The sequence below is a fragment of the Microcaecilia unicolor genome, chromosome 1, assembly GCF_901765095.1.
Source record: "Microcaecilia unicolor chromosome 1, aMicUni1.1, whole genome shotgun sequence".
NCBI lineage: Eukaryota > Metazoa > Chordata > Amphibia > Gymnophiona > Siphonopidae > Microcaecilia > Microcaecilia unicolor.
The window spans coordinates 704,208,424-704,269,371 of record NC_044031.1 but is presented as its reverse complement, the minus strand read 5'-3'; the positions used below and the strand labels follow the sequence as shown (position 1 = coordinate 704,269,371).

The 60,948-nt window shown below is 44.2% G+C and overlaps 1 protein-coding gene across 1 annotated transcript; it reads left to right on the top strand.

Annotated features, from left to right (window-relative positions):
• The first annotated feature begins 1,839 nt into the window (after positions 1–1,839).
• Positions 1,840–31,007, top strand: POLR2M (RNA polymerase II subunit M). Its single transcript, XM_030191653.1, has 5 exons — positions 1,840–2,121; positions 14,625–14,705; positions 14,824–15,314; positions 15,874–16,096; positions 29,946–31,007. The coding sequence occupies exons 1-5, from the start codon at positions 1,840–1,842 to the stop codon at positions 30,075–30,077; spliced, it is 1,209 nt and encodes a 402-aa protein (XP_030047513.1). The 3' UTR covers positions 30,078–31,007.
• Positions 31,008–60,948: the final 29,941 nt, after the last annotated feature.

The following is a 60,948-nucleotide window of genomic DNA, read 5'->3' as shown; positions in this document are numbered from 1 at the left end:
AATAAATGTGAGATCTTTTGATCTGTGGTGGTCTCTCAGCTAGTAAGAGCACATATAAACATTTAAATAAATCCATTAAGGGGCTCATTTTCAAAAGAAAAAAAATGTGCAAAAAAATGGCACAAGGGGCAGATGGCCATGTTTCTCACAGGAAAAAGTTTAAACCATATAATTAAAAAAAAAAAAAAAAAAAAAAAGTTTGTCCAGTATTTGCTGAAAGAAAAATGTTTTGAGAGTGGGCTTGAGATGGGCGGTGTTATGTGATGTATTGGGGGGGGGGGGGGGGGGGGTTGTTTGTTTGCTTTTTTTGTGTGATAGCAGCAACACAATTTCCTTGTACCAGAAAGTAAAACGTCATGAATCAGACCTGCTTTAAAAGTGACTAGCTCAAGACCAAACTTGTCTTTGGGCTTATTTGTGATTTTGTGAGTTAGAGAGTGGAGAGGTAGAATTGTGGTTTGTGAAAACAAGTGGAGACTTTCTGAGTGGTTTGTAACCTTTATTTCTTTGCCCCTGTCCGAACCTTTTGACCCTCACACTTCCTGTCTTGCCTGCTGTGTCTCACCTCCTCGTCCTTGCCCACACCTGCCAACCCCCCAGCCACATCCATCCCTTGCTCTGTATCTTGCCCCTTTCCCCTACCAAACCCTCACTATCCCCAAACCCCCACACCTCTCATTCAAGCTCCTTGCTTGTATTCTGTCATTTTTCCTCTGTTTGTCCACTCCCAGTTTGTCACTGTGCTTTGTGTTGTTGCTATTTGTGTAAAGACTGTGTGCTGGGAGAGACTGTGCTGTGTATTACTGCCATTTGTGTGATGACTGTTTGCTGGTGCTGGGAGAGAAAGTGCTTGGGCACTGGTGCCGGATATCTCTGGGTGCAGTAGGTGGAGAAGTACACACTGGTGGTATTAGGCTTAGTGGGTTGCAGCTGTGGTTGTGGGATACCTGCATGTCAATCATAGATGTGCTCAATGCTATTGTGGATGGCACGTTGCTAGATGTGGATGAGAAGTTAGAAGGGAGGCCCAGGACCCACTTCATGGACCTCACTGACCAGCAATGCCTTAATAGATACCACTTTCATAGGGCTGCCATACTGCACCTCTTGTGACCAGCTACAACCTCTCTTTGAGGCCAGGACTTGCAGGAATAATCCAGTGCCATTCCACATTAAGGTCACTGCCTCGCCTTTCTTGCCACCAGCACTTTTCAGTCAGTGCTACCAATTAATGCAGGCCTCACCTAGCCCGCTATCTCCATCTGCCTTGCCCTGTTCCTTGATGCCTTCCTCACCCACACCTCATACTATATTATCTTCCCCACTACCGCCCAGGCCCTCCAGAACAACATGGTTCAGTTCTACACCATAGACTGCTTCTCAGTCAGTGTCATTGACTGCACACGTCACACTCGGACCTCTCCTCTCCAAGGTCACACAAGGAGACCTATAGGAACAAAATCATATCACTCCATGAGCATACAGGTCGTGTGTGATGTCCAGGGGGAGATTGTAGATGTGTGTGCTTACTACCTGGGGTCCACCCACGATGCATATATCCTAAAGCATTCTAAAATCTACCGCAAGTTTGACAGGGGAGATCACTGGCAACTAGCTCCTACTTAAGCAGTATTGGGATTCCTCCCCCTTATGTCACTACCCTACCTCCCTCTACATGCCCCCAGAACCTACATCCATGATCTGCACTCAACAAGGTCCACGTACAAATTCGCATCCATTTCTGTGAATCCTGCATTTTCTCCCCCCCCCCACCCCCCACAGGTGACAGAGGTTACACCCAGTGAATCTGGCTAATGACTCCCATTGTCCACCCTGAAAATGAGGCAGAGGAGTTATAGCAAGAGCCACAAGAACACCCACACCATCACTGAGTGCACCTATGGTCACCTGAAAAACAGATTCAGAAATCTTGATCATTCTGGAGGGAAGCTCCTCTACAGCCCAGAAAAGGTCACCAAGATATTCATGGCCTGCTGCACAACTTTGCACTGCAACAAAGGCAATCCCTGCCAGAGGACATACAGCAGCAGGCAGACCAAGAGGATGATGACTCCCCTCCACCCACCCACAGAGCTGAACAAAGGAGACACACATCAGCAGGTAGACCAAGAGAATGATGACCCCCCCTCCCCCACAGAGCTGACCAAGGTCCGCACCAGTTGGAGGTCTGAGCCAGACAGACTCATACAAACCAATTTCCAGTAAAGGTCAGTGCAGTACTTATTTGTGTTCACCATATCTTCTATCCCCCCTCCCCCAGCACACCACCACAGTAAGTATTTGCCTCACGGAGTGGAATCCAAGATGGCAACATCACACCAACCTTTTCCTTATAGGGAAGCACAAGGGTGGTTGCTGGACTTTCCCTTCCCAGCCAGCAGTCTCCATTACAGCTGGCCCACTGGATGTTTTTCTTGTGTCCCCTGGAACAGAAGAACAGCCATAACCCTGGCTCAGATGCAGTCAGAAGAAGGGCACAACTCATCTTTTGGTGATATTGCCTTAAGCCCAGACTGTAGAGCAGCTCACCTGCAACAGTAGGCACAGAGTTCTCCAATGCTGACAGCCACTACACTTCAAATGGAAAGTGAAGCAATGTTGGGTGGGGGAAGAACTTCCAACGTCAGACTGGAGAGGAGTGTAGGGACTGAGGAAACAGTCCTGACAGCATTGCCCGTTAGTGCAGTGAGCGAACAAGAAGGTTTTTCTGCATCAACAGCTACCAGGAATAGCTGGACCCTCGATTAATGTTGGAAGTGGACCAATGACTCCAGATACTGGGACTACTGGGTGAGAATAGAAAACTTTATTACGGACTCGACACAGATCTGTGTTTCAGCCACAGGCCTGCCTCAGGAGTCTGAAAACATATAAAATACCATGTAAGATGAAACAAGTAATACAAAAAAAATCATTTGATGAAACATATATACAATATAAGATATAAAATCATATGCAAAACAATGTAAAAAATATAAAAAGCCAACACATCCATAAATAAATGTAATCCAAGATGATATTTAAAATGGTACAAACAATAAAATAACACATTCATGAGTAAATGTCATCTAAGCTGATATGTAAGATGATACAAACAATAAAATACAAAATATATGCCATATAATTTTGTCTCTTATAAAAATCAAAACATTTATATGTTGGACGGAAGAACATTAAAACATGAAATACGTTTATAAAGCATACTCATAGGTATATATAATACTAAATGTTGAACATGTCTGACAATAACAATGTAGTAAATAGAAATACATGGTGATTAAAACAAATATGATAGGTATTTTGTACAGCGCTTATAATAACATTTCAATTCTGTCTGCCACTATGTTATATTATCAGTTACCTTATATAGATTACACAGTATAGCCCTACTGCTTCATTTATATCAATAGATTAAATCTCATGATGTCTGGTTAAGTTTTTATATGTGAGATTTCAGCAATTTTTTTTATATATGGATATATGCAAAAGCAGTTTTCTCTTTATATTTTATATTTTGTGGTTTAGAACACCAATGCATTTCATGTTATTACACTGTTATATTTGTTTTAATCACCATGTATTTCTATTTACCACATTGTTATTGTAAGACACGTTCACCATTTATTATTATATGTACCTCACCATCTATATATATAAAACTCAATGTTCTATTGTCGGATGACGTCACTGAAGCCAAGGTTCGTAAGTTCGAAGCCAAGAAACTCACAGCCTCGGGGCCCAGCCCTCGCGTCAAACATTATGACGTTGAGGGCGGAGGCGGACCAATTCACTCACATCGACAATGGCTGGGGCGCCGCAATGGGCCACCCACTGACGACGAAGGTGCGTTGGGTGGGGGGGGCCACAGTCACACATCGACAGTGGCCACGGCTGCGCAATGCTGTCACTAACAACCAAATTGCGTTCGGTGGGGGGGGGGGGGGGGCACAGAAAAGCCTTGCTAGCGCCCGTTTCATTGGCTCCAGAAAAGGGCCTTTTTTTTACTAGTTTATTATATGTACCTATGAGTATGCGTTATAAACGTATTTCATGTTTGTTTTTTGTTACATTTGTACCCCGTGCTTTCCCACTCATGGCAGGCTCAATGCGGCTTACATATTGTATACAGGTACTTATTTGTACCTGGGGCAATGGAGGGTTAAGTGACTTGCCCAGAGTCACAAGGAGCTGCCTGTGCCTGAAGTGGGAATCGAACTCAGTTCCTCAGTTCCCCAGGACCAAAGTCCACCACCCTAACCACTAGGCCACTCCTCCACTCATGTTTTAATGTTCTTCCATCAACACATAAATGTTTAGATTTTTTCCCATAACAGACAAGATTGTATGGCATATATTTTGTATTTTATTGTTTGTATCATCTTACATATCAGCTTAGATGACATTTACTCATGAATGTGTTATTTTATTGTTAGTACCATTTTAGATATCATCTTGGATTATATTTATTTATGGATGTGTTGGTTTTTCATATTTTTTACATTGTTTTGCATATGATTTTATATCTTATATGTTTCATCAAATGATTTTTTGTATTGTTTTATCTTACATGGTATTTTATATGTTTTTAGACTCCTGAGGCAGGCCTGTGGCCGAAACACAGATCTGTGTCAAGTACGTAATAAAGTTTTCCATTCTCACCCAGTAGTCCCAGTCTCTGGAGTCAATGGTCCACTTCCCACTTTTCTTCTTGGTTTGTTAGTTACATGGAGTTTTGTTGTTCATCCACCCTGGTGGATTCCTATCCCTCGATAATGTTGCCATCTGAGAATGTGCTATGTTTGATCAGCTTTGCTGTTAATTTGCCTACAAATTATTAATTTAGAAACAATTTGGGAAGTATTTCTGAACTTACAAAGTTGCTTTTTTCTTGTGTTAATGACATCTCAAAAAATGAAGCTTCTAGAAAACACTGAATACTTTGCAAGAACTGACTCATCTCATTTTTGTTTAGATCATGTAGAACAATCTTTCTGCTAGTGAGGCTGTTCAAAGTTCTATAATTAAAGATGCTTTTTTGAGATTGAAGATAGAGAACTTTGAAAATTATATTAGGAGATGTAATTTATGTCTCATTAATTTTCATCATCTTCCCATGGTATCAACTAAGGAATTGTTTATAAGATATTTAACAGAAGTTCTGAATGTTCTACAGTCTAATCTTCCACTATTTGTGAAGGTTTATTATCTTTTTGAGAAGAAACCTGGCAACAGGCACAGAATCAAGAGAGTTTAAATGTTGAAAGAGATGGCTTGGAGCCTTGTTGGAGACTTCGGACTCAGAACAAATTACTTCAGGACATGAATAGTTGTTAGCCCTATTTTATGAGACGGAATGGCTATTGAAGTTCTTCTTTAAGAATCAGCAGAAATTATTTCTTAATTTAAAAAAGTTGATTTTTCCAGCTGTGGCTCAAGAAACTCAGAGAAGGAGGTAGTTCCTGTTGATGTATCCAGGTGTTTTGCAGCTTGGGGCAGTGTTTTTTTCTAAAGTTTCCATGTAAATGTATTGTGAGGTTCCAAACAGTAAAATATGCCCTTTTTTTATCCAGCTTGCTTATTTATTTATTAGGATTTATTTACCACCTTTTTGAAGGAATTCACTCAAGGCGATGTACAGTAAGAATAGGTCAAACATGAGCAATAGACAATTACAGCAGTAAAAATATTCAAATAATACAAAGTATGGTATACTACATACAATGTTAACACAATACGCAATTAATAGAGCATTATAATTGATAGTGAAGCAAAGATGACACATATATACAGGTAAGACAGTAGGAAGAGTTAGAAAGTAAGGTGACTGATTTAAAGAAAGTTGCACGTGAGTACAGAAAGATGGTTAAATATTATCTCAGCTAGGGTAGGAATAGATAAACATATCCTGCTGCCGTATATAAGTACAGAAGTATTGCCATACTGGGAAAGACCAAAGGTCCATCAAGCCCAGCATTCTGTTTCCAACAGTGGCCAATGCAGGTCACAAATACCTGGCAAGATCCCCAAAAAGTACAAAACATTTTATACTGCTTATCCCAGAAATAGTGGATTTTCCCCAAGACCTTTTAAAAATAGTCTATGGACTTTTCCTTTAGGAAGCCGTCCAAACCTTTTTTAAACTCTGCTAAGCTAACTGCCTTTACCACGTTCTCTGGCAATGAATTCCAGAGTTTAATTACACGTTGAGTGAAGAAAACGTTTCCCCGATTTGATTTAAATTTACTACATTGTAGCTTCATCGCATGCCCTCCAGTCCTACTATTTTTGGAAAGCGTAAACAGATGCTTCACATCTACCCGTTCAACTCCACTCATTATTTTATAGACCTCTATCATACCTCCCCCTCAGCCGCCTTTTCTCCAAGCTGAAGAGCCCTAGCCACTTTATCCTTTCCTCATAGGGAAGTTGCCCCATCCCCTTTATCATTTTTGTTGCCCTTTTCTGCACCTTTTCTAATTCCACTATATCTTTTTTGAGATGCGGCGACCACAATTAAGCACACTATTCAAGGTGTGGTCGCACCATGTTGGTAAAATATGCAGCAAAATCATTGCAGTTCAGTTTAGACTGGGCAGGCTGGTTCTGTTGTGGGGGTTGCAGGAGGTTGTTTACTATACTGAACAACTGCTTAGTTGAATTGGCAGCTTGTGCAACACATTGAGAGAAATACTGTTTTTTGGTTTGACTACCTTTTTGGCAACAGAGGGTAGGAGCCATATCATCTGCCTCAGCAGGAGGTCAGATTATATCTGAGTGACTGCTCTAAGTTAAGATTAGTTTACAGGAGTAGCATTCTTGTTAGGTTTTTAAAATATTATTTTCTTGTATTTATCCTCCTTTTTTTCCCCTTTGTTCTTGGATTCTGCGAACTTTGTTACAGAATTAAGATATTTCTTCTTATTTTCCTCTTATATTTAGATAAACATCTGGACAGCTTTCTGTACAAGTGATCTGTTTGCTTCAATGTTAAAATTTTCTAATATGCAAATAAAATGTTTTTTTTTTTTTTTTTAAGTATTTGCCTCATTGCCTCACAGCCCTATCTCATCCTCCCCCATCCCCTCTGCAGGCCGCCTCTCCCACCTCTCTCTCTAGATGTAGGGGACGGTCCAGATCTTTCAGGAGCAAACAGTGTCTGAGTCCTCCCCTGTGGAGCTGCCACTGCCCTCAGGCATCAGGAGATGCAGCTGCTTCTGCTGCCCCATGGAAATCGGGAGGGGGGGAGGCACCTGGTTGGCCTTGTGGCTGAGTTGCCCCTGGGCACAGGGCACAGCATCAAGCAAGGTAGTGTGTACTGCCCCAGAGGGACCTGGCTGCAAGACAGTTCCACTGGCCTGAGGTCCTGTGAGTCCCATCTGCACCCGATTGGATGCCGATTGCTTGGCCAGAGCTGAGGATGATGCTGTGAAGCGGGGCTGGGTGATGTGAGCACTGGTGCCACTTGTGGCTGGTGCTGAGGGTGGTGTTGCTAGAATACTGGCCTCACTGGAGCCCCTGGGAGGGTCAGGAGCCTGCTGGGTGTGCTGGACAAGGCCACTATGTATATAAGTACATAAGCAAATACCTCCAGAAGGTGATCTCTCCACAGGAGAAATGAGAGTCTTTATTCACATCAAATCAATAAAATGGGCATTTGCTGTAAACTTTACTAGCTTTAAATTAAAACATTCACCCATATGTAATATGTGGAAGCAATAATGAAAATGGACTATTCACATAGCAGGCAGCCTGAGCCAACAGATTTATTTTCCACTGAACATAATTAACTTTGTATGAACAAAGTTGGCACATTTAGACTGACTCTGGACTTCTGCATAAAGATAGCTCTGCCCTCATTATTCAATATCTGTCTTTTAAATAATAGTAATAAAAATATGAAGTGCATCTTTATAATATACCTGTGCAATCCACAAAGCCCAAGGAGCAAGTTTCCATATGCCCTTTTTTTCTTTTGATCTAGGCACAGGGGGAAAAAAAAGATTTTAAAATGCTCCCAGGTTTCAAACAAATTCATGTTTAATGTGGGGTATAAATGTTATAAATAAATAGAAACTCTGAATATTGAGCACCTAATTCTTATGACAATTCAGCTATACTCGATATCCACAGATAATTAATGTATGTATTTTTAATTTGAGGAAAAGCCTCAAAATCTAGAGGAACACTCTATCGTTGATATCAACATAAGGAGGTCCTCTAAATCATCATAGGCAAAAAACCTCTTCTAAATATGGCTAATATGCTCAAAATATCTTCTGCCTTTGGAGTGGCAAGAAAGAAGAATTGGAGGATTTTGTGGTCTTTTTGAATAGCTGCCATGCATTTTTAAAATTCACCATGCAATACAGCACACACATCATTTCTTTTCTGGATGTCTCTATTACAAAGAAGGATAGAATTTTCAATACCACAGTTCATCGAAAAGAAACAGAAACACTCTTCTGTATTATAACAGCTGTCATCCTAAGAAATTAAAGAATAGCTTACCGTTTTCTCAATTATTACGGTTTAGACGTATCTGTTCTGATTTATCTGAATACAAGAGGAAAGCTAAAGATTTAAGTTCAAGATTAAAGGACAGAGGTTATCCCAAAGAAATGATACAGCAAGCTTATAAACGTGCTAAATATAACAATAGGGATTACCTTTTTCTACCCAAACAAATCAATGTTAATGAAAATGAAGATATTCTAACCTGTATGTTACGGTACTCTAACACAGCTCAAAGGTTTGCCAACATTATTAGATCTAATTGGCATGTGATACAGACATTACCAGGTTTTGAAAACAGTAAGCTAAGACTGGCATTTAGCAGAGGACGCAATTTGAAAGAAATTATGGCGCCGTCTGCTTTACGACAATCTATATCATCACAGTGCAATGCTACGGGTCATACTAAGTGTGGACAGTGTGCAATGTGTTCCATTATGCTGGAAGCTACAGAATTTATTGACCCCCAAACCTAAAGAAAGTATATTTTATATCAAAATACTTCTTGTGTATCTGATTGGGTGGTTTATTGTATTCAATGTAGCTGCAATAAATCATATGTTGGTCAGACATCCCGTAAATTATCTACCAGATTGGGTGAACATAAAAGTAATATCATTACAAGAAAAACTACAGCTCCTCTTGCTGTGCATTGTAATAAAGAAGGACACGCTTTTGAGAGCCTGAAATGTATTGTACTCCAACAACTGAAATGGTATCCAGGGGGAGGAGATAAGAAGCTCCTCCTAGTAAGACTGGAACAACGTTGGATCTTCCGTCTACATACTTTGCACCCTTTTGGTTTAAATTCTAAAATAGAGTGGAATCAATTTTTTTGATCAATCACCCTCATTAACAAATCAGTTTATTTTCTATAAAGAAGATTTTATATCTGAATGTTTTTTAGGGGTGGAGTTTTAACGGAGGCGTCTGACGTCAGCTTATAAAAGACCGCAGCCATTTTGCGATCATTTGGCAAATAAGTCTAGATAGAGATTGTGCCTTGTAAGAGCCAAAGAAGTGCTTTTGAGCTCTATAAGTTCGGGAAATTAATTTTGCATCTGTAAAAGCAAAACTTCTTTGAGGGATGAGCAGCACCTGTGTGTTTACAGCACCAGTCTCATTCAGCCTTACATGTTTTTTTTTTTTTGAGAATTGCATTCCCTGGCAATATCAGGGTTTGCCTTTTCTAGGATTGCTGTATGGGAGCTGTTTTACAGAAGCCGCCTTGTCCAGAGTTGGGTGGAGAGTTGCATCCTAGCAAGAGACTTGCTCAGTCAAAGGTAGGGTGGGAAAGTCAGCAGGAAAGGTTTTGCTATATTCCACAAAATCATCATGAGTAAGTAAGCTGAGGTCCCTATAATGTGTTAACTGGTGAGAGGGGGGTTGGAGATAATTAAATATAAATGATCAATAGAAGGTAATGATATGATCTGACCAAGGGCCAGGAAGAGCAGACATATTACTAATGGCAGGTGAGTGAATTACTGGAAGGATGAGAGCATCAAGGATGTGACCTGTTTGGTGGGTAGGGAAGAAAACAGATTGAACAAGACCAAGATCACCAAGGACACCAAGGAATGTGATACAACCTTGCCTAACTGCATCAGTTGGATCATCAAAGTAAATATTAAGGTCACATAGAAGGAAAGGGGGGGGGGAGTGTAGTTTGATTACTGAAGACGGAGAAATGGGGGGGGGGGGGGGGTTGGGAAAGGACATATAAAAGGGGAGTCCAGGGTCCTGAAGGATGGTAGTTCAAGATTTGCATGTCGAAGGGAAAGTAGAAATATCAAGTGAAGTACAGACAGCCAATCCCCCTCCCTTTTTAATTGGCCTAATAAAGAAAAGAAAGCTCTACCCAGGACTGCAGGAGATAAGAAGATAGGCAGTATCTGAGTCACTATGCTTGGTTTCCACCAGACAAAACAGGTCTAGGTTGGTAGATCTAAAACCCATCTCATTAAGGACTTAGGTAAAGTGAAGAGTAATTAGATGGTTGTTGAGGGGTTGACTTCCTAAAGGTGGAAGTGATTGGGAGTTGGTCTTACCTGCGGGCGATAGGGTGGAGAAGGTGGAGGCCTGTGTCCCAAATGAACTGGTATCTGCATAGGTGTGAAGGTTAAGAATACAGAATGAAAAGTAGAACATCATGGTCAAGAAGAGCTGCATGAAGGAGTTCACTAATGGGGCAACACTTTATTTTTTGTCTATTAGATTGTAAGCTCTTTGAGCAGGGACTGTCTTTCTTCTATGTTTGTGCAGCGCTGCGTATGCCTTGTAGCGCTATAGAAATGCTAAATAGTAGTAGTAGAACTGCACTGATGTATGCTTTCTTTTCTTCTCTTTTTCAGATCTTTTCAGTCAAACACCACGGACCCTGAGGCAGTATTTCGAAACTTTGGCCGGAGTTGGGCCGTGGATGGTGTTTGTTGACTGTTGTATAAAAAGATAAGTAACCGATTTAGTGAATTTTCACAAGGTATTTTTTGAAAAGTATTTTGAGCATATTAGCCATATTTAGAAGAGGTTTTTGTCTATGATGATTTAGAGGACCTCCTTATGTTGATATCATCAACGATAGAGTGTTCCTTTAGATTTTGAGACTTTTCCTCTAATTAAAAATACATACATTAATTATCTGTGGATATCTGGTATAGCTGAATTTTCATTTTGATATTTGTTGTATATCCTTGTTTGCTCTTTCTGGTGCTTTAGATTTTTCACCTAATTCTTATAACATGATGTCTGCTTTAGTGGCCCTTTACCAGGAGCAAAGTGCTAGTGTGTTCCTATAATTAGTCCCTCCCAATAACTCACGGATTACGATTTATAAAGAAACTAGTAAATCAGGCCCGTTTCTGACACAAATGAAATGGGCGCTAGCAAGGTTTTTGTCGGAGTGTGTATGTTTGGGAGAGTGTGTGTGAGAGTGACTGTGTGTGTGAGAGAGTGAATGTGTGAGTGTGTGTGTGTGTGAGAGTGAATGAATGTGTGAGTGTGTGTTTGTGACAGAGTGCGACTGCTGTGTGCGAGTGTGCATCCTCTGTCCCCTGCCCCCCCTCCAGCCACCCAGCGATTCTCTCTCCCCTGCTCCCCCTGCAGCCACCCAGCGATTATCCTTTTTCCTTGGCCCCCCCCCCCCGTATCCACCAAGGCATGCTCTTCTCTTCCCTGCCCCCCTCCCGCCACCCAGAGACTCTCCTCTGTCCCTTGCTCCCCCTCCCACCACCCAGCGACTCTCCTCTGTCCCCTGCTCCCCCTCCAGCCACCCAGTGATTCCCCTCTCTCCCCGGTCCCCCCTCCAGCCACCCTGCGATTCTCCTCTCTCCCCTGCTCCCCCTGAAGCCACCCAGCGATTATTGTTTTTCCTTGGCCCCCCCCCCTGTATCCACCCAGGGATGCTCTTCTCTCCCCTGCCCGCCACCCAGTGAGTCCTCTGTCCCCTGCTCCCCCTCCAGCCACCCACTGATTCCCCTCTCTCCCCGGCCCCCACCCCCCTCCAGTCACCCAGCGATTCTCGTCTCTCCCCTGCCCCCCTGCAGCCACCCAGCGATTGTCCTCTGTCCCTTGCCCCCCTCCAGCCAGCTAGCGATTGTCCTCTCTCCCCTGCCCCCTCTCCAGCCACCCAGCGATTCTCCATTTTCCCTTGCCCACCCCCTTCCAGCCACCCACCGACCGATGCTTTTCTCTCACCTGCTCCCCCTTCCAGCCACTAAGCAAATCTCCTGTCTCCCCTGCCTCTAACGATACCGGCCAAATCTATCCGTGGCCATGCACAGCTCAGCGTGCAGGTCTAGTGAACACTAAATTGATTCACCGCTGTGCGCCCACCCTCCCACCTCTGGTTGATCAGCTTTTACGTGTGACATCCCTTCACTTTCACTGTTCCGCCCTCGATGTCATCACGTTTTTACGCGAGAGTGGGGCAGAGAGAGATGTGACACCCTTACTAGGGTTACCATTTTTTGTCCTCATAAAAAGAGGACACTTGCCCCGCCCCTTTCATGTCCCCTGTCCCGCTCCTTCCATGCCCCTGCCGCATATTCCCCTCCTCCCCCAACCTGAACTTGCACCCATAAGCAAGGGTCCAACCACAAATTATCCCTCCCTGGACACAATGAAGGAGCCTAATACGGGGGGGGGGGGTGCGCGGCAACCCAAATCTGGCTCCTATGCTTCCACCGCTCACTTGAAGCTTGCATTTCTTAACTACAAATCCATGCATGCACCGGGGCGAAAGCGGGACTTGGCCGACTTTGACAGGCGAATTTGGAGCCAAAGGGGAAGCAAGAGTTACCAGCCCAACCCCAGAGGGAGACACTCACAGCCCGAACCTGCAGACACCGGCTGTCCCCTCCATGCTCCAGCAGTACCTAGCGTGGAGCGCTGCTGCCAGCTGCCCTGCATCCTGTGGTGAGTCCAGCTCTCGGCATTTCAAAATGGCCGCCGAGAGTTGAAGTCTCGCGAGGCTGCTTCAACTCTCGGTGGCCATTTTGAAACGCCGAGAACCGGACTCTCAGTATGCAGGGCAGCTAGCAGCAGCACTCCGGGCAGGAAAGAGGGGGCTCTTTCCTGCCCTGAAGACGAAGCGGTACCTCTAGACCACCAGGGATAGTAGAGTAAGGGGAGGGGAGTCCCCCGCCTGCCCCCGCTTGCCAGAAATCCAGACAAACGGGCAGGCTGGCCAAATCCGTCTGGATGCCCGGACATGTCCTCAAAAAGAGGACATGTCCGGGTAAATCCGGACGTATGGTAACCCTAACCCTTATGAATTTACGAACCCTGAAGCCCAGGGGCGTAGCCAGACTACAGATTTTGGGTGGGCCTAGGCAAGTCGTGGGTGGGCACCAAGTGTCCCCCCCCCCCCCCCCCCAAAACAAAATCTCAGCAGGTGAGAAAACGCTTCTTTCCACCTTTTCAGTCTGCAGCAGGTATGTGCAGAAAACAGAGCATGAGCAGCTGTCGGTATCATGGAGAGTACTGTTTTCATTAGCATCAAGGGGAAGTCTTCAGCTGGCTGAGCTTAGGATCCCCACCAACTACCACCAAATGTGTGCTACTGTTGGGTGGGCCTGAGCCCCAAGTGGGTGGGCCCTGGCCCACCCAGGCTCACCTGTGGCTACGCCACTGCTGAAGCCATGGAGTCAGCTTCAGAACGTTGGAGGTGCGTTTTATTATAGTAGATTAATTATTAAAAGTTATTATACTTCCTCTGTGTACGTCCATATGCTGCACAAGCTGGCATGTTTGAAAATATAAGTGAGATTAAATACAAATGCCTATCAACAATAAAGGAGCGACAATGTGGATACAGCAGCTCACATGTTTGCTTGCTTTGTTTTGAGTTTACGGCGATGACGGCTGCGTGGGAAAGGGTAGACTGAGACCGACCAAATTGGTTTCAACGTTTTGACGTCACTTCAGTTCCTGTCTATCCAATCGCCTTGCTTATTTAGGATAGGCTGCGCTTTCCTTTGACGCAACTTCCTGCTTCCGGCAATGTATTGGGAGTCAAATTATATGTGATGATGATGTGCGTAGTTATTGTGGTATTATACGGTATGGCGGGTACAGGTGAAAGAAAGTTGTGTGATCGCTAGTGGGCGACCTCAGGTATGAGTTTGATCGGGGGCGTTTGAGGGAGAGGTATCCTATCGCGGACAAGGAGGTTGTGTGTGAAGAGACCGGTCCCCGAATGCTTGTGAGGAGGGGTACTCGGCATGTGAGAGTGTGAGTACAGCCGAATGCGTGTGACTTGGTATCTTGAGCTGTTGGGAACGCTAACATAGAATGGTGAAAGTTTACTAGTGTTGAATTATAAATCCGTAGTTAATGGCATAATCAAGTCTAATAACTGAAACGTATTCATATTTATAATCCTAAGGGAGACTTTTTTCCATACTAGTGCCTTCAAACTTGTATTTAGATTTAACTCGGTATAATGCATAGAATAAATTATGCAGTTTGCGAATTAGATTATCATCTATGAAGCTGCATAATGCTCAAGGAATATATATTTATGAATTTGAAGTATGTCAAGATTTCTCCTTTCCTTTTATATTTTAGGAAATTTATGAATAATCTCCCAGGTAAGGGGGAAAAAGATACTGGAATCTGTTGAAAAAGTGAAGCTTCTCTTAGCCCAACAAGAGGAATTGAAACGAACAACTGTCTGCTGACTTGAGATTCAGAAAAAGGACAAAAATTTTAATAAAGGTAAAGGGAACACAATTGACAAAGTGGATGAGCAGCACTGTAATCCGAATAGTGAGAAAACAGAAATGTTAGAGTTCTAGCCTTTCTGATTACAGTGAGAAGAAGCAGCTAAATCAGAACTTTGAAAACTGTTTAAAGTCTGATATGAAAAGCCTTTTGAAAAGAAGTGATGAAGAATATGAGAAAGCGATGGAAGTAAAATCAATAGCAGACCATGAAAACACTAGTGGCATGAGTGAAATCGGGCAAGACGCTGTCACAAACAGTTACCTAGGAATTAACATGCAAACTTCCAGGAATAACTCACAAAACTTGAGAGAGAGATCCAGAGACACTTCAGGGAAAGATGCTGAAATGTTAGCTAACAGTTTTCATGGAGTTACAATTAAAGATGAAGACAATAACAATGAAAGAAGCAGAAGAAAACCCGATGTGGCTTCCAGAGTAGACAATGTATACTTTACTTTGAATAATGGTATAGCGAGGCAGCCACATTACATTGAAGTTTTAGAAAGAAGAGCTAAGAACCCAGTAATGAAAACGCATAAATTCAGAACTAACCGGTATGTATTATATATTTGATATGTGCTGTGATGAGACTTGTATTGAAAGAAATTTATGCAAAAAATACACAGTCATGCATTTGTTGTCCAAAAGTATGTTAGGTAGAATTGACAGAATGAGTTACGTAACATGCTGTTTTGTAATTGCTGGTTTTGGGGGGAGGGTTTAGTTCAACCTGTAGATATTTTAATGTTCATTAAATGCCTGTAAAATGTAACTGTGCCATTTTATACTCCAGTAGGGATGCAGTGGACTGTTGTGTAGTAGGAACTGCAGTGTAAAATTAGATTTCTACAATTTAACACTGAGCTTACAAATAGGCTTTAGTATCTTATTACAGCATATATATATTTTTTGAGATAACTGGCTTGATGTCACTTTGAAGTACTGCATGATAAATTTGGTCTCAAGGTATGTTCCTCCCACCCCCCTACTTCTTTGAATAAGAAGAAAGCTTTGATAAAATAAGTCCATCAAAATAATCTTTTGTTTATTATTCCAACATCACTTTGACACCTTCAATACAGCTTTCTTTTTATCTTAAAATTGATCTTCCAGATTGCCAGCTGGGTCTAATGATTCATCTTGTAGCTCATCACCTAGCCATTCTTCTAGTAGAGTAGAATCTCCAGTTTCTGCTGAAGAAAGACGAGATAGAGAGAAAAAACATCTTGATGACATCTCGGCTGCCAGGCTACCTCCACTCCGTCACATGCCCACACAGTTACTGCCCTTAGAAGAATCAATGAAACTTCAGCAGTTGCAAAAACAAAGCTATGAGGTATGGAGTAAATGATTGAACATTTGGATTTTGAAGTCAGAGGTTGGGGATCTTGAGGCTCATTTGATAAATCTGCTGAGTGATGCTACTTGAGGATGGGGGTAACAACTGATTCTTTTTTATTAGCCATGAAAACATTGTTTTAAAAAGTACTTATTTAAATGCTTAACGATGTATTGGTTGACTTAACAAATTGACAGGATAGTATGGAGTAGAATTTTGGACATGAGGTTGGTACTCTTTCCCCGCTTTGAGGTGGTGTAGGGCAGATGGGGAGTTGCTGAGGGTCCATAAGTGATTGTAGCAGTATTACTGTGGCTGGCTGGCTGACTGACCTGGCAGAGTTGCATCATTGCCACCATGATGTAGCCCTTCCCTGGCCCCCATATCCTACTACTAGGTCTGCGGTCAGGAAGCATCACAGCCAGTTTAGGTCTTTCCACATTCTCATCTGTCCCTGGTGCTGGTAGCACTAACCCTAATCCCACATCAAGAATCCAAATGCTGTGGTTGAGCATGGAGTGACCTTATGATGTTCAACTGCTTGCAGTAAAATTGATGCAACTATAGGATTAGCTAAAGTTTTATACCCCTAGTTTAAGTACATTGAAACCTTGGTATAAAGCATCTTAGTTCTCATTAGGATGCTGTAGTGATTAAGCGCAGCAGGCTGAGAACCAAGGAAGCTAGCATTCAAATTCTTTTGATGACTTTTGACATAAAACAGATTATGTTGCTCTCCATTTGACCAGGTACATACTACAGTGTAAGTCCTCTCAAGGCAAGAGAAATATTTACAATTTGAATGTATCTCACCTTGAGCTACCAATAAAAAGTTATGGGAATTTTTTGTAGATTTACCTCACATCAGGAAGATTAGTATTCCTACTTATTTCATTTAAAATACTTATGTATAACTGATCTACAATTCTCAGACATTTGTACCACATTGGTGTGCCAAAAAGCATACTGTTGGGATGAAATGCATGTGCAGCAAGGTCTTTATGTAATTAACTATAATCTTTTTTTGTTGTTGTTGTTTTTATTGAATACTAGTAAAAAAAGGCCCGTTTCTGACACAAATGAAACGGGCGCTAGCAAGGTTTTCCTCGGAGTGTGTATGTTTGGGAGAGTGTATGTGAGAGTGACTGTTTGAGAGTCAGAGTGAAAGTGTGATTGTGTGAGAGAGAGCGTGAGTCTGGGTGTGAGTGTGTTTGTGAGAGAGTGTGTGTGTGAGAATGAGAGTGTGTGCAAGTGTGTATGTGAGACACAGTGTGAGTGAGAGTGTGTGTGTGTGGGCGAGAGAGAGAGTGTGTGTGAGACACAGATTCTCTGTTTGAGTGAGTGTATGAGACCAAGCGAGTGTGTGAGTGACTGTGTGGCACATAGAGAGTGAATGTGATACAGTGTGAGACAGAGTGTGTGAGAGTGAGAGTCAGAAAGACATTGTATATGAGAGAGAGTGTGAGCCGTGGCCTCCCAATCCATGGCCATCTGTCCCCTGCCCCCTCCATTCATCCTTTTCCAGCAATTCCCCTCTGTCCCTGAGCCCTGCCCTCCCAATCCATGGCCATCCATGTTTGTCTGTCACCTGCCCCCTCCATTCATCCCTATCCAGCATTTCCCCTCTCTGCCTGAGGCCTGCCCTGCAATCCATATCCATCCATGCCCATCTGTCCCCTCCATTCATCCCTATGCAGCAATTCCCCTCTCCCTGAGTCCTGCCCTTCCAATCCATGCCCATCCATGCTCCTCTGTCACCTGGCCCTCCATTTTTCCCTATCCAGCATTTCCCCTCTCTGCCTGAGGCCTGCTCTGCAATCCATATCCATCCATGCCCATCTGTCCCCTCCATTCATCCCTATCCAGCAATTCCCCTCTCCCTGAGTCCTGCCCTTCCAATCCATGCCCATCCATGCTCATCTGTCACCTGGCCCCTCCATTTTTCCCTATCCAGCAATTTCCCTCTCTCCCTGAGTCCTGCCCTCCCAATCCATGCCCATACATGCTCCTCTGTCCCCTGCCCCCTCCATTCATCCATTTCCAGTAATTCCCCTCTCTCCCTGTGCCCTGCCCTCCTAATCCATACCCATCCATGCTCCTCTGTCCCCTGCCGCCTCCATTCATCCTTTTCCAGCAAGTCCCCTCTCGCCCTTCCATGACCCCCCCCCCCCTCGCATCCATGCTACGCTCTCTCCCATGTCCCAGCCTGTCCCGCCCTCTTCTCCCCCCCCTTCGCATCCATGCCCCCCCCCTTCGCATCCATGCCTCGCATCCATGCCCCCCCCTTCGCATCCATGCCCCCCCACCCCTTCGCATCCATGCATCCCTTTTTTTTATTTTTTTTATTCTTTTTAACTTTACCTCCGTGGCGGTTCGTGCAGCGAAGCGTCAGGGAAGGAGGCGGCGCTCCCGACGTCTAGCTTTCCCTTCGCTGTGTTCCGCCTTGTTTTGAAGGCGGAACACAGCGAAGGGAAGGCTAGACGTCGGGAGCACCGCCTCCTTCCCTGACGTTTCGCTTCCGGATTTGTTTGTTTTGTCGCGAGGGCGGGGCAGAGACGGCTGGCTGGCTTGAAGGCTTCACACCACGAATCCACGAACCCTTCAGCCTCAGCCTGGGAGTGACGTCAGATGGCTTCAAGGCTTCAGGCTTCAAGGCTTCATAGAACGTTGTCCTCAGAACGTTGAGGGTGCGTTTTATTATATTAGATGGTTATAAATGTATGAAAGGTTAACAGTTTACCTAGATATTGCTGATCTGTGCTTAGCAGAGACTGCTGTGTAGTACTTCATTGTAGCAGGGTTTTGTGGGGAAAAATATGGACAGCACACATTCTTATGTTGGAAAGACAGTAGAAGAAGGGAGAGCAGGTTCAGAGCTTGGGGACTGTACTAGCAGCATTCTAGATTGTGTGTTTGTAAAGGAAGTAGGTGAGAGAATGGAGTAAGTTATATTTCAGGAATAGTTGTTGGCCAACAGTTCTAAAATAAACTGTAATTTACAGTTTTAAAGAGAGTGGGATGTTCCATTTGATGGATGGCTCTCAGTCTTAGCTGTGTCAACCTTGGTTTCCAGCATAGTAAGCCTGCTTCTTTCTCTCTTGTGCCGTCCTGCAATCATTTAGGAAATGGGAAACTGACATTTGAGCAGTTGACAACCCTGATTTCCACAGTACCAACCTCATTAAAATAGTGATTTATTTATTAGGATTTATTTGCTGCCTTTTTGAAGAAATTCACCCAAGGTGTATATAGCAGTAAAAATGTTCATATAACAGTACATAATATGACATAGCATGCTTCTTACAATACACATTAAAATATCTTAATAGCACAGAGCGTAAATAGAGGTTCAACAGAGTAACAGGAGTTAGATAAGTTAAGGTAAAGTTACGTATGAGGTCAGGGTGCAGGAAAATGATCTCAGCAGGAGTGGATAAAATCCAGTCCTGCCACAGTATGTACAACTGGTGTTAGTCACTGTATATGTAACTAGCTAGTTAGATTGGGACAAACCCTTGTTAAGTTGCTATAAGTATAATAGGAGAAAATTCTCAATGCATACCTAAAAGGCTATAAAATTTTGTACTGTTATCTGGCATACCATCAAATGCTGTATGTAGTGGTCAGTAACTTATGTAACTGATATTGTGAGGGTTACTAGCTGGCTCCATGTGCCATGTAAGGTTGGTTGTCTTGTTTGCCCCGTTGCATGCAGGGACTTGTAGTTTTGGTTTCCCAATTGCCTCTCCTAAGAAAAATGAAACTAGGGTGCCATGCTTGCAGTGGAATAAAGACAGGATTGAATCAGCCTTATTGACTGACTCTGGAGCTAGGTAGCAACCCTGGATAATACTGAATCAGAAATTTTAAGTATTTATCTGATGTAATTTTAAATTTAATGTTTTTTTCATTATGTAGCTTTACACTCTTCCAGAACCTGTAAGATGATTGTGTCCATCAACCAGCAGGTGGAAATAGAGAGCTGAGACATCTCTCTCTTGACATCCAGTCCAGCTCCTCAGTTTTTTCTATCTCCAGCAGGTGTATTGACACACTTTTCAGCCTCTGAATCCGAGTGATTTGCTCCTGGTCCAGTCGGTCAACTGGACCCCAGTTGAGCTTTATGGGTAGCTTGAGTCTGCAGAGTCATATCCCTGTCTCTGGTGCCCTGCAAATTTACTTCTTCCCTCCCTTCACCTCTTCCCTGTTTCCTGTGGAGCTCTCCTTTTCCAGCACAACAGCCTTTAAAAAAAAAAAAAGAAGGAAGGAGGTTTACTGGAGAGTGTGGGACAGAGTATCAGTCCTGATTCTTTTTCATCTGGGGTAAGATATGTGGAGACTGTGAGCTTTGGGGGGGGGGGGGAGAGAAATATACGTCAGTGGTAAGTTTGCCTGAACCGCTTGGAGGGCTGCAAGTTCTACTTGATGCAGGGGAGGGATCCTGACTCACCACTCGGGACTGTTGTGCTGAAGCTGGAAACTACAGGCCGGTAAGCCTCACTTCAGTTATTGGAAAAGTAATGGAAGCGATGCTGAAGGAAAGGATAGTGAATTTCCTGGAAGCCAATAAGTTGCAAAGTGATGCACTTAGGGAGTAGAAATCCAAGAGAGGCGTATGTGTTAGGCGGTGAGAGTCTGCTAGGTACGGTTGGGGAGAGGGATCTTGGGGTCATAGTATCTGAGGATCTGAAGGCGATGAAACAGTGTGACAAGGCGGTGGCCGTAGCTAGAAGGTTGCTAGGCTGTATAGAGAGAGGTGTGATCAGCAGAAGAAAGGAAGTGTTGATGCCCCTGTACAAGTCGTTAGTGAGGCCCCTCCTGGAGTATTGTGTTCAGTTTTTGACGCCGTAACTTGCGAAGGATGTTTAAAAAAAAAATGGAAGCTAAGCATCGGGTGCAAAACCTACAGGAGGCATGGGAGACCTTGCACGCTGCAGACCTTGTGCCTGCAAAAGCCCCTCCTGGAGCGGTGGCGCCCGCCACAAGGGCGAAGCTTCAACGCTGGCAAAGAGTTCCAGAATCACCCAAGAGAAGCAAGCAAAATCGTTGAACTGGGCTGCATAGGCTCGATGGGAAATCAGAGACTGTGTTTTTAAAGATCTGGAGAGTGGAGGGCTGCAGTGAGCGTGGATTTCGACCTGTAGACTGTGAGACCTGGGATGGACAGGCCTCTAGCCATATCCTTAAGACTTATAAGAAGAAATGAATCGGTAACGATATGAATATGATGTATACTGAAGTATAAGGGACCTGAATGTGGGTTCAAGGCGGGGGAGGAGGGGGAATCAGTGATTGTTTAGATCTGTTAAGAGTGGAGGGGGGGGGTTGGACTTGGGGCCGGGGATTGTGTGGGAGCTGGGTAACTTCCTCGAATCCCACTTGAGGGTCATAGGCCTCTCATGTGGTGAGAATGACTGGGATGGGGGGAGGGGGGATATCAGGGGAGGGCGCGGGTGGGAGATGGGGATTCTGGAAGGGGAAGGGGAGGACAGGGCTGAGAACAAGGCTGATATGGTACAGAGGGGTCATGTAAAGATGTCACAGGTTAACCCTGATTAATTAGTCAAAGATGGGCACAGACTTAAAGATAATATCATACAATGTAAAGGGGCTTAACATGCCTCAGAAACGACAGAAGTTTTATAAAGAATTGAAACAGCTTAGACCACATGTGGCTCTCCTACAGGAAACACACCTGAGGGGTAGACATGAAAGACTTCTCTCCCATTCAGAGTATCCAGTGGTGTACCACGCCTCAGCAACAGAATCTAAAAAGGGGGGAGTAGCGATATTAATCCATGGAGCAGTAGGGGCACAGGTGATTAAAGTAAAGAGGGACCCGGGGGGACGCTATATTTTTTTACATATTAGAATTGCCCAAGTGGACCTAACAATTGCATCTATATATGCACCAAATAATGGACAGGCACACTTCTTTGAGAGAGTTAAAAATTCTCTGGCCACTTTTGTACGGGGCACCCTTATCATTGGTGGGGATTTCAATGCTGTGATGGACTCGAAACTAGATCGTACAGGAGTCCCTAGAGTTGAGGGACAGAAAGACTCAGAGGCATTGAGATCTCTAGCATCCTCACTAGGTGCATTGGACTTGTGGAGGGTGAAACATCAGAGACAACGAGACTACACATTTTACTCACCAGTCCACAACTCCTATTCCCGTATCGATTATATTTTTCTAGATGTCACATTAGTGGAGTGGGGACCTGCAGCGGGGATAGGTAGCATGACCATTTCGGACCATGCCCCAGTGTGGGTAACTTTGCCAAACATTAGAGCAGAGCATAAGGATAAAAGATGGTCATTAAATGTAGGTTTACTGCAGGAAGGGGAAGCGGTGGAAGGCTATAAAAAAATGCTACAAGAATATCTTGAGTTTAACCTGGAATCAGGGCCCCCACTTAGCACGGTGTGGGATGCTATGAAGGCGGTGTCTCGGGGTTATTTCCTGCAATTGGCTAGCAAACAATCCAAGACCCGTAAGGCACAGATAGCGAGTTGTACAGAGAGCATTCGCCGGTTAGAGGCTCAACATAAGGGTAGCGGGTCGGCACGAGTTCTGCGGGAGCTTACTGCACAGCGTGAGCTACTCGACTCTATCTATTCAGAACAAATTGGCTTGTTACAAGCAAAGACAAGAGTGAGCTCGTATGAATTTGCCAATAAGGCGGGGCGCCTCCTAGCTATTAGAATGCGCCGGCAAAAAGCCGAGCGGACTATTTTAAAGATACGTGAAGTAGGTGGGAGGGACTTAGATAAATCTGAACACATACGTAAGCGGTTTAGGGAATTCTACCAAGAACTGTATGCCCAAGAACTTAACCCTCCCCCGGACTTGGTAGACCAATATTTACAAGGCAGTGAGTTGTCCTCTTTGAATCAACATCAGCAGGCTTTCTTAGATGAACCGGTAACCCCTAAGGAAATTCAGGTGGCTATTCGTAGCCTGCCATCGAGTAAATCACCTGGGTTGGACGGTTTGCCCAATGAATTTTACAAGAAATTCGCCCCAGAACTAGCGCCCCTATTGGCAGATTTGTTTAACCAGGTGGGGAAAGGGGGACCTCTGCCGATGTCTATGATGGAGGCATGGATAGCAGTAATACCTAAACCAGGAAAAGATAAATGCGAATGTGGATCCTATCGACCTATATCGGTCTTAAATGCTGACGTAAAAATCCTGGCCAAGGTGCTGGCAAACCGGCTGGCCCCTATTCTCCCAGTGCTTATCCACCCTGACCAGACAGGCTTTGTTTCATACAGGAAAGCGATGGATAATATTAGAAGAGTGGTGGACATCATGTACCTAGCTAAGCGAAATCAGAAGCCGCTCTGTATTTTAAGCCTCGACGCAGAGAAAGCCTTTGACCGGGTTCACTGGCCCTTTCTGCATAAGGTATTGGGAACTATGGGGTTTGGAATGCAGTTTAGGAGGTGGATTCAGGCTTTTTATGAATCCCCAAGGGCCTGTGTCCGGGTCAATGGTGGAAACTCCGAGATGTTTACGCTGTACAGAGGCACCAGACAGGGGTGCCCTCTATCACCCTTATTGTTTGCTATGGTGATGGAGCCTTTTGCAGCTCGAGTGCGCTCGGATCCTACTATCTCAGGAGTCAGAATAGCAGATAGAACCCATAAAATAGCATTATTCGCTGACGATGTACTGATGCTGATAACACGGCCTCTAACCACCTTCCCACATCTTGAGAGTATAATGGCGGAATACTCTGCTGTATCAGGGTTTAAAGTTAACATGGCCAAATCAGAGGCCCTGAACGTGACGCTTCCTGAGGACGTGGTGGACACCCTAAAGATCTCCTTTCCATTCCGATGGGCACATAAACAAATCAAGTACTTAGGAGTCAATTTGACTGGGGACTACTCGGAACTCTTTAATGCCAATTATAAGGGTTTGGGTAAAACTATAGCAGAGGACCTAGAGCGTTGGGGAGAATTGGGAATATCCTGGTTTGGGCGAATAGCTATTCTCAAAATGAACATACTACCCCGCCTACTATATCTTTTCCAGGTGCTGCCTGTGATGATGCCCAGGCGATTTATAGCTTCTTTACAAGATAAATTGGTGCGGTTCGTCTGGGCCGGAAAGCACCCTAGGCTGGCGAGGTCCCTCTTATACAAAGAGCGGAGAGGGGGGGGGGCTGGGAGTGCCTAATCTTGCCTGGTACTATAGAGCAGCACAAGGGAAAGCGGCACTCGAATGGCATCAGGATTATCCTGACCGTCAATGGGTGCACATAGAACAACACTCCTTGGGTGAGAAACCATTGAGTGCCATTATGTGGTTACCAAAATCTTTCAGAACTCTGGAGGAGCGAGCCTGCCCATCTATAACTACAACACTTTATTATTGGGACAGCTTATTCCCAAAGAGACAGTGCATATTGACCCGTGACACTCCCATAGCCTTTAATCCTCTATTCCTACCGGGTACCACCAAGGGGGTATTTACTAAATGGTACGAGATAGGGGTGAGAAAATGGGGTCAAATGTTTGACGGGGACTCATTGCTGTCTTTTCAGGCCTTGAAGGAGAGATACCCAGGGGTAGAGGGAGGTGAATTTGCCTATCGTCAATTGGCGCATTTTCTCCAGACTAAAGCGGTGCGAGAAGTGATGAAGTGTCAAACGCTGGAGCTGGAGGAAGTGTGCGAGAAGTTTGCAACCTCTCGAGGCCTGATCAGTCACTTATACCTCATCATAAGTCAGCAGACAATTTGTAGGGAGGAGCATAGGAATAGATGGGAAAGGGAACTGGGTAGGTGCCTGGAGGAACCTGAATGGGAGAGAATAGAAAGAAGCGTGGTGAGAGTGTCGACACATGTACCCCTGCAGGAGAACGCAGTGAAAGTATTATACAGGTGGTACCTTACCCCTGCTCGTTTACAGAGGATATTTCCGTCCTCCTCGGGTATGTGCTGGCGGAGCTGTGGACACAGGGGCACAATGGGGCACATATGGTGGGGCTGCATCAAAATCCGTGCATTTTGGAGAGCGGTTCACTTTAGGATGCAGAAATGGTTGGGAGGTACAATCCCATGGGTTCCTGAGGTGTTTCTGTTCTCTGCCCGGATTGCAGGCCTAACAGCATGTAAACAGACTCTGGCGACTCATGTAGTGGGAACGGCAAGAGTGGTTGTAGCCTCACACTGGCGAAGGGAGGGGGTTCCCCCAATAACAAAATGGCTTCGCAAACTGAGGTATGTAAGTGAAATGGAGAGATTGATGGCTGAGCGCAAAAATCAGATGGGAAAATGGAAACTGGTTTGGAACAGTGTCCCCTCTGAAGACTTATCAGCTTAGCATGTTGATTATCTGAGTGTAATATGCTTGTTAACGGTTAGCTGAGTCCTTTTGGAGGGAGGGTGGGCAGTGGGGGGGGGGGGGGGGGATTGTCAGGGGGGGGGGAAGGGAAGGGGGAAAAATGGTATAAACGAAAAAATTTGAAGTTACGTGATGTTAATATTTGAATGATGAAACTGATAATCACCACAATGGAGAAACTCTTACAAGATTTTTTGTACTTATCATAGAATAGCACTTATTTGATGTTTGTGCAATGTATGTTATGTTACGTTATGTTTCATTGAACAATAAAGACTTCTTTCAAATAAAAAAAAAAAAAAAAATGGAAGCAGTGCAAAGAAAAGCTACGAGAATGGTACGGGATTTGCGTTCCAAGACGTATGAAGAGAGACTTGCTGACCTGAACATGTATACCCTGGAGGAAAGGAGGAACAGGGGTGATATGATACAGACGTTCAACTATTTGAAAGGTATTCGCAAACAAATCTTTTCCGGAGATGGGAAGGCGGTAGAACGAGAGGACATGAAATGAGATTGAAGGGGGGCAGACTCAGGAAAGATGTCAGGAAGTATTTTTTCACGGAGAGGGTGGTGGATGCTTGGAATGCCCTCCCGCAGGAGGTGGTGGAGATGAAAACGGTAACTGAATTCAAACATGCGTGGGATATGCATAAAGGAATCCTGTGCAGAAGGAATGGATCCTCAGAAGCTTAGCCGAAATTGGGTGGCGGAGCAGGTGGGGGGAAGAGGGGTTGGTGGTTGGGAGGCGAGGATAGTGGAGGGCAGACTTATATGGTTTGTGCCAGAGCCGGTGATGGGAGGTGGGACTGGTGGTTGGGAGGCGGGAAGTACTGCTGGGCAGACTTGTACGGTCTGTGCCCTGAATAAGGCAGGTACAAATCAAGGTAAGGTATACACACATGAGTTTGTCTTGTTGGGCAGACTGGATGGACCATGGAGATCTTTTTCTGCCGTCATCTACTATGTTACTATGCTACTATGTTACTTGTGCCACTCATGGTAAATAGCAACCCCAGTGGAGGTAATTAAGTGGTGTTCCTGCTGGGACCCATCAGCTGGCTTCGGGGCATTGCAGTGTGTGCAAGCTGGGAATCCTGTGGGATGTGGGGGAAATGTTGGCAGCATGTCTTTGGATTTGGCACAACATCCATATATGCTGGGTACTTTGAGCTCTCCTGCAGGGCTGGTGCACAGGAACAGACACCATTTTGTCAGGGCTGACTGGCAGTGAGGAATGGCCTCTGTCTGATCATTCTTGGAGCACAGCCACCATTTTACGACCTCAGGGCCCAACAGAGCATTCAGCTGCTTTGAGACCTTTGTTTCTCTGTAGTTTATATTGCTGTTACACCAGGCCTATTTACTGAAGAAGCAGGGACAGCCAGAGTTGTTGCAGGGTGTTTCAGTTTCTTTTCCCGCTGCCCCTTCAGCTCCTAAGAGATCTCCTTTAGTCTCATCTGTCCATTCCTGGAGGTCCCTCTCCGCCTCTCCCTCCTTCTCTGATGTGGCCTCGGGCTATTCAGAGGAGCCATCATTGAAGGAGCTGTTAAAGGAGAGAGAGAGCTCCCTCATGAGGAGGGGGAATGATCTGAAAGTGCTGAGGTTGGTCCATAAAGAGGAGCTCAGTACTCTTATTTTTGAGGCATTTGCGGTGCTTTCCATTTCTTCTGCATTGGTGTCAGTAGTTCCATCAGACATGGGACTGAGAGCGAGAAGAGCTATGGCTCCCCTCTGTCCATTGGTCCTGGAGGAGAAAGAGAAATTGCAGCTTTTGAGGGTGGACTCCCTTGTTATGGTGGTGGCTGAGAAGACCACCTTGCTGTTGGGAGGGGGCATTGCCGTAAATGACCTACGGATAAGAAGCTAGAGGGCTCACTGAAACAAGTCTTTGAAGTGGCCTCTTTGGGCCTTCAAGGTACAGTTTGCTGCTCATTCGTGGTTGATGCATGCCTGAAGTGGCATCATCAATCTTCAACACAAGACAGGTGCCATAATGCCCAGCTGGAAGCGGGATTGGTCTACTAGGCAGATGCTATTTATGATATGTTACGGCCTGCAGTATGTTTGTCATTTGTGGCATTGGACAGCTGATGCAGTGTCAGTCACGTGTAAGAAATGGCCCTTTTGGCGCAAGTAGTTATTTTGAGAAATCTCAGCATCTTATCAAAGAACTGGGGTAAACTAAGCCACAACAGTTGCTGGAGGATAAGCCGAAAGACTCTGGTCTGTATTCAGAGGGCTCTTGATTCTTGAGACAGCAGACAGTACTGGCCTGGGTGTCGGCAGTATAGTCAGAAGTCCCACTTTTAGGCACTCCTACTTCCTTTCGTGCAGACAGGAAGTCCTCATCTGTCAGAGCACCCAATGCCTCCCGAGCTTCACAATGATGCTAGGCTGCTTCTCTTCCTGTGGAGGGAGGATGTCTTCAGGAGGTGTGGGCCAAAATCATGTCGGACCAGTGGGTTCTGGATATTCTTACAGAAAGTTATGAGTTGGAGTTCACACCTAGCCACTCCTCTCTTCTTGAAGCCTTCTTGTTGAAAGGGAGCCAAGGTGGTCAGGGTTCAGGCCACTGTAGATTCCTTGCTGGCGCTCAGGGCCATTGTTCCAGTTCCCCAGGTCGAACAGGGACAAAGGAGGTACTCCATCTATATCATTGTCCCAAAGAAGGACGAAGGCACCTTTTGTCCAGTCCTGGATCTCAAAGGTCTAAGCCACTGCCTCTGAGTGTCTTGCTTTTGCATGGAAACAGTAAGAGCAGTCATAACCTTGGTTCAAGCGGGAGAATTTCTCTCTGTCCTTGATCTCAAGGAGGCTACTTGTATTTACCCATATGGCTATTGCAGCAGAGGTTTCTACATTTTGCGGTGCTTTGCCCTTTGGTTTTGCAATGGCACCAAGAACATTAGCCAAGGTTATGGTGTTTGAGGCAGTGGCCTTCCTCTTGCACCAAGGGATCAGTTCACCCATATCTCAATTTGTGTGTTGTCCTATTCGGACAGCGTGGTGGAGATGAACAAAGTTGTCTGTGTTCCACAGTTGTTAGACTGGGTGATCTATTTCGAGAAGAACAGAGTAACTCCATTGCAGACACTGGAATATCTGGGCATTCTATTCGATACAGCAAGGGAGAGGATCTTCCTCATGGAACGCAGGAGGTCGAAGCTGGTTTAGCAGATTTGTCTTCTTACTCAAGGCAGACCCAAAGTCTGGGACTACGTCCAGGTTCAGGGGTCAATGACAGCGGTGATGGAAGTGGTTCCATGGGCAAAGGTTCATATGTAGCCTTTACAGGGGTCTGTTTTCAGTCACTGGTCTCCGGTTTCGCAGAAGTATGTCTTTCATCTTCCATAGACGCTGGTTGCCATACGGAGTATGCAGTGGTGGTTGTCACTCAGGAATTTGACCATTGGAGCTCCCTTTCCAATAACATAATGGGAGGTGATGACAACAGATGCAAGTCGAGTTGGAGAGCTCATTACAAATTCCATCTGATATAGGGCACCTGGGCAAAACGGGAGTCTCAGTGGCAATAAATCGCTTGGAGCTCAGGGCAGTGCTGAATGCCTTTTGTGACTTTTACTCCCTTTTTGGAAGGGGCCCTGACCTGTGTTTTCTCTGACAATGTGATGGTGGTCGTTTATATCAACAAGCAGTCAGGACCTGCAACCATCTGAAGGTAGTGGACAGCTGCTCATATCGCTTGTTCTCTGAATGTGGAGGTGAACTTTCTCAGCTGGCACTCCTTGGATCCAGGAGAATGGGAACTATTCAGCCAGGGTTTTCAACTGATAGTGGACTGATGGGTTCTCTGCTTCTGGCCTTGATGGCAGCAAAAAGGAATACCAAAGTACCAAGAATGGGGCTCGATGGGGATTGATATCCTACTGCAGTGGTTCCCAAACCCGATCTTGGAGGCACCCTGGCCAGTCAGGTTTTCAGGATTTCCACAATGAATATTCATGACAGACTTGTATGCCCTGCCTACAATGCATGCAAATCTCTCATGAATATTCATTGTGGATATCCTGAAAACCTGACTGGGGTGCCTCCAGGACCAGGTTTGGGACCATTGTCCTACTGTATGTCTTTCCTTCTTGGACCATGGTAGTCCATGTGTTGAGGGTTGCATTACACTGGGGTCAAATAATTCTTGTAGTCCCGAATAGGTCATGCAGGCCATATTATGCAGACCTTATTCAGCTGCTGGATGGGGGTCCTATCTGTATTCCGCAGATACACAGCCTACTGAAGTAAGGTACGGAGCTCATGGAGGTTCCATGCCCCCTTGTTCTTTATCTTACTGCTTGTCTACGTAAATACTGAGGAGCTGGACTGGATGCTAAGAGAGAGATGTCTCAGCTCAGTTTTCAGTTCTCTATCTCCACCTGCTGGTTGGACACAACTTATCCCAAAGGTTCTGGAGCAGTGAGAAGAAAATTCAGGTAAGATCTAATTTCTCCTTTTTTTTTTTTTCCTTGAAGGAAATGCAAGCAAAGATTGCAGCGCAAAGACTAGCTGAAAGGTTGAATGTTAAAATGGTGACATACAGTCCTGAAAATGAGGCCTCCATGAAGTATAGAGAAGTCCAGGATGAAGAAGAGTTCTCGGAATAGTACTTGCCATCTTGGAGATACTGAAACTGCAATTTGGGAGTCTTGTTGGGGTCCAGATGTGTTGCATCATAGACTGTAAAGGCTGCTGCTTCTGTGAGGATGGAGGAAATAACCCTGTCAGTCCTGGGGCCTGAAGCTTTATGGGACTGTGCAGCTGTGTGGCAGCCATAAGGTTTGTCCTAGATAGTAAGAGTACAAATGCATCTCCGGCACTCAGATGAAATGGCTGTGCATGTATAAGAGCTGGAGAGTGTCAGGTGGCTTGACTGGCAATATATATCTACATGCTCTTTATGACTTCATAATGCTATTACTGTGCAATAAAGAAAAATTGGGCTTGAATGATGAAAGTAAAATATATGCATTTTCAGTCTCCCCATTTAATATTTTGCTTTTGAAGAGACTATTTCTTCTTCTTGATACTGGGGTCTGCAATGTCTGCACTTCTCTTTCCAAACATGCAATTGTTTTTATAAAAAAAAACAAAAAAAAAAAAACCCAAAACTTTCTTTCCTGCAAGTACACACAGTTCTGTTGTAATAGGCTATTTGTACAAAGAAATTAAAATCAGACAAAAAAGGTTTATTAATTTTATTGTAATACCTTTATAGTACCTTTTGAAAATAAGTTTAATTTTGAAATGTACCTGCTACTACATTGCTAAAAATGTGAATGAAAAGTCCCTGTATTTTTATTTATTTATTGCAGCGGATCCGTTAACAGCAAACCTTCATCAGCATTTTTAACAGCTTTGGCCCTAATTGGTTTAATAGCATGTATTGTGCTTAAAGTAGATTGTGTGGGACTGATCATTATTAACCAGAATTTATTTAAAGGCAATTATTTTCAAAACATATAGCATTTGGTATTTTGTGCTACATTTTATAGAGGTATTAATAACTATGGGGCCCTTTTACTACAGGACAGTGGGATGTGCCAAAATAATACTACCGCTAAGGTGCCCTGCAGTATTGCTGTGATCAAAATTATTTTTTTGCGTGAGGGCGGGGAGGTGGCGTGACCTGTTGTAATCGAGCAGTTTATTTATTTGTTACATTTGTATCCCACATTTCCCCACATATTTGCAGTCTCAGAGTGGCTTACATAGTACCGTAGAGGCGATCGCCAATACCATTTATAACAAATAGAAAGTGAGGTTGTGGTAAAGTAAAGTTCATATATGACAGACACATTGGGGAATCGTAAGAAGAAGAGTTAGGTAATGTCCAGTATGAGCTTTGGTTTTGTTGTGTTGCTAGGTTAAGGCATTTAAGTTGGATCGTTAGGGTTTGCCTTTTTGATCGTTAGTTTTTAGTAATTTCCAAAATTTCAGGTGGTTATATGTTGTTTTCACGACTTTTGGTTGATCTTGATGTGTTTCTGGTTGGTAGGTCTATGAGGTCTGTCTTGTATCCTGGAGCTTCTCCGTAAATGATTTTGTGAACCAGGGTGCAGATTTTGAACGCAATGCGTTCTTTGATTGGGAGCCAGTGCAATTTTTCTCATAGGGGTTTGGCGCTTTCGAATTTCGTTTTTCCAAATATAAGTCTGGCTGCTGTGTTTTGAGCAGTTTGGAGTTTCTTTATGATTTGTTCTTTGCATCCCACATAGATACCATTACAGTAGTCTAGATGGCTTAGTACCATAGATTGTACCAGGTTGCGAAATATTTCTCTTGGGGAAAAAAAGGTTTCATTTGTTTGAGCTTCTACATTGAGTGGAACATTTTCTTCGTTGTAGTTTTCACTTGGCTCTCTAGTGTGAGGTTTCGGTCGATTATGACTCTGAGAATTTTCAGGCTGTCTGAGATGGGGAGGGTGTACTCTGAGGTGGTTATGTTGGTGGGGATGAGAGGATGAGATTGTGTGTTTTTTCTACATTAAGTTTTAGTTGAAATGCATTTGCCCATGAGTTCATGATATTTAGGCTGAGATTGATTTCTTTGGTGATTTCTGTAAGGTCATGTTTGTTTGGGATGTAAATTGTGACATCGTCTGCGTATATGAAAGGGTTGAGGCCTTGATTGGATAAGGGCTAGTGGGGTCATCATTAGGTTGAAAAGGAGTGGTGATAGTGGTGATCCTTGAAGTACTCCACAGTCTGCTTTCCATGGTGGTGATATGTTCGAATTTGATTTCACTTGATATGTTCTATTGGTTATGAAACCCTTGATCCAGCTAAGTACACTTCCATCAATCCCGAAATATTCTAGGATGCTTAGTAGTATGTTGTGATTTACCATGTCGAATTGTAGGAGAAGTACGCTTTTGTCTGTTGCAATCTCTTGTTTGAATTTGGCTAAGAGAGTAATTAAAACTTTCGGTGCTGTGGTTGGAGCGGAATCCTGATTGTGATTCGTGGAGTATTGTGAATTTGTTTATGTAGTCAGTTGTTTAGTTACCATGCTTTCCATCAGTTTGACTACTAGTGGGATTGATGCTACTGGACGGTAGTTGGTGATGTCATTTGTTTTTTTTTCTTGGTATGTTTTGGTATTGGGGCGAGTAGGATGTTGCCGTTTTCATTATGGAAGAGACCATGTTGAAGCATGTAGTTTAAGTGGGATGTGAGGTCTGTTGTGAAGTGGTGGGGAGTGGATTTTAATAGGTGACAAGGGCACATGTCCAATTTACAATGAGTCATGGAGAACTTATTAATCGCTTGGTTTATTGCTTCAGTAGTGAGTGGAAGGAAGCTTGTCCAGAATCTGTCCGCTGGATATTCGCCGTGGACTGGGTCCATACAGTCGATGAAATTTCTGATGTCTGTGTTGTTCTGAGGTGACATGTTGCGTAGGTTTACAATTTTTTCTTTGAAGTATTTGGCAAGTTTATCTGCAGGTGGGATATCTGTGTTGGTTGTGGTGACCACAGTGGTGTCTAGTAGTTTGCCCAATAGTTGGTATAAGTTTTTCGTGTCTTGGTAGTCAGGCTCTATTTTGGTTTTGTAGTATTGCCTTTTGGCTTGTCTTACTGCGTATTTGTATTTTCTTTGATTGTGTTTCCATGCAGTGAGTGTTTGTGCATGTTTCATTTTTTTCCATGCTCGTTCGAGTCTCCTGGATTGTGTTTTCAGTTTTTTTTAGTTCTTCATTGTACCATGGTATCGCATTGTGCTTGCGTGAGGTTCGTGTTTGTAAGGGTGCTATTCCGTCTAATATGTTTTTACATCTTTTATCCCAGTCCATGAGATAGTGTGTGGAGTCCGTTTGTGCAGTCCATTCATTATAGTATATTTGTTGCCAGAATGTTTCCGAGTCTATTTGGCCTCTTGTGTGTAGGTTGTGTGCTCTTGTATACAATATGAGCCATTTTTCCACCAGAGTAGGGATAGGTTTAGTTTGTAGTGATCCAACCATGGTATGTTTGTCCAATTGAAGCCTGTTAATATTAGGTTCTGGTCTGTGGCCAGTTTGTGTGACATGAGGTCCAGTGTATGTCCTTTGACATGGGTTGCTTGAGTGTATGGCCATTTAAGGTCCCATAAATGGAGGAATTCCTTGCATTCTTGTGCGTTGGTGGAGTTTGGGTCTTCTAGGTGAAGATTGATGTCTCCCAGTACTAGTATGCTGGGGCTGGTTACACAGGTGTTTGATATGAAGTCCATGAAGTGTGATTGGCAGTCGTTCCAGTTGCCTGGTGGTCTGTAAAACAGGACACAGTTTAGGTGGTCAAGGAGGGTTATGTGGTAGATTCTAATTGAGGCAATTTCAAGTTGGGGTGTTATGGACTGTGCCGTGGTTACGGTGGTGAAGTGTGATCGATGGATTAGTACTAGGCCTCCGCCTCTCTTTTCCTTTCTGGTCCAGTGAGTGATTTTGTATCCCGGGGGGCATGGGTCTAGGATTATAGGGTCCTTTTGATCATGGATCCAGGTTTCGTTAATGAAAAGCAGATTGAGGTTTTCTGATATGATCCAGTCTGTTATTAATTCTACTTTATTTACTACGGATCTGGCATTGATGTACCCCACTTTAATTTTTAGGTACGGGTTTTCTATGATCAGAGTTAAGTGGATTTTTTTCATTTGACGTTTTTGTTGGTGTGGGTTTGTTGTGACCGTTCTTTCCCTTTTGTTGAGGTTGTCTGCATGTTGATGTTCTTCCTTTGTTATGGTGGTTGTCAGTTTGGTATGGTGGTGTGTGTCTGGTTAGTCTTTGGTGGTTCTGTAGTATGGGTATGATGATGTTTTCAGCAAGTGAGGTAGTTAGTGTTAGGTGGATCAAGGATAGGGAGTAGATTGTTAGGAGCAGTTTGCCGGTATTTATTGTGTTATCAGTTTGTTTAGGGCTGTTGGTGAACCGTGGTAGATGGGGTTTGGTCTTCTGTAGTGAGCCCTGGGGCATGGATATTCGGGCTCTCTCCTCAAGTGTCTAACATGCCAGTCCAACACGATGGACGGCGTTGGGACGGTGTGAAGCTAGATATATGGGATCCCTGTGATCTTCCGGCACTGTTGAGTGCTACCTTAGTGCTGGAACGGCTCTTTGTTTTGACGGTCGCTGCTGCAGGGGTGCTTTTTGTTTTGTTTGTCAGCGTTGGTTTATGCAGTGATCCATAGTTGTAATCCTGTGTTTTGGCTCTCTAGTCCTCTATTTTCAGGTTCATTGGGCCCTGTGTTGTGCACTAACAGGAAGAATGATAGCCTGAATGGATGTGAGTCTGTCTAGTCCGCTTTAAGACTTTTGGTTAATCTGTGTTTCCAATCCACCACTCAGCCGTCATTAACATAGGTTTAATAGACTGGAGTGTAAGTGAGGCTGTCTAGTGACTTGTGGTTGAGCTCTATTTCCACTCCCCCTTGCAGCCGTCAATGCCATACACTCAAATCGGTATTGGGAAGGTTAATGGACTGGGGTGGGAGTGAGCCTGTTTAGTCCACTCTAGATTTTAGTTAGTCTCTATTTCCAGTTCATGGCCATAGGTGCATGCTACCTAATTACTGCAGTATTAGCACGTGAGCCCTCACCTCTACCTAAATAGGTGACGGTAAGGACTCAGATAGGAATGGCCGCGTGCCAGCCAGTTGTGAAATTAGTGCATGGCTATTACTGACACAGATTATAATTCCGGCGTTTTTCTGCAGCTCTAGAACATAGATGGAGCGTGCCACTAATCACAGCACTGCTTGCTAAAAGGACCCCTATGTTCATAAAAGTGCTAGTTAATACAGGAGGTCTTTATTCAAAATTAGCGCCTATTATCTGCCCCAGGACCCATTCTATTCCTGTGGTCCCAGCTACTACTGACCTGTACTAATCTTTAGTAATAGACTTCCATAGTTTGACAAAACACCTAAAAGTCTAGACAAAGCCCTTTTATGAGAGATTTCTGAGGAATAGAAAAGTAATTAGGATAGGAGGCAGTGTCCTGCAACAGATAGGGAACAGATTAAAAAGGACACACATATTAGGACTAAATAATTTTCTCAGTGGCGTATAGTGGAATGCCTCAGGGACCTGCTTTTAACATTTATGAATGATCTGGAAAAGGGAATGACAAGTGAGGTGATCAAATTTGTAGACAACAGACAATTATTCAAAGTAGTTAAACAGATCCGTGAGAAATTGCAGGAGGACCTTAGAGAGCAATCTCCTAGTCTCATAGTGGCAGATGAAGTTTAATGTTGGCATGTGCAAAGTGCTGCACATAGGGGGTAAGATATTACAATATGTAGTTACAAAATGATTGATTAGGAAAAGGATCTAGGTGTTCTTAAGGACAATGTAGTATGTGGCAACAGTCAAAAAATAAAAACTAGCTGTTACATTTCCATGGTGCAACTGCATGTTGAATGCTAGGTATAGTTCTGGTCAGCAAATAGGTACCAAGAAAGGTGACCAAAATGATAAAGGGGATGGAACAACTCCCCCCTATAAGGCAAGGCTAAAGAGGTTAGGAGAAGAGACAGTCGAGGGAAAGTGGGATCGAGGTCTAAAGACTCATGAGTGAATTAGAACAGATAAAGGCTAGGGGACATGCCATGAAGCTACCATGTAGTACGTTTAAAACAGATTGGAGAAAATATTTTTTTCACACAATGGATAGTTAAGCTTTGGAACTTGCTGCCATAGGATGTGGTAACAGCAGTTAGTGTAGCTGGGTTTAAAAAAAAATCATAAAAGGTTTGGACAGGTTCTTAAAGGAAACATCCACAAGCATATTGACCAGGTAGACATAGAGAAAACCACAGTTTCTCCAGGGTTGTAAGCAGCATTGAATCGATCTACTGATTGCGATTCTGCAATCAGTAGAGGAGTGGCCTAGTGGTTAGGGTGGTGGATTTTGGTCCTGGAGAACTGAGTTCGATTCCCACTTCAGGCACAGGCAGCTCCTTGTGACTCTGGGCAAGTCACTTAACCCTCCATTGCCCCATGTAAGCTGCATTGAGCCTGCCATGAGTGGGAAAGCGCGGGGTACAAATGTAACAAAAAAACAAACAAAAAAAAAAGATACTTGTGCCTTGAGTTGGTCACTGTTTGAAACAAGATACTGGGTTTGACGACTTGGTTTGACCTAGTAGGGTAGTTCTTATGTTCTGTTGATGGTATTATGCTTGTTTGTTTATTCCACATTTGATACACTGCCTTTCTGTAATTACAGTCAAAGCTTACATACACCATTTCCATATCATCAAGCTGATCAATCCATAGACTGGTGGGTTGTGTCCATCTACCAGCAGGTGGAGATAGAGAGCAAACTTTTGCCTCCCTATATGTGGTCATGTGCTGCCGGAAACTCCTCAGTATGTTCTCTATCTCAGCAGGTGGTGGTCACACACAGCAGCAGCTCTGGCTAGGCCTCCAAGCCTAATTTTTAGGTTTTGTTGAGTGCCTGGGGTTGAGGGCTCTTTTGAGCAAGTGCAAACCTGGTGGTGCCAGGTCCCTCCTTTTCTCCCCCCTCCCGCTGGCTCCGTTAAAAAAAAAAAAAAAAAAAAAAATTTTGAACGTCTTTAAAGGCGTTTATTTCGACGTTTATTTAAGCGTCTATTGCAGCTACTCACTGGGACACCAGGTCGTTACAACTCGGAGCGGACAGCAGGTAATTTTTACCTTTTTATAGCGGGCAGGGGGTTCCCCGATTCTTCTCCTCGTGGCATATGGCGTCGGAGGGCGAGGGCGCAAAGGGTCGCTCCCCGGGTCGCTTGAGCGCTTCTAGAGGGGATGCGGGGGTCTTCAAGCCTGATTCGCCCTTGTTGGGTGACAGTTTCGTGACCGATGAATGTCCCGGTCCTTCCTCCGGCGTGGCGGTTTTTCCCGCCATAAACGCCCATCCCCCGCTCCTCGCCTCCGCCATCTTGGCCGGCCACGCGGCTCGGCCGGCTTCTTCTTGGGCTGCCCTTGAGGTTGGAGACATTAATGCCATGAACGCCCTTAATTTGGGCGACGGCACAGAAGCGGCTAAAGTTAAGAGCCGTTCTTCCCGCGCGGCTCCTTCGCGGAGTTTCGCGCCGGACGCCATTTTGGATGCGCAGCATGTCTCTCCCCCGCTATTGCGAGCGCCGGTTGAGGGTGCGTCTAGGGCTGTTGCCCAGACTGCGGAAGTGCACAGTCTGGGGGGTTTCTCCCCCGAGTTTGTTTTGCTGCTGCATCAGGCCTTCCTCATGCACAACGCTGCCCCTGCTCCCTCGTCTGGTAAAGAGGTTGAGGTTCCCAGAGGTAAACGCCCTCGGGTTGATTCCCAGGCCTTGGAGGAATTTGTCTCCTCCGATGTAGATGAGGGCAGCGTGTCTGAGGTCTCCCAACGGTCCTTTGCGGATTCCTTGGAGGAGACGGATCCCCGCTCGGATGGAGCGGATGACCCCTCTGCAGCGCGGCTTTTTAGCCCAGAGGATTTGCCCAACCTGTTGTTACAGGCCATGGACACTTTGAAGATTTCCTCTCCGGAGGACGTCTCTCCCTCAGCCCCTGTTGGCTCTGCCATTATGCTGGGGACGAAGCGCCCGCCTAGAACCTTCCACGTGCATGATGCCATGCACACCTTAATTTCGGCTCAATGGGATGTCCCGGAAGCGAGCCTTAAAGTGGCTAGGGCTATGTCCCGCCTCTATCCTTTGGCTGTGAGTGAACGTGAGGCCTATCTGTGGCCTACCGTGGATTCTTTAATCACTGCGGTGACTAAGAAAACGGCGTTGCCGGTGGAAGGTGGCACGGCCCTAAAGGACGCCCAAGACAGAAGATTGGAGGCGGCCTTAAGGTCGTCCTTTGAGGCGGCTGCTTTAAGTTTGCAGGCCTCAGTTTGCGGCTCCTATGTGGCCAGGGCGTGCCTGACTATGGTGCAGCGGGCTTCCCCCTCGGATCATTCCTTGAGGGCTGATTGGCCGGCCCTGGAATCGGGCTTAGCCTATTTGGCAGACTTGCTGTATGATGTCTTGAGGGCCTCAGCGAAAGGCATGGCTCAGACAATCTCTGTGCGGCGGTGGCTTTGGCTGAAACATTGGTCTGCTGACCACGCCTCTAAATCCCGCCTGGCTAGGTTGCCTTTTAAAGGCAAGCTGCTCTTTGGGGTCGAGCTGGACAAAATCGTGACCGATCTCGGCACGTCTAAGGGCAAGAAATTACCAGAGGTCAGGGCTCGGGCTAGTACTCGTCCCGGTACCTCCAGAGGACGGTTGCAGGAAGCCCGTCGGTACCGCCCGGGCAAGTCGGGCTCTGCCCCCTCTTCCTTCAAGAGGAATTTCTCCCCCAAGCAGCATTCCTTTCGCAGAGACCGCCGTCCCGGAGGTGCTCCCTCCGGTCCTCCCCCAGGGTCTCGTACCCAATGACGGGGTCTTGGTCCACGCCCCAGTGCAGATTGGAGGACGGCTGTCCTCGTTTCTGGGCGAGTGGACCACAATAACTTCAGACGCGTGGGTGCTGGAAGTCATCAGAGACGGCTACAAACTAGAGTTCTGCCGACCCTTAAAAGACGGGTTTGTACTCTCTCCCTGCAAGTCTCCGGTCAAAGCTGTGGCAGTGCAGCAGACCTTGGACAATCTGATCCGCCTGGGCGCGGTCGTTCCGGTGCCAGAAAGTCAGCTTGGCAAGGGACGTTACTCCATTTACTTTGTGGTACCAAAGAAAGGAGGTTCTGTCCGGCCTATCCTCGACCTCAAAGGGGTCAATCGGGCCTTGAAAGTGCGGCACTTTCGCATGGAGACTCTCCGCTCTGTTATAGCGGCAGTGAAGGCAGGAGAGTTCCTGGCATCCTTGGACATCAAGGAAGCGTACCTGCATATTCCCATCTGGCCTCCTCATCAACGCTTTCTGCGTTTTGCAGTCCTGGGACGACACTTCCAGTTCAGAGCCCTCCCTTTCGGGTTGGCTACTGCTCCGCGGACCTTTTCCAAAGTAATGGTGGTCATCGCGGCCTTCCTACGAAAGGAAGGGGTACAAGTCCATCCTTATCTGGACGACTGGTTGATCCGAGCCCCCTCTTATGCAGAGTGCGGCAAAGCTGTGGACCGGGTAGTTGCTCTTTTGAGCTCCCTGGGATGGATCATCAACTGGGAGAAGAGCCAGCTGCGCCCGACTCAGTCCCTGGAGTACCTGGGAGTTCGATTCGACACCCAAGTGGGCAGAGTGTTCCTGCCAGACAATCGGATTGTCAAACTTCAGGCTCAGGTGGACCAGTTCCTAGTAGCCTCTCCACTTCGGGCTTGGGACTATGTGCAGCTGTTGGGCTCTATGACGGCCACGATGGAAGTTGTGCCCTGGGCCAGGGCTCATATGAGACCGCTTCAACACTCTTTGCTGCAGCGCTGGACTCCGATGTCGGAGGATTATGCTGTGCGCCTTCCCTTGGACCCAGCAGTGCGCAAGGCGCTGAGCTGGTGCATGCAGACAGACAAGTTGTCTGCGGGAATGCCTCTGGTGACCCCAGAGTGGATTGTCGTCACGACGGACGCCTCGTTGTCGGGCTGGGGAGCCCACTGCTTGGGAAGGACAGCGCAGGGGCTCTGGTCTCCTGCAGAGGCAAAGTGGTCTATCAACCTCCTGGAACTCAGAGCCATTCGGTTGGCGCTTTTGGAGTTCATCCCGGTACTGGTGTTGAAGCCTGTACGGGTCCTGTCGGACAATGCCACGGCTGTGGCCTATGTCAACCGCCAGGGAGGTACCAAGAGCGCCCCTCTAGCCAAGGAGGCTATGAATCTTTGCCAGTGGGCGGAAGTGAACCTGGAGCAGCTTTCAGCGGCCCACATTGCCGGAGTCATGAATGTCAAGGCGGACTTTCTCAGTCGCCATACCTTGGAGCCCGGAGAGTGGCAGCTATCTGCTCAGGCGTTCTTGGACATCACGAAGCGCTGGGGCCAGCCGAGCCTAGATCTGATGGCGTCATCGGCCAATTGCCAAGTGCCGCGCTTTTTCAGCAGAGGACGGGACCCTCGATCCCTGGGAGTAGATGCTCTTCTCCAACAGTGGCCGACACAAGAGCTTCTCTATGTGTTCCCGCCCTGGCCCATGTTGGGCAGGGTGCTAGACCGGGTGGCAAAGCATCCCGGCAGGGTAATCCTGGTGGGTCCGGATTGGCCCAGGCGTCCCTGGTATGCGGACTTGATCAGGCTCTCAGTCGACGATCCTCTGCGGCTGTCAGTGGAGCAGGGCCTGTTACATCAGGGTCCCGTGGTGATGGAGGATCCCTCCCCCTTTGGTCTTACGGCCTGGCTATTGAGCGGCAGCGTCTGAGGAAGAAGGGCTTCTCAGACAAGGTCATCGCCACTATGCTGAGAGCGAGGAAGCGCTCTACTTCTACTGCTTACGCCAGGGTTTGGCGTATCTTTGCAGCGTGGTGTGAAGCAGGCTCACTTTCTCCCTTCACTGCTCCAATTTCTTCAGTGTTGGCGTTCCTGCAAGAAGGTCTGGAGAAAGGCCTGTCGCTCAGTTCCCTTAAAGTCCAGGTAGCGGCTCTGGCTTGCTTCAGGGGCCGCCTGAAGGGTGCTTCCCTGGCTTCGCAGCCAGATGTGGTGCGCTTTCTCAAGGGAGTTAATCACCTGCGCCCTCCTCTGCACTCAGTGGTGCCTGCGTGGAATCTCAACCTGGTACTAAGAGCATTGCAGAAGCCGCCTTTTGAACCCTTGTCGAGGGCATCTCTGAAAGACCTGATGTTGAAAGCAGTCTTTTTGGTGGCTATCACTTCAGCCAGAAGAGTTTCCGAGCTCCAGGCGCTCTCATGTCGAGAGCCTTTTCTGCAGTTCACTGAGGCAGGAGTGACTATTCGCACAGTGCCTTCCTTCCTGCCCAAGATTGTTTCTCGCTTCCATGTGAATCAGCAGCTCTGTCTCCCTTCCTTTCGTAGGGAGGACTACCCAGAGGAGTACTCTGCTCTTAAATATCTGGATGTGAGACGAGTCATCATCAGATACTTGGAAGTGACCAATGATTTCCGGAAATCGGATCATCTGTTTGTCCTGTTTGCAGGTCCTCGTAAGGGTCTGCAGGCTGCTAAGCCTACAGTGGCAAGATGGGTCAAGGAAGCCATTGCAGCGGCTTATGTGGCCGCGGGGAAGGTGCCGCCTATCTAGCTGAAGGCTCACTCCACGAGAGCTCAGGCGGCCTCGATGGCAGAGGCCGGATCCGTCTCCTTGGAAGAGATATGCAAGGCGGCAACTTGGGCTTCGGCTCATACATTCTCCAAGCATTACCGTTTGACTGTGGCTGCACGGGCGGAGGCCCGGTTTGGAGCTTCAGTGTTGAGGTCAGGGATTTCAATGTCCCGCCCTGGGTGAGTACTGCTTCGGTACATCCCACCAGTCTATGGATTGATCAGCTTGATGATATGGAAGGTAAAATTATGTATAATCATACCTGATAATTTTCTTTCCATTAATCATAGCTGATCAATCCATAGCCCCTCCCAGATATCTGTACTGTTTTTATTCTGGTTGCATTTCAGGTTCAAGTTTAGTCTTCAGTTACTTCAGAAAGACTTCGTGTTCAAGTTTTTTCACTTGGATTCTTCAAGAGTTAAGACGAGTTTGTGTTACAGTGAGCTGCTGCATTCCTCTCCCCTCCGTTTTACGGGGCTGGATTGAGACTTAAAATTCTGCCGGCACTCCCTCCCGCTTCGTGCGGCTGTAGGGCAGCTTTGTACCCCTCCCGCTTCGGCGGTGTTAGGGTCAGTCAGCTCCTCCCGCGGTTGCGGTTGCAGGATAAGCCAGATCCCCCCGCATCGGCGGGTGTGGTGTCCCTCCCCCGCTCCGCGGGGATGAGCTGGACGGATTCCCCTCCCCCACTTGTGTGGGGATGAGCTGGGTTAATTCCCCTCCCCCGTTTCGGCGGTGGTGAGCTGGGCAGAGTGTCCCTTCGTGGGTGTAATTCTCTAAGTGCTGAGTCCTGCGGATGGAGCTTTGATATCGACATACTGAGGAGTTTCCGGCAGCACATGACCACATATAGGGAGGCAAAAGTTTGCTCTCTATCTCCACCTGCTGGTAGATGGACACAACCCACCAGTCTATGGATTGATCAGCTATGATTAATGGAAAGAAAATTATCAGGTATGATTATACATAATTTTACCTTTTGTAGGTACTTTTCTGTCCTAAATGGGCACATATTCTAAGGTAGAAACAAATGTGTCCATTCTTTACCAATCTGCAAAGATCTGGAATGTCTTGCCAACAGCAATTAGGCTGGAAACAAATAGTGAAATATTTTAAGAAACGCTTAAATGTTTCCATTTAAGTGGTATTTAAATTATTACTTTTTGAACTAAAAGTGGTTATGTATACTTCTGGCTGTGTATGTTCCTAGTATCTAACTTGATCTGGATTATCTTATTGTGAAATGCATTGAACCTTATAGGTAAATGTGGAATATAAATAGAACTAATGTAATGAAAGATTTTAGTTCTTGTTTAGGAACATACAGTTGAGGACCTCTTTGTATTCAACTGACCAGCCTACTTATTCAAGAAACCAAGCGTCACAGAGTCTGTAGCAGCATGAGGCAGGGAAGGGTATGGTGCAGAGCCTCAAGAGAGATGAAAGTAAACAAAACACTTTGGGCCCAATATTTAGCCGGTATCAATTGACGTTTTGCTGACTGCCGGTGGTGTTAAACCCAGAAATTCAATGCTGGGACGTTTCCGTGCACCAGCATTGAATTTCTGGAGTGAGCTAACATAGCTGAGTATCGCATGGGTCTAGCTAACACAAAGCAATACTCCAGTACTTAACTAGCTATAGGTTACCACATAAGTATATGACTTGACTTTTATACAGTCCTATGTATGCGGTTAACCTTGCCGGTTAAGTGCTCCTGAAACGCTCCCAAACTAGTGGTTTTCTGTTTGGCACTAACTAGTTATGTGCCGCTGAAAATTAGTGGTTACCCCACACAGGTGATTTAACCAGCCAGGAGCTGTTTCTGGCCAGTTAAATTGCTTTGAAGAGTGACCCCTTCATTTATTTTCAAAAGAATGTTAAATCTTGTTCCCTTCACAGGCTTGATATTAAGAAATAGTCTTTTGGAATTCAGCTATAATCTTCCTCTAGTCCTTCCCTGTGAGGGCCCCACTAGTCTTTGTCTTCAAGATTAACCAAAACCGCCTCCAAGATTAGTATTTCACAAGGTTCCAAGGTAAAAACTTGGTCTACCTCCAGTAAGCTTCTGCTGTTTGCACATATGTAGTAAAGTTATATGCTCTTGCCGTCCCTGGGCTTCCCTAGCCTACTTGTGCCCTCCCCCACACACATTGAGAGAGCCACGCCCTTTCTGCTGTCTACTGCAGAATTTAATGTGGCTCTGTGAGGGCTGTGAAGGGGAAGTGTTTAATTCTATACACTGCATCACACTCTCCTGTTGGCATAAGCCATCGCAGATTATGCCGGGTCTGTGAAGGGGGAGTAATTTTTAAGCAGGAGCTTTTGCTCATCTCCCCCAACCTAATTCATACCTTACTCTGTTCTCTCCCTGTTTGTCACTTACTGCTTGTGAACAAGCTCAGATCTCATGGCTGACACTTCTTATCTGGTATTCTTGTAAGTTGATCAGCAGGAAGTATTGGTTGTGAGATTGAAATTGCTTTGAGGTGGAGGCAGAAAAGATACTGAGTGATAGGGGAGCCTATCCCACCATATCCACATGTGATGTACCTCTGGCTACTGTTTCAATATTACTAATGCTGGCATCTGCCAAGTCCCCATGTTAGGTGGAGTTTCCTGTTCTTATATGAAAAATGTCCTCCTGAAGTCACAGACTGCTGCCGAATGTCAGGGATTTGACAGCCACTAAAGAAATGGAAAACAATAAGACAACAGCTGAAATGCATGTATGGTTGTGAAGAATAGGGTACAGTTTCCATACTCCAATAACTCTTTCAAAAATTAAGTGATTTCAGTTGTAGCTATGTTCTTGGAAGTAATGGGATGGGTTCAGCAGGCACAGCCTCCCTACTGCACTGTAATGAAGAGGTATTTACTGGAGAGAAGTAAGTGAGTGTATCAGTAAGTATCACAATCTATGGCTTCCATTCCCTTAGTCTAGGGTTGTTCAGGGCTTGCCCTGTAAGGAATATGCACACTAGATAAGAGATGGACTAGGAAAGTAAGACGGCCCCTTCCTCCTCTAACTGACAACCTAATCGAATAAAAGGAATAGTGAGTAGTAAGTTAGGAGACCTAAACATATTCTTTATTAGGGTTAGATGTAATGCAGAGGGAAGGGCTATAATTCTGCTTCGCCCAAATGCTGCCAGCTCCCTTTAGTCTTCCCAGATATTTGCAGCAACAGGAAATATTGCCAGGGGCACAGGAAACAAACAGGAAAAACAATTTTAAAAACATGGTGAATGACTACACAGTTATACATTATTCTTCTACTCATTATGGGGGTACTATTCAGCAGTGATAGTTTTAATTTAACTGCTGGCTGCAGCATTTAAAATATTTAAAATCAATGCTACTGACTATTCACAATGAACTAAAAACTCTGTGATGCAATGACGAAGGGGGTGTATAATTAAAACAGATAACATAAAATGATAATCATCCACAACTACCTAATTACATCAAACACCTAACCAAAATAGCAAGCATTAACAAAAACATCAAAAACAATGCACAACACTTTGTATAATACAAGATTTCTCATTCTCAGTATATGTAGGAGGTGAACATTTCCCACCACGGCTCTTCATTTGGTTTAGGCCTGCAACTATTACTATTTATCATTCCTATCGTACTACTAGATGTATATAGCACTGCACATGTAAGAGATGCTCAGTTTGCAAACATCGGAAATAAAAGATCAAGGAGTATCAACAGGAGCACAAAGGGTTAATGGGGCCCTTTTACTAAGGTGCAATAAGTGCTAATGCCATGGTTAAAAACTACTACTGCAGGGTGTGCTCAGTCCTGTGGTAGTTTTGGCATCTGTGTGTGTATGCCATGTGCTAAAACATGCTTTATTTATTTTTTTTTTTTTAGCATTGTTAGTGCAGCTACATTCCTACACACCAGCCAATTAGTGGGGATTAGCATGGAAGCACTTACTATCTAGAAAATAGGTATTGGTAAGTGCTCACACACTAATAGGAAAATTAATGCTTGGCCATTAATTGAGAAAAGGGGAAATGCAACCATTTTACAGACGTGTTGAAAGTGGCCTCAGTGTGCGGGTAAGCCCTGCACTAGTGATAGCACTAGCCACTTTTTAGTGCAGCTTAATAAAAGGTGGGCTTTTAGCCTTGATTTGAATAAGGCTAGAGAGGGTGTGTGACATCCTGATTCAGTATGTAGTTTGGTGGAGAAGGGCACAGCTTAACAATAACAACTGAGTTCCTGAGAAGGGGCTTAGGGTGAGGTAATGAGCTGGAGCATGAAAGTACTCTAGATGAAAAAGATAAGTTTGAACTGTAGGTGAAAATGGATAGGGAGTCGAGTGATTTGAGAGAGTTATGTGCAAAATTTTGGTTGAAGTGGGGAGAGATGGCTCAATGAAAGATCTGTGAGGAAGAGCTTGCAAGGTGAAGATAGTGTGAATAAGGGCTTTGGTAATCAAAAAGGAAGGGACAGATTTTGGTGGTTATAAAGAAGCATTAAGTTTTAGCAGTCTGTTGGATATGTGAAGTGGGAGAGAGGATTCAAAGTTGAGTGTACAGGGATGACGACGATGTTAACGAAATAAATAGAAAGGGGTATGTGGGCTTTAGAGAAGAAGCTCTGCCTTAGCCATGTTAAGTTTCAGATGGCAATGGGACATGTCAGACAAGCAGGCTGAGATTTAAGATTGGGTTCCAGGTGAAATTTCTGGCTTAGGGAGGTAGATTCTGGGAGATGAGAGATGATCAGAACAACATGGGAACAAATATAAGAGGGAAGAGAAGAGATCCCAAGATGTTGATGGACACCTGAGACGGGCAATGACCAACTGGTTAGAGCAATGGGCTGAGAACCAGTGTGCAGCTAGGGTTCAAATCCTACTACCACTGATGCTTCTTGTGACCTTGGGCAAGTCGCTTTATCTTCTGTTGCCTCCGGTGCACACTTAGATTGCAATCTCTTTCAGACAGGCATATATTGTTGCACCAACCGATAGTGAGATAATGATGAAAGAGAACCCATCGGCGATACACTAAAAGTGTGGTGGGAGAGAGAAGAGGAAAATCAAGACAAGAATCTGAAAATCCAAGTTAGACAGTGTTATCAAGGAACAGGTGGTTAAAACCCACTACGCTGGCCATCCAACACTATTCATTGGTACTTAACAGTAAGTACTGGGGAAGAAGCCAGAATGTAACTGGTTAGCGGCAATATTCTGTCTGCTAATTGGCGAAGTATGTGGATAAAGTTAGGAGACATCATATGAAGCTGCAGGGATTTAAATTCTGGAGCAACACCATAAAACATTTTTCCATGGAAAGGGTGGTGGATGCTTGGGCTGCCCCCCCCCCCCCCCCCGAAGAAGGTGGTCGAGACAAAAATGGTGAAGGAATTATAAAAGGAATGGGATATATACAGAGGCTCACTAAACGGAAAGATGATAAAAACTAGGCATTGAGGATTTCAGTCTCAAAATGGCACCTATTAATAAGGTGTGTGTATATATTTTGGGAGGGGGTGCTAACCTGCAAGAAGCACCAGTTACATTATTGGCACTGGTTTTTAGGTGCTACTTTGGGGCAAATTTTATATGTGTGTAGCAATAGTAGCAGCTCATTTCACTGTTTAGGTTTGTCTTTCCCTATTTAGACAACTGGTTAAGTTGAGGTCTCATGAAACATAAGGTGTTAGATCGTAAGCGACTTAATTCAAAATCTGAGATTTATCATCAATATCACAAAGTCAGCTCTATTTACCTTCAAAAACACTAGAATTTATAGAAGCACGAATTCAAAATCCATCAGCCAAGACTATTCTGCTAATACAGAGGACTCAAATGATAATCGGATTGGTCAACATTTCCGCTCATCAGCAAGCAACAGTGAAAAAGGTATTGCACTTATTATAACAACGAAACCAAAGCTCGTAATTGACATAAAATAACCCTTCCTTTCTACGAGTCCCTAATGTGTCTGTTACACAAGAACCTTATTCTATGACGACATCACTTTGTTCATACCGGAATTGGCAAACACCTTTACGGTACTATGTAAGCCACATTGAGCCTGCAACCAGGTGGGAAAATGTGGGATACAAATGTACCAAATAAATAAAGGCGGGGGGGGGGGGGGGGTGCAGCCTGCACGGAGCAACAATTACAACTCTAAACAAAGATGTGAAGGGATAACCTATACTGAGTAGCAATTACAATCTTAAGCATCTTACTGGGTAGACTGGATAGGTCATTTTTGGTCTTTATTTGCCATCATCTACTATGTTGCTTTTCTGAATTGTATTACCACAACTGTTGGTAGGATCAGAGTAATGAAAAATGAGTCCTAATGAACTTTTCTCTACAGAAGAGGCTATATAAGTTCCTGTCATGTACAGAAGACTCTGTGTTTGTACTGATTTTTACTTTATATCATGGGGTCGTGTGCCTATTTTCATATGTGTGAATTTTAGATGTTTCATATGTAGAGTCCTCTCACTACAAGAAATAAGGTCCAATTGCCAATAAATATTTTCCTTATGGAGATCATAAGTGTCCTTGTGTACATCAAGTCTGAAGCCTGAGTTGTTACTGGTGCAGCAGATTTTTGTGGAGTTGAGCCAGGAATTTTAATGAAAGAAAACATCAAAGATTCAGGAGAAATGAGAATATTAGTCAAGGAAGATACACGGTGATGATCTCTGATAACCCCTAGTAATTGACATAAGAACTATGTGGGAGCAACTTAAATAAACATTTGGACACTGAGCTGAGACGTTTCCACTGACAAAACCCAGACAGATCTTTTGGGCTTGCAATAATAAATATTTCAGTATAGTCTAAATGAATTAACCTAAAATCCTGTTTTCAATTATTCTAGTTTTAGACATTTTGTGCAGTTAATCATTCAAGAGTAGAACTTCTTTTTGTGGTTTCCAAAACTTCATTTTTTGTTCAGCTATTTGGGGAAAAGTAATTTTAACTTAATGCTACTAATCTAGATATCAAATAAACTTTATTTCCCAAGAGGCCTTTTGAAAGCCATAAATATATGTATGTGAAATGTATAATTTCACCTTATAGCATACCTATAAACGATAACACTTTCTTTTCTGTTTTTGGAAACATTGCTGAGTACCTAAAAATTAATTAATCATGCTTGATTTCATAAATCCGATGGAGAAGACTGGGAGGAAACCCTTGATAACTGAAGACATACATTTGCAAATGTTAGTGAAACTGAACTGAATGGATATAGTAGGGGAGACCAGCCTGCATTTGTATCACATTGTAATGCTAATAAAAAAATAAAAATAAAGAATGTTACCCTAGCTCTGGATTGTGTTCTGTCTCAGTATAAGCACTCTAAATTAGGACACTTTACTACAAATTACATTGAGGTACAATGAGGCTTGCCTGTAAAGAAGGAGTGAACTGACAGTGGTTGGGACCACCGGGCAGTAAAGGTCATTGGGGCCCCCTAGCCATTTCCCACCACCGCCTTCCCCCACTGCCACCCCCTCCCACACACTACAGACCCTGCAAGTGGGCCCCATCTTGAAGGGCCCTGGTGGTCTAGTGGCTTCTTTGAGGGCAGGAAAGAATCCCACTCTTTCCTGCCCACTGTCACTGTTGTGTTTGGGGTCAGGGCTGGCACCACCGCATTTTCAAAATGGCTGCCCAGATTTCCCGTGGTAGTCTTGCGGGTCTTGGCAGTCTCAGCAGCCATTTGTTAAAACACAGCAGCGCCAGGCAGAGTAGCAGTAGCGGGTAAGAAAGAGTGGGATTCTTTCCTGCCCCTGCAGAGGCCATTAGACCACCAGGGTCTTTCAAGACTGCCGGAGGGCTGTAGTGTGTGGCGGGCAACCAGACAGAGCCTCTGGGTCCTCGGGCACTGCCCAGTTGCCTGAATTGTCAGTCTGCCCCTGCTGTAAAGCACCACTTGCTATTTCCACTCGGTAAAAATAGTGAGTGATCCTCAAAAAAAAATCACATGCAAATGAGCTCACAAAAACAGTGAGCAGCTCCGTAGGTAAAAAGCCAATCGCTAAGCTACACATGCACAGAACAGTCAATTGCTAAGTGTGGCTGCTTTGTGCATGCTCAGTGTGTATGAAAGCCATGGGTTGCTTTTTGTGCAGAAGGGACAAAACCCAGGTGCCCAGGGTTCTGTCTGCATGCCGAGGGAGCTCCAGCAATCGCTGCAGTCCAGCTCATTGTTTGCATTTTTTATGTGTGTGGCCCTCTGCAGCAGGCAGAGCTGCGTTCACATGCTGCTGGGACTGCCAAGCCTCCTGCCCCAACACATAGCAGGCAAGCCTCTAATCTGATGTGGATTTCCCAGGGGACCGCAATCTGGCAGCAGATCCTACCATCCTGCTCCAGCCACTACCTCAGGTATTTCCATGGCTGTGGGGTGGGAAATGGCAGATCGGCCACCTGTTTCCCAGGACCCAGCTCTGCAAGGGTTTTCTCCCTAAAGGAAACTCTCTTGCATATTCCAATTCTCCCTGGTTGGGATTTGAAGGGCTGATCTCTGCAAGAACAGAGCACAAGACTGCTGCGAGAAGCCACTGTCATGCTAATGATAGTTCCTGACCTGTAAAAATTCTGCAGTAAAAGGTAGGGGCTGCATTTCGTGCATCATCCAAAAAAGGCTATGCATCATTTGAAATACTCATGTACATTGTAATCAGGTAATTGGTTACTAAGCCTCTTTGTGCACGACTCGCTGAAGACTTCGCTAAACCTGCTGGAGCTGGTCAAAAACACACAGTGCTGGCCTGATAAGCTTAGTGCATTGGGCCCTAAGTAAGCAGCTGAGGCAATGGGGGAGAGCCACTTGATTAAGGTCATAGCAAGTACCAGAGACAGAAGTAGGATATGAGCACAGATCTCTTGACTCCTAGCTATGAAAGGGGAAGTATTACTAATAGGTGGTTTCAATATTCCACTGTTGACTGGGACATCCTGTTTCAGGGTCCTCTTGAAGTAAGGAGATCTTGGATTCTATACGGGGAGAATTGTCCCAGCAGTTGGTAATGGAAACCACTTGGGATGGGGCCATACTAGACCTGGTGCTTATGAATGGGGAAAGTGTTTCTGATGTTATAGTGGGTGACATTTGGCAGCTATTGATGACTGGCTGGTGTGGTTCAATATTAAGACATATGGAGAGGGTTTATTCAAAATCAAATGTTCTAGATTTCAAAAGAACTAACTTTGTCAAGATGAGAGAATACCTCAAGGATGGAAACAGCTGGGGTAAGTAGAAAAACAGTGGACAAAACTGAAAGGAGCTATTTTATGCAGACCTTTTTCTTAAGAAAGAAAATGACAGTATGAGGAAAAGAAAACCACTTTTGGGCTAATTTTCGAAAGAGAAGGACGCCCATCTTTCGACACAAATCAGAAGATGGATGTCCTTCTCCCAGGGTCGTCCAAATCGGTATAATCGAAAGCTGATTTTGGACGTCTCCAACTGCTTTCCGTCACAAGGATGGCCAAAGTTCAAGGGGGCGTGTCATAGGCATAGTGAAGGCGGGACTTGGGCGTGCCTAACACTAGGACATCCTTGACCCATAATCGAAAGAAACAAGGACGTCCCTGACGAACACTTGGACGACTTTACCTGGTCGTGTTTTTCTTACGACCAAGGCACAAAAGGGTGCCCAAAATGACCAGATGACCACTGGAGAGAATTGGGGATGGCCTCCCCTTACTCCCCCAGTGGTCACTAATCCCCTCCCACTCTCAAAAAACATCTTTAAAAATATTGATTGCCAGCCTCTATGCCAGCCTAGGATGTCATACTCAGGTCCATGACAGCAGTATGCAGGTCCCTGGGGCAGTTTTAGTGGGTGCAGGGCACTTCAGGCAGGTGGACCCAGGCCCATACCCCCCTATCTGTTACATTTGTGGAGGAAACAGCAAGCCCTCCAAAACCCACCAGAAACCCACTGTACCCACCTCTAGGTGCCCCCTTCACCCGTAAGGGCTATGGTAGTGATATACAGTTGTGGGTAGTGGGTTTTGAGGGGATTGGGGGGCTCAGCACAGAAGATAAGGAAGCTATGTACCTGGGAGCAATATATGAAGTCCACTGCAGTGCCCCCTAGGGTGCCCGGTTGGTGTCCTGGCATGTCAGGGGGACCAGTGCACTACGAATGCTGGCTCCTCCCATGACCAAATGGCTTGCTTTTGGTCATTTCTGAGATGGACGTCCTTGGGTTCCATTATCGCCAAAAATCAGAAACGACCAAGTCTAGGGACGACCATCTCTAAGGACGACCAAATTTCAGGATTTGGATGTCCTTGACCGTATTATCGAAACAAAAGATGGACGTCCATCTTGTTTTGAAAATACGGGTTTCCCCAGCCCTGGATGGGGACGTTTTGCGAGGACGTCTAAATCGATTCAAGGATGTCCCTTTCGATTATGCCCCTCTTTGGTTCTCAAAAGTAGTAGCTGAAATGATAAGGTTAGCCTTCATTACCCTCCATTGCTCCAGGTACAAAAACATGGATTGTGAGCCCACTAAGGACAGAGAAACTACCTACATGTAATAACTGTATATCAAATCCATGACCTACTACTACTACTATTTAGCATTTCTATAGCGCTACAAGGCATACGCAGCGCTGCATAAATGACCCTTCATAAATTACAAGACATCACAAAAAGAGGAAGACAGGCAACAATACCTGGAAAAGATAAAAGCAGCCTGTAAATTTGTCAGGAAAGCAAAGTTGCAAATTGAAGAAAAAATAGCCAATAAGTTAACATTAGGGGAGAAGACATTATAGAAATGTAATGTTAGGTGGAAGTGCAAATGTGGCATTGTGAGGCTCAATGGTGAAGGGGATCAATAGGTAGAAGTTGATAAGGGTAAAGCAGAATTGCCTAATGACTATTTCTGTTCTGTGTTCAGAGACGAGGAGATGGGAATAGGCTCTTAGAAGACAAATACTAATAGGAATGTATGTATAGTAGACGACTAACTTTCATAAGACTATTCTCTAGAGGCGTAGCTAGGTGGGGTGCAAATGGAGCAGTTGCTCCCCAAAATGGATTTTGAATAAAATGGTGCCTATGCAGATTGGCCCTTCAGCCTTGCACCGGAGCCTATATTACAAAAGGTCTGCTGCCCCTGACATCAAAACCTGGCTATGCTTCTGCTGTTTTCATGAAGAGCTAGCTAAACAAAAGATGGACAAAGCAATGGGGCCAGATGGCATACATCCAAGGGTACTGAAGAAACTCAAAGAAGTTCAGGCAGCTCTGCTGTCCGATCTTTTAAATGCTTCTTTAGAGTCTGGAGAAGGGCGAATTTGGTTCCTCTCCACAAAAGCAGAAGTAAGGAAGAGGTTGGGAACTACAGGCTGGTTAGTCTAACCTCTGTGGTGAGTAAATTAATGGAAATGCGCCTTAAACAGAGGATAATGAGATTTTGGAATCAAATGGATTATAGGACCCAAGGCAGTATGGTTTTACTAGAGATAATCTGATTAATTTCTTTGACAGGTTGACTAAACAGTTGGATTTAGGGGGATTGCTAAATGTGGTGTACTTAAATTTTAGTAAAGTCTTTCACAAGGTTTCACATAGCTGACTGATAAATTGATAAATATAGGGGGTGAAGTACCTCTGTGCACAAAGGAAGAATGAGACTTGGGAGTGATCATGTCTGGTTATCTCAAGGTGACCAAACAGGTAGAAAGGCAACAGTAAAAGCTAGAAAGATGCTTGGGTACATAGGGAGAGGAATGGCCAGCAGAAAAAAGGAAGTGATAGGCCTGTGTGTAAGTCTCTGGTGAGGCCCCATTTCGAGTAATGCAGAATTGCACCTTCAAAAAGATATAAACAGGATGGAGTTGGTCCAGTAGGTGGCTACTAAAATGGTCAGTGGAATGAAAATCCTGTCAGTAACTAAATTATTATAAAAACTAGGTGTGCTGGTTTATGCAAATATTTTTATTAAGTATACAAATACACAACAGCAGAGAAAACGAGCAACTTGCAAAGAACAGTTAACCTCTCAACCCCCCACCCCCTGTACATTATCAGCAACGCTCAGAACAAAGAGGGCACCTTCCAGGTGACTCAGGAGATCCACCAATGGAGGACAGCCTGGACTCTAATGACTCCCCCCCCCCCCCCCAGGGAAGAAAACCATTATTCAGGCTGAGCAAAAGAACAATAACTACTCCCCCCTCCGCAAACATTCCCAACCCAATCACCCCTTCCCCCACCCAACCAGAAGAATAAGCGCAGATGTATGAAAGCCAGTGCAATGGTGCCACTTTTACAAGTTCAGTTCATTAAGCACTAGACTAGGAGGCACAGATTAGATGTGCTGCTTTAATTGCAAGTGCTGAATTAATCAATCTGAGTTCTTAGTTTTTGTATATTTAAAAATATTACCCCCCAAAAATGAACCCTACTGTGATTTCTCTTTTCCTCAGCAGATGTCAGTAAGAGCACAAACATACCAGAGCTTATTCAGAAGGATACAGACAGTTGCTTTTAAATTTCTGTCTGTATAATTAACAGTTTTTTTTCTCCCTGTTTAACTCTGCACAGAAGCACCCAAGCGAAGAACACAGGTGTCAGTTTTTCTCTGTACACAGTACAGATGGGATTCTAAACTACAAGTCAGCATTTCTTTGGAGAGAAATAGAAACTCAAAACACAGAAATCACAGTAGAACATGAGGGGGAGAAGAGGAAGAGCTTATGAGCTCTGCTTTCACATTTTCTGTGAGTTTATTTCCTATTTATCCTCAAGGCAAAAGAGAAGCAACATTAGCTGTCCAATATTTTTGCCTCTTTCTGTAAAGCAAATCAATAACCAGGGAATGTTTTCACTTAATCTTATATAAACTCTGTCTCCTGCAGAATAGTATCATGTTTAACTAATTTCATGCAATTATCTTTGCCCCTGCCTGTAGGAGAGCTATAGAACATTTATATGCAAACAATGAAGCACAAAGGAAAAAGATGAATTTCTAGTATAAATATTGATTGCATGGTAGATTGTTTTAAAGGGTGGAAATCACATATCTCTTGCATTGTTTCTGTGGCCACAGTTGCCCTTCATTGTTACACCAATGACTTGTTGAGGTATTACCACATTATAATAAGGACCGATGTTACCTTTTTTGCTGCCCTGTGTGAATGACTACTGTGCTACCCTCCCCCTTCCCCCTTCCCCCTTCCAAACTCCAATAGATTCTAATGGAGCCCTTCATAAGCTTCTCTTCTGTACCAATAATAATTATACACCTAATGTCAGTGTCTGAGAGGTAGGAGTACAAATACCTGATTTCTACATGACTTCATAAGTACATAAGTAATGCCATACTGGGAAAAGACCAAGGGTCCATCGAGCCCAACATCTTGTCCACGACAGCGGCCAATCCAGGCCAAGGGCACCTGGCAAGCTTCCCAAACGTACAAACATTCTATACATGTTATTCCTGGGATTTTGGATTTTTCCAAGCCCGTTTAGTAGCGGTTTATGGGCTTGTCCTTTAGGAAACCGTCCAACCCCCTTTTAAACTCTGCTAAGCTAACCGCCTTCACCACATTTTCCGGCAATGAATTCCAGAGTTTAATTACACATTGGGTGAAGAAAACTTTTCTCCGATTTGTTTTAAATTTACTACACTGTAGTTTAATCGCATGCCCCCTAGTCCTAGTATTTTTGGAAAGCTTGAACAGACGCTTCACATCCACCTGTTCCACTCCACTCATTATTTTATATACCTCTATCATGTCTCCCCTCAGCCGTCTCTTCTCCAAGCTGAATAGCCCTAGCCTCCTTAGTCTTTCTTCATAGGGAAGTCGTCCCATCCCCGCTATCATTCTCTCCAGTGACAATCACCAGGTACCATTATAAAGACTCACACAGCACCAACCCTAACTATGGGGTCATTTTACCAAGCTGTGGGATAAAAGGCCATGCGCTAGCGGCAGGACCATTTTTCCCACGCGCCAGGGCCATTTTTACTGCTGTGGGTAAAAATGCCCCCAGCACACATGGCCATGCGGTAAGAGAACTCTTACCGCATGGCCATGTGACAGGGAGTCCTTGCTGCCACACTGAGATAGCGATAAGGGATCCCGCACAAACCCCGTGGTAACCAGGCAGTGCGCAGTAGGTTATTGCTGCGCAACCCATTTCTGGGGGTTTTCTTTTTCCCCTGGAAATGGTGCACGTTTGGGGCGGGACTATCACTGGCGGCTTTCTTGGGCTGGCAGTAGTCCCGGAAGAGCGAGCGGTAATCCCGTGTTGGGCTTATCACCGCTCTGTAAAAGGCTCCCTATGTGAAGTCAATAGCTGTAGAATACTAATATACCAATTACTGAGAAAAAAGAACAAGTGGGACTGTTAAGATCGCTACATAGCAACAACATACTAACAGAATCACACACCTGAACACAGACAAAACCTCACCAAATACAGACCAAGGGACCAAAAATTAGTGGTAGACTTATGAAGACAAAAATTGAACTAGGAACCCCAAGAAGTTACTGCAACACTGGACAAATAAAAATAGAAATGTGTTTCCTTTTTTGCTGAAGAAAATAATAAGATATCAGAGATGCACATTTCCAAAAGCTAGCATGTTTCAGCTAATGAACTCAAAATAAAACATTTGTTTTTCTAACTTTGTTCTCTGATCATTTTATTTTTCCATTCCTGTTGGTCCCAGCATCTCTCTCTTACTTTCCTCTGTTTGTCTTCTAATTCTGGTCTCTGGTCCTTGAAAGCTTGCGCATCAACAAATTGGTTAGTCTAGAAAGTCACTATACAAAATTAGCAAGTAACGTCACATTTGCTAAAAGTAAAAATACAAGGAGGCAAAAGGACTTCCATGGCTTAGGTCATGTCTGAAACAAAGTTTGGACTAATGACCCGCCCTACTTCATCAGTCCTGAAAAAACCTCCTACATATTTGATTCCCTAATTTTTTAATTTTTAAAACATTTTTTTTCTTTTCTTCAATATTAAAGTCCAAATACAATCTAATTCTCCCAGGTACTTATCTGGAACGAATGCTGCAATGCTCTACAGCATGGCTGTTTCACCCCTGCTTCATCAGGAGCATTATTATCATGCAGCACATTCTGTACTCTACAAAACATATTTAGCAAATTATCCAAAATATTGTCTACTTGACTGCAGGCTTAAGATTATAACATTTAAAACATTAACAAAAAAATGTATATATCTCTTGCTGGTGTTTCTTACCTCGCCACTTTGTATATTCAATCTTGAGAGTATAAACTTCCAAAATGGCACCTGAACTTTAAAAGGACGCCTGGAGCTATTAACCATTCGGATGATACCCTCTTTGATTGGTCCATAGAAATCTAAATATTGGGAGGTCCAAATGCGATCCATTTTCCAATCCTTATATCTTCAAAATTGCGGCTTTCATAGTAAAAAAACTGTAACAATCATGTTAAAGAAACTGTTAAAATAAAGGTTTTCCACTTAATGGTTATATTTAAGCCATCTGATTGAACAGTTTTCAATCTATTTATCCAATATTGTACTCCTTGAATTAATTTTTCCCCCAGTTCCCTCCTCTTATGGATCCCTGGATTTGATCAGTGACACCACATTTAAAATCCTCAAATTGATGCTCCTTTTGAATACAATGTAGTACTAGAGGGCTTCACATTTTTGATGTACTATATTGAATGTATGTTCATTCAATTTTGTGTGTAAGGAGCGAATTGTTTTCCCCACATATACAATCATGCAAAGGCAAATCAGAAAATACACTACAAACATAGTGGCAAGGTTCATTTTAAATTTAAGTTGGTATTTGTATGAATCCATTGGGTTAACAAAAGTCGATAGATGTAACATCATCGGACAGGATTTACAATGTTCACATGCAGAATGTCCCATATCATCTATATCAATTCTGCTATAATTTCCTTGTAACAATATTTTCCTCTCAAGAACACGCTATCTGCAATGAGCATTGTTCCAATACAGGATGTGTTTGAAAAAGTGTCCAATGTTGTCTCATGATTTTAGCTGCTTTGGCTGAATTTTGAAAGTACCTCAGAACACATGTTTGTGTCTCATGTTCTGTCACTTCAGTGTCTTGATTTTATAATAAGAGCTCTCTATGATTGTATTTTGGTCTGTGATAAACATTTTTAATACCTGTTAGGATATCCACGTTGTTCTAATTTGGATATTAATTGTCACGATTGTCTTTTAATCATTCTTGTCTCCGAACAAATCCTGTGGTATCTTAACAGTTGTGAAAAAGGAAAAAATTTTTTCAAAGTTATAGGATAATTACTATGAAATGCAAAAATGTATTTCTATCAGTGTCCTTGACATATACCATAGTGGAGAATTGCCCTTCCAACTGTTCAATCTGAATGTCCAAAAATTGATCTTACTTACTGAGTGTTGCATTGTAAGTTTAATGCTTTGATCCATTTGAAAAAAGATTGTAATTGATCTTCCATGCCGTGCCATAATACAAAGATGTCATCTATATACCTATATCATCTATATGTATGTACCGACCGTTGATTGTTAAAGATCCATTTATCTTCAAAATCTGTCATATATAAGCACGCGGTCGATGGGGCAAAGGTTGCTCCCATTGCCATGCCTTGTTTTTGCAAATAATAATCTTTAAATATGAAGAAATTCTTTGTTATTGCTAGCTCTGATAGAGTTACCAAAAATTCTGTCGCTACTTGATGTGGTCTAATCCGCCAATCTAAGGCTTCCTTAAGTATTCGTAAATAATCAGTTTGTGGTAAAGATGTATATAAGGAAATTACATCCATGGCACCCATACAAAATGGGATACTTGCTTGAGGTATATCTTGTAGAATATTAAAAATTGTGTAGTATTTTTATTATATGAATTACTACTTGCCACCAGAGGTTTCAAAAACCAGTCCAAAATATTTAGAAAGAGATTCCAGCACTCAATCGCATGATGCAACTATAGGTCTCCTGGGAGGAGTTTGTTGATGTTTATGGATTTTAGGCACTGCATAGAAAAAAGGTACTTTTGGATGTATTTTATTCAAAAACATAAATTCATTTTTGGTTAAAAATCATTTTTCTATGCCATTAAAGTTGTTTTTTTTAAATCATTTTTATTTATTAGTTTCTATTATTAAACAAGCAATAATACACTTGTACAGAAAAGTTCAGTTACATTGGAAATACTCATTCAAGAAATAATATAAGAAAGTTATTCTATTAACCTAACTGAAGTCCACACTTCGAGTCCATGGAGATCAAGGAAATTCTAAATATATTTTTATCAGATGTGTCCAAATCCTGTACTACTTAACAAGAGCAAATACTGGATAAATCAACCTCTAGCATTTCGTTTAGATGTTATAAAAGCTGCGAGTTGGGAGGGTTCATAATAAACATATTTAAATGATCAAACATTTACATGGGTATTTAAGGAAAAATGTGGCTCCCAGCTGAAGCACTTCTGGTTTAATTTGAAGGACTTGCTGACGTCTTTTCTGTGTGTCCCTTGAGACATCTGGGTAAATTTGAATTTTTAAACCCTTAAAAGTTTTTTCTTTATTTTTGAAGAACATTCTCAATATCCAGGTTTTATCTGGTGCCAATGCTACTCTGGCCACCAAGGTAGCTGCTATTACTTGTTCTGTATCTGATGTTTCCAATAACGTAGAGACATCTACCACCTGATTATTCTGAACTTGTTGATTTTCATCAGACTTAGTGGGGAGATAAGAGACCTGTGAGAAGGGGGGGGGGGGGGATATTATCTTCCCTAACCCCCAAAATTTCCTTAATATAATTTTTTTACATTTCCCAAAGGGAGACAGCCATTTGTTGAGGAAAATTTATAAAACGTAAATTATTACTTCAAGAGTAATTTTCAAGTATTTCTGTCTTCCTCCTTAGATTCGTTAAGTCTTTAACATCTTTTATAATTTTTGGTAATTCTGAAGTCGGATCTCTCAGTAGATTTTCATAAATGGAAATGTCTTGTAACTGCATATAGATTTCCTGTTCATAATAGGCTGTGTCTAGAACTACAACCCCACCCCATTTGTCTGCTCTTCACGTAAATCCTGTAAAGCTTTAGCCTCTGCTTTAGAAATGTTACGTAGTTTGAAGTTAGAGACACATTCATTTAACACATCTTGCAGTACCAGTTTTTTAAAGGCTATCAGTAGTGGGTCCAGAGGACCCATAGGTGCCTCCTGCCTGTGTCATTTTTAAACACTCTTTCCGATGACTCACCCCCTCCACCACTCACACACCACACCAGGCATTTATTACACATGCAGGGGTAAATCCAATATAGGTCGCTAAAAGTTAGGTGCCAAAATCAGAGCATTAAGCTAGTATTCTACAATGGCAGAGTGTTGAGTGTCTAATCTGTTATAGAATACTAGTGTTAAATTCACAGTTATGCTCTAAGTTTTAGATACGACCACTTATGTCATGTCTATGGCTAGTGTAAATGGTGGCATCTAAGGGGGTCTTTTACTAAAGCTTAGCTCAAGTTATCTGCAGCAGGGCCTATTCTATTCCTATAGGACCTGCTGCAGATAACTTGAGCTAAGCTTTAGTAAAGGACCCCCTAAATGCGGCAGTTGGGCGCATAAATGCAACCGTTCTATAAAGTCATGCAGGAATAGCCAGCACACTCCTGACACCCCCACATTAATGCCCCCTATGTATTTGCGCACTGTTTATAGAACAGGAGCGTAAGTCTGTTATGCACACAACTGTAAATTACTGCCAATTAGTGTTTCTTAACACCAATTACTGGTATTTTGTTTATCGTTTGTTTACTATACCATCACTTATTGCACAGCAAGCCAGAACGGTTTACACATCAAAAATGTACAATAACATACAATGTAGTTTAAGCTCATGGGATTAGATTCCGATTTGAGTACACAGGGGTTAAACATGTACCAATGTCGGTTCGTCCTACTAGCATTAGTGCTGGCAAAAAAAGTTATCTTACAGCACTGGAGAGACAAGAACCCTCCTCCTCTTACCAAGTGGTAAATTAGGATGAAACAGATGGCCGGTTGGGAGGGGGTGGTCAGTTTGAATATGAATGGAGCAGGCCGCCGCTGGGCCAACTCCTATGGCAAAGCAGTTACCAGTGATTAACACAGCTCCCATGAGAGAAGGGCTCCACAAGCTGAGAAGGAGCGCAGCGAAACAGCCTCAGTAAAGAGGGGGTAGGGAGAGGGGGTAGAAAGGGAAGGGCAGAGGGGGATAGGATGGGTGGGGAGGGAAGGGGGGATAAATAGAAAATCAAGAGAGCGAACATGAGTGGGATGAAATGTGTGTAG

What these genes read in the sequence shown, in the direction of transcription:
- POLR2M (XM_030191653.1), top strand. Translation starts at nt 1,840, where the DNA reads ATGAGGCAGAGGAGTTATAGCAAGAGCCACAAGAACACCCACACCATC. An exon ending in AAGGAGACACACATCAGCAG is followed by an intron (nt 2,122 to 14,624) that starts GTAGACCAAGAG and finishes ATAATCTCCCAG; the next exon opens with GTAAGGGGGAAAAAGATACT. An exon ending in TGCAAAAACAAAGCTATGAG is followed by an intron (nt 16,097 to 29,945) that starts GTATGGAGTAAA and finishes TTTTCCTTGAAG; the next exon opens with GAAATGCAAGCAAAGATTGC.